This window comes from Cydia pomonella, chromosome 3 (assembly GCF_033807575.1).
Source record: "Cydia pomonella isolate Wapato2018A chromosome 3, ilCydPomo1, whole genome shotgun sequence".
Taxonomy (NCBI): Eukaryota; Metazoa; Arthropoda; class Insecta; order Lepidoptera; family Tortricidae; genus Cydia; species Cydia pomonella.
In genome coordinates this window covers 11,421,425-11,493,513 of record NC_084705.1, presented here as the reverse complement: position 1 = coordinate 11,493,513, position 72,089 = coordinate 11,421,425, and the positions used below count along the sequence as shown (strand labels likewise).

Here is a 72,089-nt window from a genome sequence, read left to right as displayed (position 1 = left end):
AATAACCGCATGAAAAATCTAAACAAAATATATGATAAAAAAACTTCCACCGAAAATTGGTTTGAACGAGGTCTAGTAAGTAGTTTTTTTTTATACGTCATGAAATTCAAAAATTTTTTTTTTTCAACAAACCCATACGTGTGGGGGATCTATGGATAGGTCTTCAAAAATGATATTAAGGTTTCTAATATCATTTTTTTCTAAACTGAATAGTTTGCGCGAGAGAACCTCCCAAAGTGAAAAAAAGTGTGTCCCCCCCCCTGTAACTTCTAAAATAACAGAATGAAAAATCTAAAAAAAATATATGATATACATTGCCATGTAAACTTCCACCGAAAATTGGTTTGAACGAGATCTAGTAAGTAGTTTTTTTTTGATACGTCATGAAATTAAAAAAAATTTTTTTTTTTCAACATACCCATACATGTGGGGTATCTATGGATAGGTCTTCAAAAATGATATTAAGGTTTCTAGTATCATTTTTTTCTAAACTGAATAGTTTGCGCGAGAGAACCTCCCAAAGTGAAAAAAAGTGTGTCCCCCCCCCTGTAACTTCTAAAATAACAGAATGAAAAATCTAAAAAAAATATATGATATACATTGCGATGTAAACTTCTAACGAAAATTGGTTTGAACGAGATCTAGTGAGTAGTTTTTTTTTAATACGTCATAAAATTAAAAAAAATTTTTTTTTCAACAAACCCATACGTGTGGGGTATCTATGGATAGGTCTTCAAAAATGATATTAAGGTTCCTAATATAATTTTTTTCTAAAGTGAATAGTTTGCGCGAGAGAACACTACCAAAGTGGTAAAAATTTTTTTAGGGAAATACCGTGAAATTGTGGATAACACGATGGGAAGCAGAAGGCAATGTCAACCACCATAAAAGTTTAGGTCGTCCCCGTAAAACTACAGCCATTCCAGATCAAAATATTGTTCGCTTATATCCATAAAATCCTATATCTTCAACGCTCGATTTTGCAAATCAATATTTAAACTTTGATTTTAGAAACGTCGCGTTTTTAGATGAAAAAGTGTTTCAGTCAACCATGGATGGTCGAGTGTCATTGTGGAGAGTAAATAATCCCCGATATAACGAATTAAACGTCATGGAAAATAGAAGATCAGGTCGTATTTTATGCGGAGTTTGGGGATGGATGTCGTTTGCAGGGCCGGGAGAACTGTGCCAAGTGACTGGTCGACTAAACAGCAGAGATTTTATTGAAATCTTCAACGATGTGCTATTGCCTTCTTTGTATATTACTTATCCAGACGTCAATCCTGTATACCTACGTAATCCAGGACAACTGTTCTTTTCACAACAGCCGCATTGATCGCCATTGGATTAACGAACAAAAAAAAAATTAGGCTTCCCACCTAATAGTCCAGACCTAAATGTCATTGAAAACTTGTGGGGCATAATGACACAGCACTGGGATTCCACACAAGCTAGAGCGAAGGCAACTTTAACTCAGCACTGTTTTCACATTTTGGAATCCCTGCGGGGTTTGGATCATTGTTACATCATGGTGATGTCCATGCGAGACAGGTTGAATGACATAATTAAGTACGTAGGCCTCGGAGTTTTTATCGCACGGTAAGACTAATAGCGAGCTATGGAGTCGACATTAGCACTAAAATTCAACTCGTATTCATTCATTTATTTAATTAGTGATTTTAATTTTACAAGGACAAGAATGTTTGTAAACGATCTTTTAATTTTGTCTTTCAGGACATAAATATTACATAAAAGAATAATTAGCATTTTTTGTATTGATTAATTTATATTCATATTATTTTTACATATTGTTATTATTTTCTTAAAATAATCAAAACAAAAAATGATATTTATTCTAAATTGTAATATTTATATATTCGAAGACAAAATTAATAATAAGTCGTCAAAGTTCTGGTCCTTGATTATAAAATTAAAATCAGTAATTAAATAAATGTATGAGTATGAGTATGATTTGAATTTTATTGCTAATGTCGACTTCATAGCTCGGTATTAGTCTTACCATGCGATAAAAACTCCGATGCCTAGAAATAAGAAATGCCGAGGGTGGCTATATTCGATATTAGGGTTAATTTCACTTATTTATTTATATAATCGTCTGGCATATTATAATAAACAGAAAACAAACAGTAATAAATACAGGTTGAGTTCAATCAGCCACTTGATGGCCTTGTCGCTAAGGATGATCAGGTCTTCAGGCGGTCCATCGGCATAGCGAGTTATGGGGGCAATCCTCTATAATGTGCTGGATTGTTTGTGTTTCACTAAACTAAAAAAGTGAAAATACAATTATTGAATATCTTCCGTGTTTTATTGAATGCAATTGTGGGGCAGCTGTCCTACTAGAGGCAATAAAGCGATTAAGGAATGTTCATTTTCTCTAGCTCGAAACGTAGAGGTAAAATATTTAAAGTTCACGACCCTTATCAGAGCAACTTTGCTCACATACATAAAGATCGTGTCATTCACAAGGACGCATGCTTTGCTTGTTGTCACGGCATTAAAGGTTAGATTTGACAAATTTGCGCGTCATCGTGAATGACACGATAAACTTTTATTTCAATGCAAATTAAAAATAAATAGTCATTTTATTCCGCCAAATTCATAAAATAAATTGTGAGACAGCCTTTAAGTACCCAGTGTCCAGCCATCCCATTTTAACAGCTGACTATTGGGTTCTGAGTTCCGTGACCTCAGTGTCCAGTGGTCAGCCACAGGTTGACTACTGGGTATTTGATGTATTTCAATCAAATTAAGTCATCATCATGTAAATATTTAAAAGTGCTTGATTTAACTTTGACTTGACTTTGATTTAGCTTTGACTAGCTGACTTCTGGATTTACGACCTTTTAAATATTACTGCCTCAAATCCAGTAGTCGGCCAGGGAAGGCTGATTATTGGATTCTGTACAAAAAAGTAGTTCCCAATAGGCAGGCCCCTGAAAAATGTTACTTTAAGATAGATTTTGTATTAAGTGAAGCAGTGCACATTCTTTTAACAAAATGTCACAATTCGGCTGCTAACATCTGATCAAAACATTATGTGACGCTCCAAAAAAAAATGCCGCAGATCGCATATCCCTTCATGTCAGAAGACATCACTTCTTTGAAGTAGTGTTGTGGTTCATGTTAGACAGTTCTTTAAAAAATTAAGCTATTTTTCAATTCATAGTTTATTAATCTATAATACCACCTACTTTTGGCATGAAAATCTGAAAAACTTTGATAATTACAACCAAAAATAAGCAAGAAAGGCTGACCACTGGTGTATGGCTGAGCACTAGTGCCTTTACCCTAGTTAAACTGTACCTGCAGTATACCTGTGTGTACCTTTAATAAAAATCTGTGTAATTCTCCCTAGACAAACCCAGGCTCAAAATAAGTTTCACCGACCAACCTGACGTCAGGTTGGCGGGTGGCCTTATTCAATTTGGTATTATTTCACGTAAAATGTATGTGGTGGAATTGTACCTTTAATAGAAAACAGTGTACCTTTAATAGAAATCAGTGTACCTCTCCCAAATAATTAATAGATCCACTCGTCAGTTTAGGGTATAGGGATCTAGATTTTGATAAGTCTTTCTTTTTAGCAATTTTTCGAGAGCAAGATAGAATACTTACGGTTTTATACACATTCAATCTGATCCAGTTGTCATATCTTAAGGCATCGTGTTATTTTATTATGGTTGCTTATCTTTCTTCTTAAATTAAGTCTTATTTCTGAAATCAGGATGATGGGATCTTAGAGAAATTGGGGGAACTCTTTAACTAAATCAATAGCACACCCATAATGATTTACGTATATATTATTGTTACTCATGCGTTTAGTGCTGAAAGAGATATTTGGTCATTTGGTGTAGGTAGTGAATCTGCTGAAGACTGTAAAATTATGGCATACATTATTTGTGAAGTCGTTTCTTTTTTGTTAAAAATTATTTATACCTGTAATAATTTCACGTGTCTCCACATTTTTGGTTTTTTAATTAACGATAGGAAATACCTAATTAAACTTTTGTTAGCAATGTTGGCATCGTCGTTTATATTTCAAACCTGTAAATATTTGCGTTTGGAAAAGTTATAGCAGATGGTGTATCTACCTGCAGCAGGCGGCCATCAGATTTTGCTCGATGGACAAGGTAAACTCTCGACTGTTTGCTTTTAATTAACCCATGGTCAACAGCAGGCTTTAGGTACTGCATACACTTTTCATTAAACAATTCTACAGCACTTAATGTAACCGGCTGTTTGTGATGGGTAGAATATATTCATAGTCGTTAATACATCAAGGCCTCACATACAATAAAGGGTTTCAACATATGTAACTTTAAATAGCCCAGCACAGTGAATATATAAGAATAAAATTGTAAGGGGGAAATTCAGGGTATGGTGGGAGCAACGACACCACTTTTCGGCCTGACAATATCAGATTTCTTGAAGCGTGGGAGCCCCACTGCAAGGACAAGAACTCAAACTGCGGTGTAATAGTTATGTACACGATACTGTTCTAGAGACCCTTCACTAAAATTATAATCCTTAAGAATGAATTGGTATAAATGTACAATTGTTATGTCATTCATGAAATTAATCCCTTTAAAGACTCTCATATTCATTATGTTTCGCCCACGAGTTCCAAGAACTCAATGGCAAATATAAGCTCGTCTTACGTTCTTTATTTTTTAATTCTTCAGAATGGGTATATTTTAAAATATAAATATAACGTTATTTGATATACTCGTAAGTTCTGTATAATGCATTTAAATTCTACTAACAGAATTGAAAACGAGTGGTCGGTTAATAGCACTAGATTCCCAATCTCTATTGCTCGTATTTCAAGAATATCAATTCGCCGTTTTTCACAAACTTTCGAGTGATGAAATCGAGCGCACGAACTTCTAAAATCGGCCCCCAGATCGCAATTCTTAACCGATTCGCGTGAAATTTTGTGACCATATTCTATGATTAAATAGATTTTTTTTTGTTGATCCAGTTTTTGGAAATTTTTCAACATGGCGGAGTCATGGTACGTCACGCCTAAACAAATAGCCGTATCGATATCATAAGAGTTTCTTCCTCGTGACGTTTACAGAGTGATTTGCGAAAAATTCAGATATTTTGGGACGCTGGTTTAGGGGTATTTAGATATTTTTATTTTATTCGAGAATAAGTAGCCTAATTTCACGATGTCATATATATCCTTTCGTGGCTCAGTTGGAATACATTCCAACTGAGCCACGAAATGACATGATACTGACTGGCTTAAAATGCTCAGAGTTTTTCCACTTACGTTAGTATGGGCGGTCACCATCCATCAGTCGCATGGGTTAATTAAAGGTAACGGTATCTCTATAGGTTTGGGTAATTTAATCCGCTAAATCACATTTTTCTACATCGAATACCTTTCCTAAAATATCAACAGGAATTTATAATTAATCGCCGGAACACTGTGTTCCTGTAAATTCGTGCCCTGCATTTTTGTCTTTACTGCTTTAAAATACAGTAAGTCTTTTTTTGGATTCCATTTTTTTTAAACTTTTTTACATAATATTAGGTCTACTTACGGTGGCTTACAAGTTAAAATTTTGTTTGATATCTTGTAAACAAAAAAACTATCAAAGTTACAAGAAGTAAAAAATAAGATTACTTGTAAACCGCCCAAGTAGATCTAAAGTCATATATATTTGGTAATAAACTGTTCAATACACTTGCTCAAAACGACGTTTTTATTCCACCGATTTTTGGCTCATAATCCTGCACGCGTGCTTTTTAGTATATTATAACACTCGTGCTTTTTCATTATATTATCCGACTGAGTTAAGAAGGTATGATTGCTAATAATATGCATGGAAATGGAGCCTTCTTAATTTGGTCGAGTAATATATTTTTTTTAATCAACTATTAGGTTTCAAATGTTAGTGCAAAGAGGTTTTATCACACCAAACATAATTTATAGATTAAATTATCTCGTAAATTACAATAATGAATAAACATAACATTTTATCGATTTGATCTCCATCCGTCGAATAGAAATAAAAAAATATTAGCTTAATTGACTGTTTGTCGATTTCGTTCGCGCTTTTTCCTTGCGAGCGCATTGGAATCGTGCTTAAAAAAAATAACGCGCCAGCCGTTTTCCGTATTTGTCATAAAATTAGAATAGTTTTGCATGTTTTTAGTTTATATATTGACGAAAATGTCATTTTCATGCATTGAAAATGAAGAACACATAAAATTGACGATGTCAGTAATACTAATAGAGGCAAGAACCGAGAACGATAGTCTTTTACCATCATAATTGGGTGAAAAATAATTGGCGGCATATGAATCTTTTATTCAATGGAAAATCAGCAAAAACGCTGTCTTTCTTGGAAAACGTGTTGGTAGCTTACCTCAATGAGCTGGCGAATACAGCACGCTTTGGTGCAATTATTCGATGTTAAAACGGTAAGCCACCATTTTGAAAATTGTACTTACTGTTTTGACAAAAAAATCTAATTTATAAGTTTTGTTTTTCCTCGCAAGTGTGTTGAAATCGTCGTATGAAACGCGTGTGCATTACAGCTCGCGCGCACAATATCGCCTCGTGTGTAATGACCAACTTAGCACACTTGTATCATAATGTACTATAAAAAAATCCCGCTAAACCAGTGCTTGTATTCAGTAGAGGAATTTATAACTAGTGCAAATGATTGACATGCCATAGTGACGTTAACATTTTATGTTAATATTAAGTGATTATGTAAATTTGTAGGTTTCATTAGAATTTAAGTAATTATATAAATGTAGTATAATTTGTTTCATATTTAAATCTTAAATTAATATGTTAATTCTTATTTGTGACCTGTTTTTTTTTTAAATTTAAATTGGATATTTCTGAACTTGTCCTAGTCTTTGACATAGATATAGTGTAATAGTTACTCTGTATAAACATTGTCTTATATTGTTATGTGTTCTGTGTTATATAATTCCAAACAATCTTGTATTATTTAATGAAATGAATAAATTAAATATAATATTATGTAGTACGAAAGTACCTACACATACGGATGCATATGTAGAAGTGCACGCATTCATACATAGCTACTTTTGGATACAAATTAGAGATAGCGCTTCGAAATCAGTTTCCTCAAAATGCTTCGAGAGGACTACCAATATCTCCTATATATCTTTGATAATGCATGAAAATCTTTATTACAGTCACATGCTTTTGGTAGCTTATTTTATTATAATAATAGAAGTCACTGAAAAATATCAAACACGTGAGTGCATAGGCAACTAGTGGCTTATAGATATTATACTGCCATACAACATATTATAAAAAAAATATATTTTAAAACTATTATTATTATTCCTTTATTCACTTGTAGTCTTAGATTAGGTCATTTATATTATGAATATAAAAGTAAAATATTAAAATACTTACAAATATATTATAAAAAATCTAACCTATAATCTGTATCTTGGCTCCTTAAGCTCGAGTGTTATAACTACGCGAAAATGTACAAATTGTTTGTTTACTTTTATTTAAATACCTAAAGATACAGAGTATAGTGTGCCGCCAGCATCAGGGCAAGGCCCAAGTGATCAGGGCTGCAGAGAGAGGAACGTCGGACTATCCGCGCTGTGTCCAAGACTACCGCTTTCTGCATCTGACGCTAGATCCAACCACCTTGCTAGAGTCTCTCAAGAGTCAAGGTGTTGGTCGAGACCCTTCGCTATAAGATCACTATCTGAAACGACTATCGGGATAATGATCGTCGAATCAACATCCCACATGGCGGTTATATCGTGAGTCAGGTCATCCCGCCATCTCCGCCTAGGTCGGCCAGCTCTTCGCCCATCTTGCGGCACCTTTTCCGTGGCTATTTTCGCCCACATCTGTGGGTGCATGCGGCAGACATGACCGGCCGTTAAATTTTTTCTTGATATACCGGCCGGTCTCATGTTTCGTTGATAGCTTGATTTTGATAATTAAGAATAAAGTTTGAAATAATATAAATGAAATATTTCATGATGTTATGAAGCTCGTTATGAAAAGTCGGCATTTCAAACTTAACGCCAAGGATGATTATTTCACGTTTTACTAGTTAGATAATAAAACTTAATATAATAGGTTAAAGTTAAGTAAATTAACTACTTGATAGTAGGATCATTTCAGCCTAATCTCAATTAGACGGGCTATTACGAAGCTATACTTATCAAAATAGTTACTTTGTTGTACCTCGAACACCGAAAGATGCTGTACAATACCTTGGCCCGTTCTAGCTAATACTATAAATATATATATATATATATAAACTTAAGGTTTAATATTTGCCGTATTTCTAATTATTGGTATGCCGCCAGCATCCTTGGTACAATGCCTCAAGGGCCTATTTTAGATATAAGCTAGTTATAGTAATCATCTGTATATATCCATTATGTATATTGTTATCTCAATAAATATATTACTGATGAAAAAAACAATATTGGTTATCTGCGTTGTAAGTTACTAAGTAATCGATCTTAGAAAGGATTCCTAAAATGTTTTAGGCCAAAATAAAATAAGACCATTGCTAAGTATATTTTTCTAAGGTAATTTGAACTAGAAAAATATATTGAATGGCGTAAATGTGCTAAAAATATCTGTGATTTCATAATAAATATTCTTTCTATTATTGTATTATAAATTTAGTAGTTAAAACTATCATTCCCGAGGCACAACGGGATATGTCCAAGGTTCACATCATTCATCAAGGTTCATAGGGAACAGTGTCCTTGGACACTTTGGACACTTTTTTTGTCGTCAACCTATCCTATCAAAATAAATAAGCCATTTCTTTAATTTTATATCGTATTTGATAGTTTATTAATGTATCTTATAATATTCGGATAAACAACAATTCTGCAGCCTTTAGTTTTATTTATCAGAAAAGAAAAAAAAATGTCCGAGGTAGAACAGCTTCCCCTAATAAGAAAAAATAAATTTTAGCTGGCTGGCTAGCTGGCTTGGGATATTTATATACATGGTACATTGACTTGAGTCTGGCTGTAGCCACGAATGTTATGTCACATTCAAAACGACAGGCTAAAAAATAAAAGTAAGTGCACACGATTAAATTCCACCCCGTTTCAGTTTTCAGTGTAGGGTCAAATGTGTGAGAAATTAAATTATTTCTTGCAATCCTCTCTCGCGCGCCTGTTTGATCACGGTTAGTCTAACACGCCCCTCCTCACTTCGCTCGTCGTCGCACCTATCCTTTAACTCTGGCAGAATACCGTGAAACCTAGTTTCACCAAGTGAAAATGGGTTTTTCCGGTCAAAACTAGTTTTAACTGAAATCAAGTTGGAATAATTAGTAATTACCTAGTTTTCACAAATGTACTTTGCGTTTCCTAGTTTCGACAAAAAATCCGAGTAACAGCTAGTGAACATGCATTTTAGAAAACTAGTTTTACTTGTGAAAACGGGTTTTGACTGAGGCGTTACATAAAATTAGTTTTAACTATGGAAAACGCGTTTTCACTATAAACGGGTTTTTATGGTAGCATATACATTATTGCCATGAAACTGTGTTATACATATATATTGTATGAAAATTACCATTTGCAATATGAGGTTTCTATCTGTCACGCAACCCTTACCCAGGTTCACTTATCTCAACACTAATTTGACTAATCAGATAACTGAACTGTCAGTCACAGTCAAATTTTGAATTCATCATTTCTATTAAATAAATATTAAATAAATTTATCTAGCTATCTACAATTTAGTAACTCTATGCTCATATTAATGCTAATAACCAATTTACTAAATGACTTAAGCATGTGAAAAATCTCGTTCCAATTTCGAACTTAGTTCTGTTTAAATAAAGTTGTATTTAGAAGTATATGGTAACCATTGTAAACTAGAGACTTACTAAATATTGATCCCTAAAGAACCTAAGATCAGGCTGCAGTCAAAAAACTATTAGAGATAATGCTATCCTGATAATTTTCCTGCGGTCTCTATACTCGTTTTAGTTGGTTGTTGTCTGCTCAGCTTCCTGTTAGCTATAGTTTTTGCGAAAATCGCCAGGACAGAGGAGAATTTTATTGTATGAAAACTTGCAATTTAAAATACATTTTTTATCGAAACTACTGCACGTGAAATGAACTCAAAATTAGTCCTATCGGCTCAATATTTCGCAAGCTTTCGAATGGTACCCCACACAATACTTACAAATCAAAAATAAATTGAGTTTACCCCTCTCAACCCCCCTCAATTTCCCCCTAAAATAAAAAATAAGCGGTTTTGATTTAATTACAAAGTTAGTGGCAGTGATTGCTATAACTGTTCCAAATTTCAGCTGTCTCCGTTAAACGGTCTCTGAGAAAACCGAATTTAACCAACTGGTGAGACCGAAGTGATTCCATAAGTGTTCCGTGAACAAAGTTTTGTACGGAACACTAAAAATGATGTTTATTTATTTCCCTCAATTGAGTAATATCTCTATTAAAATGTTGGCTACCACTATTATCTCTCGTTCAATATGGACAGATGGTAAATCCCCGTGGACACAGAGCATGAAGTGGTCGCGCCGCTCCGCCGCTTATGAAGATTCAAGTTTCTACTGAAAAAGTTAAATGGTCTGGAATAAAACATCGGTAATAGAAAATGGATGACATTCCTCATTTCCTTGCGTTCTCCTGTAGGATTTAAGCCTGAAGAGATAGAAAAAGTAATTTTACTGTATATTTCATCAAGTTCTGATTATGACTTTATGAATATAGGTAGTAATACTAATGGTAAGATGATGTTTGGGAAGTGCTTGTTGCTAGGCCTACTTGAATAAATACCTACAAATACAATAAAAACATTAGAATACATAAAACATTAGGTATTAGTTCAAGTTGAGGTTGGGTTAGGGTTCTAGTGTTTATAGTGTTATAATGGCAAAAATAGAATACTTATAGTTTCGTCATGTCTCTCTGTCTGTCCGTCTTTCCGTCCGTCTGTCTGTCCATATGATATAGCCATTTTACTCGGAAACTATAAGGTATATTTCAATAGGTGCGTAGGTGTGTTTTGGGAGCCGCTAATTTGTTGAGAAATTAAAACTTAAAAAGGAGTTATTTAAAAAAATCTCTGGGGTGAGCACTCCATTTTGCTTGTTTGGTTTTTTAATCGCATGAACGTACGGAACCTCCATTAAGCGCGATCTGACATGCACTTGGCTGTTTTTTTAAAATTTGAATTGTGAAAATCATCAAGGGAAGTCACGTGACAAGTGTAGGTAAAGATTGTGTAATACACAAATGATTTCGCTCTCCCACCACTCGCTCTGAATACCTACGAACTCTCAATTTGTTTCCCGTATGTACCTGTCTATTTTTTTTTATCAATTTCCCTGAAAGAAAATGCTCTTGCTATAAATTAGTAAGTACTGCTGTGAGTACAATCATCGCCTTTAATGTTTCAAGTTAAAAGTTTGTATTTACTGGAAATAAAAACCTGATGTGCCTAGATAAACATATATTTGTACCTGTGTAGTTACAGCGTGACACGACTTCAAGAAACTACATGTGTTCACAGGGCTGTTATTTAAAAAGCTTACCGGGCGTATGGCCTCAGCGTAACCAGTATAAGTGTGAACTACGATTACACATACTTAAATTCTATTTTGAGATCAGATTATAGTAGGAGTTACCTTACTGAAGACAAAAAAATGTTTGTGAATCAGGTATCCAGCAGTACTGGCACATACGAATACGGGTATGGCCGCTAACGCCCTCCGGAAATTAACATTTTCTAAAGCGCTTGCAAATGAAGGTGCATACTCATCCAAATTACTTTTCAAATGCTTTGTGAAATCTGAACTTCGTGGCAACCTATTTAAGAAATATTTACTCGTAGAAACTTAAGTAATTTATATTTTACGTCGCTCTCATGTGTGTCAAAATATCATTTTTTTTATGTTGAAGCTCCATCTATCTACCTTGTAAACGGTACCTGTTTGATAAAAAATAAATAAAAAGAATCAGCCTATATACGGCCAACTGCTGCGCATAGGCCTCGTCTCATGCACGAGGGTGATTAGGCAAGTCCCTACGCTTGCCCAGCTCGGGTTGGAAATAGCAAAAAAAAAAAAAATTTAGCCTATATACGTCCCACTGCTGGGCACAGGCCTCCTCTCATGCGCGAGAGGGAAATAGCAAACCTTTGAATTTCACCGCTAATGTGATATTGGGTGTGCAGGTTTCCTCACGGTATTTCCTTTATTGGCCATTGGTAAAAATACCAAATTATATTTCGTACATAAGTTCCGAGAAACTTATTGGCAGGTACGCGCCAGGGTTCAGCCTGCGACCTCCGTATTATCGCTCCTTGTTTCCTCCTCTTCCTCGGTCCTTGTTAAACTTATTTGATACATACATAAAATTTGAGGCTTATGTTATTATACTGTCTTACTAACAGCAAAACGCTGAATTGACGCTGAACCTGATAGTAGTTTATATAAAAAAGGGGAAATTTGTTTGTAAAAGTGACCAAACTCTTATTGAAACCGTGTTAGCGTATTTTATACTTCTCAATCCGCAACCCGGCTAAAGTTGCGTGATAAAGCCATCACAAAGGGAAGGGCCGCAACATCCTCGGCAAAAAAAAAAGATAATTCATGGTTCGCGTTTTCTGTTTGCTTAACACTCGATCCGGAGCTCAATAAAGCGATCGCGCTGAAATACGGTTATTCGCTGATACCTATTCATAATGCAAAAGAAGCACATTCAGATTTTCATTGAATCGAAGACGGTCCCACGGCGCAGTGGGGGAAATGAATACTTATTGCTAAAATGAAGCGGACGATTAATGAAGGATGCCACCAAGCGATTCAAATGCGAATTAATTCCCTTGGAAAAATATTCAATAAACGCTGCCGAGTTGTTTGAGAATCATAGACAAACGAGAGTCAAAGGAAAACTCGCTGAGCTTGTTCTGCAGAATATGGCACTTGATTTGAAATCATTTTCTGCTGAAAGAGGAAGAATAAATTGCCAGAGAAACTTACGAGTATTTATGATAAGTAAAATATAGGTATGTATCCTGGTTAATCTATTTTTGATGACTTAATAACTTAAATTTTACAAGTTAATTTCTCTTAATAGTTATTTTTCTACAGCTAAGTCAAAATATTTATTTGATTTATTTAAGACAACAATGGGTCCAATCGGTGTTAGTTTTTTTTTAATATTACGTCGGTGGCAAACAAGCATACCGCCCGCCTGATAGTAAGCAGTCTCCGTAGCCTATGTACGCCCGCAACTCCAGAGGAGTTACATGCGCGTTGCCGACCCCCCCCCCCCTCGTTGAGCTCTGGCAACCTTACTCACCGGCAGGAACACAACACTATGAGTAGGGTCTAGTGTTATTTGACTGCGGTTTTCGGTAAGGTTTTCTGTAGTTCATCCTAGTCTACGTGAATACTATTTTTTTTTGTCTTTTGGCTAAATTTCCAAATCAAAGGTTTCAACCAAGCTTATTTGCTATCATATTTAAGATACTGAAATATAAAATGCTTGTGTGAATACCTTATTGGTATAAATATATAACAAAACAAACTAAATTTGATAAATTAACATTTTTAATTTTAACTAATATTGCTGACGAATGGTTTGGGAGTTAATATGATAATGTGAATTAACATAGCCTTTTAACGAAACCTAAGGTGGATGAGCTTTCTGTAAGATGACGAAGCCTGCGCTGTGGATCTGAAGGTATGTTATTTTTATTCAATAAATATACGGTTCATATTTAGTAATTTCATCAAATGTAGCCAGTTGTCTCCAAGTATTTTTAGATTGAACTCCTGGATAATCTGGAAACCCTAAAAACTAGCAGACTTCCTCTTTTAAGAATAATTGTTTTCAACTGATAGGAATAAAGGTACTCATACAAAGCATTTATTAAATTCATGCTTGCGCTCGCTTACACTATGGAGGATTCATCTATTATGTTCCATTGTTGCCAAAGCCTTGCTACCGATAATGCTGTTGAAATTCTTTATGTATATATGTAATAAATGTACCTATCATGCTAGGTTTAACTTTGGTTTTGCCCATGCATTTGATTGCTAAGTGTTCTTTTTTAAGAAATTTGCCGCCACCTCTTTCTGTCTGTCGCCGAATATAGGGCACCGTGGAGCATTAAATCAAGGTTAGTTTTGAGTTTAATAATCATACAATACAATTAGTAAAAATATTATCTTACATTTATTATCATTGGCAGTGGTTCTCAAAGTTCACAGATTAAGTGTGATTGTAAATAATGAATTATTTATTGTTATGTTAATAATGATGAAATTGATAATACAATGCATATATATATATATATATATATATATATATATATATATATATATATATATATATATATATATATATATATATATATATATATATATATATATACATTTACATTTTATTCTAGAAAGTTTCTCGACTACTATTTTTATACAAGTTTGTTTTGACATATCTATAATAAGTCAATGTTTTTTGAGAACAATATTGGGACGTAGTTAAAGGAAAAGGATTCAATCCACAGCGAGATGAGCAAAAGTTATGGAGGTTTAAAGTTAGAAATGGTATTCCTCATTACTGATTCACTTTTCCCATAATACTTATTTGGATGAAACATGAGTTTTGACGTGTTTTAAGATTCTGTACATAAACGATTTAGTTTAATGTCGTATTTCTTGAGATATTTAACTAAATGTGGGGTTGGATCCATTTTGAGAAAATACTTTTTCCATGTAACCTTTTTCATTTTAAATAGGCAATAAGGATCCATCCCAATAAATTGGAAAAAAAACGAGAAAAGATAAAAAACTTTATTAAAAAAACAATGTAATAGCTTATCAAAGTATTGAGTATTAACAAAATTGAGATCACTTCTGCTTAACGATAATAAAAGCCTCTTATAATCACTAATCGTTTTTTTAATTTTTTTTATTAGCCTATTTGTGTGTCCCACTGCTGGGCAAAGGCCTCCCCTCTAGCTTTCCAATCCTCCCTGTGCTGAGCAAGGTCCTACATAAAAAAAAATTTAGGACATAAATCAAAATACCATTTTTGAACAATATTTCCCATGACATACCAAATTCATCACATAATATGTGTAATCTTTTGTAAAACCAATGGAAAATGAATATTTAATAGTTAATACCAAAGTAATTGTAGATTAAAAGAAATATAACTATAACCATACCACTTACTTTTATGCCTATTTTCGTCATTTTTTCATTCTTGTCATAGCATGCCTTCCTTGCAAAAAATTTAGGATCGCTATTCTCAGCTAAATAATAACATACACATATTAGAACAGAACTTTAAAGTAAAACGTAACATTGTGAAAAATATAAGCAGTTCTTAAGATAAAAACTGTAACTTGTCTCGGTTATACACGGTTAAGTGCAGGATTTTAAAGCTCTTTGACCCCGGCTTTTAACCCTTTTTTTTGGGCCCTGAAACTTAATCAAAATCTGAGCGTTACCAATTTGGTAACGCTCAGATTTTGATTAAGTTTCAGGGCCCACTGAATATTTGCTCGCGACCCACCGATGAGTCGCGACCCATAGTTTGGGAAATGCTGATCTATGGTATAAAAAGTGACATTTCTGACAGTGGCATTTCGATCGTCATTCGAATTTCAACTGACCGTCAGAACATTATTTTTTAGCAACTGCGCATAGTGTGTATCAGCTGAAATTAGGGTGAAACGGCGAATCATGATCTTTTCTAGTTTCCAGTGTTGTATGACGTAAATAGGCACTAGGTATTAGCGCAATATAAATACCTGTTATGAATATTCACAAAAAATTATAATTGGTAGGTAGGTTAGTTTCTCTCGACTTTTCTTCAGATTTGCCTAAAGCTTGTTCAAGGGTTGACTTAAAGGTAATAGGAAAAATGTGCTTAATCATTAAAAATTTTGTAAGTAGATTTTCAAAATATTTACTGTTTCTGATTTAGTTATGAATCTTAAATCCGTATGTTTAAATAGAACAACGCGTTATTTCCGATCTAATACTTAAAAGGACTGCATTTCTAAATAGCTCACAGGGGAGCAAAAATGCATAACTTACTCGTATTCTTTTTGTTTAATTCTGCCACTTTGCACGCCGGCCGGGTCCGTGCACAAATAATAAGGAGTTAGCACGTACAACTCTTCTTATCGTGGGTAGGGTTGCCATTATACCAAATCCCTAGCCGGGGTCAAAGAGCTTTAAAATCCTGCACTTAACCGTGTATAACCGAGACAAGTTACAGTTTTTATCTTAAGAACTGCTTATATTTTTCACAATGTTACGTTTTACTTTGGTGGTACCTATTCTATAATAATATACAATACTTACCAATAGGTTTAGGGGTTATGCGAGATGTGTAGGTGCATAAGTACGCCGTAACAGCAAGTTTAAAAAAAAGGGGCAACGCGATAAATATCGAAAACATTTTGAATACCGCAAAAAATTGTTTATGCATAACAACCACATTTTTAAGTTTATTAGAAGTAAAATTCAAAAACAAGTGTCTTTATTGAATCGACTTTTACCTATTTAACATTGTCACCCCTACCGTGCACGATTTCGTTTGATGCCTGCGTTATTGCCGTCCCGAGTGCGCCGCTGCCGGCTGCATCACATCACATCATTGCACTCCACATTCCATTTTAATTGGAAATCTCAAATCAAAAACACACAGATGCCGATAATTTCATTTGAGTGTTCCTCGTCGAATCAGTTGTTGTTATGGTTGATTATAATTTGAGCTCGAATTGAATTGGGTGAGAGAATTTTAGTCACTAACTACGAGTTTTGTGTATCGCACAACAAACGGTAACATTATAAAAACAAGTTCAAACGTATTTATTGCTTAAGATATTGATTGCGCACAAAACACAATTATGTTTTGAAAAAGTCGTCAATGTCACAAATTTATGAAATTAAATTACTTAAACAGATTACCTACCTCAATATCGCGTAAAATTAATTCAAAATACATCTCGACGTTTCGAACACTTTTTGGTTAACGGAAGACGGGCGCAAAGGGTTCGAAATTTAGGGATGTATTTTAAATTCATTATCCCGATTTAATACATTTAAATAGTTTTATTTCATGAGGGAAGTGACTATCGTGGTAACCGGAAATAAAATAATTATTTGTTATGAGTCGGGGGGTTAATGTTTCTCTTAGTTTTAAGTCTTGCGGTTTTACAGTAAAGCAGGGTGAATAAAAATCGCAGAAGTCATAGACACATTTTGGATATATTTTTTCCAAACTGTTCAGTACGTAGATAGTTCATAACCTATTGGTCAAAAGAACAATGCAACCATTGTTTAAACTCTCTCAAAATCTAATATAAACGACAACTCAGTGATTTTAAGATAGTACCAGATTTTTCGCATCGGAGGCGATAACATCCAGTTGCAGTTATAGCTCAATTACCTGTAAATGTGTTATTAAATCACTGCTTATGTGTTTGTTTTCCCTATATACTGCAGAACATTCATTAATTAAATTACTCGGCTACTAGGCCGTAGAATATCTGGACTACTTAGATTACCTATAAAAAAAACAGCATATTTACTAAATCCAAGCACTTAAAAAATATACTAAAATCCTTGCGTGAATGCCTATTGTTATGCTTTGTAACCTTAAAGAATGTGGTGTTTTTAGTTCTAGAGCTGACTAAAACTTCAAAAGTAAAAGTCATGGCGGCTTGACCAGCGGGTGATACGGGACTTGTCTGATCCGAAAACCAATCACGTTCGAGCGTCGCGCAGTTTACCCGAATCCGTCTGATTGAAGACGAAAGAACGTTTGAACCACACACGGTAGCATTTTTCTCTACTCTCGTTTCATTTGTACGCGAATTTAATACTGCAACCCCAAATAAAAAAAGAATAGGTAACAACAGGATGAAAGAAAATAAGCCTTTTCTTCTGTAACATCATGATTCACATTTGGGATTTTTAAACATTTAGCCTTACTCTGTATTTTTCTTCATTTGATCTTCCTGACGTTGTTTTAATTGCGGAAATCCTTTATAAGCGGATCTTTCGAGTTAATATTTCCTTTGTTTTTTTTCCTTGGATGTGGGGTAGGTAGTATAATAATTAAAAATACGGTATATCAACTTTCAGGTGGGCCCGTTACGTTTTTAAGAGTATATCAGTTACCAAAACTTTTTATATTCTCCAATACCCCCTGGTATTTGAAGTACATAGTCAGTGTCGAAGTGTATTCCTTTATGTATAAACAAAAATAAAAAATATTTTTAGTAATTATATTTTATTTCGTCTTTTCATACCTATGGAAGTTCGTCTTAATTAGCTTTTCCTTTCCACATGGCGCATACAAACTTAACACTATATCAGTTGGTAATTACATCGGCTAATAATTTAGACTGTATCCTCATTTTCTTCTTAATGGAATGCTGCACGCGAACCAAATGTGAAAATAAGTTTTAATTACCGGGACAATGGCTCACTATTTCATTGGTACTGGTCTGAATAACGCATCGTATTGTTTTGTATTTATTTGTTTTGCTGAGGCGGTCTGTCTTAAAATTACATACGAATCCGCACGCCGTTCTGGTGTGCGAGTGGGTTACCGTTATATATGCAAAGGGCTCTCTCGCTCACACATCGGAGCGACTTGCGTTTCCCATCTGTGAATGTAGCTGATGACGCCATCCAATAATTAATTCCTAGTTCATATCGCGCCTCCATTACACCGCCACGTCTGCTGAAGTGTTGGAGTATGACTGGACCGGTTTTCTGGTGTAGGTACACCAGAAAACCAGTTATACGCTGAGGTATTCCAGCTTCGTTCGCGAACTACCTCTGCGTGCACTTTGTTATTTGTTTTATTGTTTTAGAAGGGAGACAAGTTGTTTTCAAACTCCTCGTGCTAATATTGATACCCGAGCTAAAGAGAGGTTCGAAAAGTGAGCGATGCGAGGGTTTCAATGCACAAGGGTTAAAAAAAGGTACCGCGTGAAACACAAAACTTTTCACCACACGAACGCGAGAAAAACACTAGGTAACTGTAAAACAATACAAATCAAATCCCAATGAATGCTTTTACATATTTATCATTCAAATTCATCGCGTCGCTTAAAAGTAATTTTTACCAGCCAACATGCGGAAACAACTCAAAATTTGCATCACATTAGTTTCCCGCTCTTGTGGATACAATACAAATTTTTCTTCAGTTTTTGAAGAAAAAAGAAGGCCCTTACGAGCTGGTGTGGTGAAAACTTTGCGCGTACTGTGACCGCTGCAGGGGACCATTGAGTGCACCGACTTCTGACCGAAGGGAATCGTGTCTCGGAGGTTCCTGGGCAAACTGCGGAATCCGATTCAAGAGCAGGCGATTCAACGGAGCCAGGCCGTTTTGTCGCGTAAATAGTCTTTAGTTTTAAGTTAATAATAGTAGGTACATTACGATACAAGTGCGAAAAATGGGTACTGTAAAATGCTGTACGATGCATTTCAGACACGAGAATATTTTTTGCACTTGTATCGTAATGTACAATTTTCTACTCGTCGACTGTAATGGTTGAATTAACATTTCGTATACCAAATATAATTACGCACTTTTTTGTATGGGCTCCCAACTCAACTATAATATTCATTTCGATACGCTGTAGTCAACTGTAAAAGATTACCAATCACGTACTGCCGCGGTCAAGAGGACAAAACAAAACGGTAGCTCAATATTACGTTACACAGAGGCCGGGAAGTGAAGGGGTGCCAGCCGAGTACATAAAGACGGCCGAGAATAATGAGGCCGTATAGTTATGACGCCGCAACCCCTTTTCACGCCGAGGCAGAAGAAGGGAGAGGCCGAGGGAGGAGGAGGAGTGCTTTTCTGAATATGATGATGATGGTTGTTTTATGTGTCACAACGTAATACATAATAAAAATAAAAATCAGCCTATATTCCATCCTCTAGCCTAGTCCCACTGCTTGGCACATGCGCGAGAGGGCCTGGGCTATAGTCCCCACGCTAACCCAATGTGGATTGGGGACTTACATACACCTTTGAGTTTCTTCGCAGATGTATGCACGTTTCCTCACGATAAAAGTGGTGGTGGCAGAGTGGATATGACATCCGACTTTCAATCCGGAGGTCGCGGGTTCAAATCCTCAAATATAATTCTTCAAATATTCAAATATAAAAACAGTTAATAAAATATTATTATACATGAGATTTTTTATTTTATTGTGATATTTATATAGTAAACAAATATTCTTGTGTGGTCCTTGGCATACCTCGGTTCTGCACATGAAATGTGTACCCTAATCTTCTGTTAACTCCTAGCATAAACTTTTTGTAGTTTTACTGTGCTTTGTGACGCTGTTGGGTACGCGTTTACCACATATACGAGTACTTGTATAGCCACATCTAAGATAGGTACTTGATTTAGCTCAATAATTCTAAGTCAATATGCGATTAATTCGACTAATTTTAACTAGTCAGAAAGTTATATTCAACGCTTTATCCAATCCATCAAGTTGTAGTAGATCTATTGTGTGGGTTTAATCAATTAATGTAAACTTTTTAAAGCTTTCAAATACTGCTAACTAAGGCTAACTTATCCATAAATTAAGTTTGCCTTATTTATGGAATACGAAGTGTAGCATTGTCGATTGATTATCTACATCCGAGACGAATGTAATTAAGCCAATTCCTCTTGAGTTGGAGGGCGTTCCAAAAATACTCGTACTTAAACACACATATGTATCAATAAATATTATTATATTATTGAAGACCGATCGGTCCTAGTGGGTAGAGATCCTGCCTATGAAGCCGATGATCCTGGGTTCGAATCCCAGTAAGGGCATTTATTTGTGTGATGAGCTCAGATATTTGTTCCTGAGTCATGGATGTTTTCTATGTATTTAAGTATTTGACCAAAGAGCTTCCTCGCACAACGTATCAGTATTGCGATACAACGAGGAAATGCCGCCAGCAACCTTGGTACAATGCCTCAAGGGCCTGTTTTAGATATAAGCTAGTTATATTAATCATCTCTATATATCCATTATGTATATTGTTACTGTAACTGTATTTTTCTTGGCTTACCGTGGGATTACTTAGTCAATTTGTGTAAGAATGTCCCTATAATATTTATTTATTATAGGAAATAATTACATAACTTGACTAAGTCCTACAGTAAGCACAATACGGCTTGCGTTGTGGGTACTTAGACAACGATATATATATAATATATAAATAGTTAAATACATAGAAAACACCCATGACTCAGGAACAAATATCTATGTTCATCACATAAATAAGTGCCCTTACCAGGACATGAACCCGGGACCATCGGCTTCATTGGCATACACCACTAGGCCAGACAGGTCGTCAAAACATCTATATACTTAAACATAAGTATTAATTAAATATGAAATTGCCTACTTGATCAGTTAGCATCCAGGATTATACCAGAAAAAGAACTGTTGATACTGTGTCTGTTATTAAAACAACAGCCGAAACTAAATTGATATTCAATTTCTGCTTTTGGTTTCAAGCAAGTTGCTGGTTAGCCGGTTTGGCATTCGTGCGTGTCCAATATAATTTCATTAAGTGTTGGGGGGGTTAATGGCGTCGCAAAATTGTAACGATTTAGTCAAATAACCGAGGTTTGTCGTTAATTTCCACACGCCTTGGTGCCACATAAAATTGAAATCGTGATGTTAACGAGTTACAAAATATCATATCGCTTTCTATAATCTTATTAGCGTAGGCAGTTCACGTACAATATAGAATGTAAAAGTGAATTTAATAACAATTGGTTACGTAAATACGACTCACAATAACAGACGTGTAAACATTAAAATATAAGTTCTTAATCTGCACACTATTTTTACCTGTGCATGTAATTCCGGTCATTCACCTCTCTCTGAATATATTGCTAGTAAATTTTATCTATTGAGTTGTCTTTCCAAAGTCCAATTATATTTTTATATTGTATTTCTTTTATTAATAATAAATAGTCATATTGATGCCCCTAGCTTGTTAAAAGACATTAAGAGGTCCGGATAATAAAGAACGTCGATGTTGTCTCAAATACAAACATTTCGATCCCATCTAGTAGAAGTAACTATTCTAAAAAATACGTTTTGTGCCTCTGTATAAAGATATGTTTAACAAAAATTTTAACTTAGGTTTAGATTAGGGGAAAAAACTATAACAATATTTTTTGTATGATCGTTTGTTTCATATTAAAATTTTAAATAAATAATAAATTAACCCTACTTCAAGTAATTAATTATTTTTCCTTCCAATTAAGTGACACTTTATTTACAAATATATGCAAGTCTAAAACGCTTTGAATATACGCCCGGGTAAATTTTCAACGTACTAAGTTTAATAGAGTCTAGTCTAGGCAGATTAGTGACCTAGTAAGTCGTTATTTTGTCCAGAAGTCTTCTAGAAATCGATTATTGCTCATGTCATCTCAGATAGGGGTGAATATGGTATCAGTTGATATCCTGAACACTGTGTCTATTTCGATGTCTAGAAGAGTTTAGTTCAATTAATACTATTTCACGCGATAAACTCACCTTTTCGCCGCCCGTTGGACAACTGCCCGTTCCCTGATTTTTCAGAAAGGGGAAGAATAAGTATTAACTTTCTCAACAAATAACGAAGTTTCACCTCGATCAACAAGCGAGTTGATTTTCATTAAGCTCCCTATTACTTAACTTCTTGAGTTTCTCTAAGTAAACACGACATTGTCTAGTAAGCGTTTCAGATCACGAACGGCCTAATCCCGTGACTGATTCAAAGTGAATGCTCGCGTTTGTGCTCCACTGAATGCATCCGGACCCTCGAATCGTGACGGCCCTTCGTTTCTCTCACCTGTCCTGAAACAAGCTTAATTTTTGTACTTTTTTTCCATCAGTGGTTCATTGTAGGCTTAAACAGTATTTTTGCTGTAGGCATGTATGTAAATACGTGAAGTAAATCGTGAGTAGTAGGTATTATGTTTTGGGTATAATTCTGCACTCAGATATTGATTTTTAATTTTATTACTCATCTGTATTTTATGATAAAATAATTATAACAAGGAATGTACCTTCCACAATCCTAGCTACCCATATGTAACAAAAGAAATAATGTAATTACTGTTTTTGATACTCTGAATAGTCTTATAAAATATATATGTTATTTTAATGGAGTTAATTACTTTCTTGACAATTGATTTGTAATGATATTCTTGGATTGATAATCGGAAAATTTAATTAGTATTATATCAAGAGTGAACATTTTATAGAAATAATATTTAACAGTAATCGCGTTTTGAAGACATGCTACAGCTACACCCCACAAATGTATACACTAGGTACATATGTATATGCCCCGCAAAATTCAATAGGGAAGATGGTTTTGATTTATCGCTGGCTTGGGGACCAGTGTTTCAGAAGTTGAAGCCAAGGGATCTATCTTTAGATCTGAGCGCGGACATTGTACGTGTTGTTTTCGGACGGTTTGACAATAATTAATTTGAAGTGTGGTAAGTAGTTTGAGTAGTTGATGTGATGTCTGGCACTAACATATAATAGATTTTTATCGGGTAGTAAGAGGTACTTGCTGACTGCAAATGCTGGCTTAAACAAGCTACTAAAAATACTAACTTTAGAGCAACTGAATACCTGCATGATTTATAATACCGATAATATTAATTAGTTTTAGAAAATCGACACGCGATAACGACAAATTACTTGTTAAAATCATCTCGGTGCAATAGAAAAGTCGCCTAGGCAATGAATGTAATCGCTGCCAATAGAGATGATAGCGACGGGAAGTCGCAGGTAGTCCATTACATTAATCTCTGCTGGAGTGTTTGCCTCTCATGGAGCAAGTGTTCATTAACGCCCCCGGGGCGGAATGTTACGTGGAGTATCTATTACGGCATTTATGAAATATATATGTGCCTTAACCGATATTACGTAAATAAATGTAGGTGAGCAATTACGGCAGGTATTTATCAATTAAATGAAACGTTATTTCTTATGATATCGAATGTTATTTATTATATTTACTCGCGGACATACGAGATTATATTTACTTTATATAAGTGTATATATCTGAAGCTCACTCTTTGTTTTAAGCTTCATTCAAATAAGGTTTAGGTTACGTTCGCTTATTTCAATGTACGGTCGCGTTTTTTACACCACATCAAACCTTCAAGAACTTTTGTATTTGTTAGTTACATTATAAACCTAGATAACGTAAGTAATATATTCACTCTCACCTCGCTTATTCACGAAACGCTCCAACATTTCTCCAGTCACGCCAGAATGGCTACATAACAACTCTGTAAGTGAGATAACAGTCGTCACGTGACACCGCTGGATGGCATGTGACAAATTTACATTCAAGTCGCGAACGGCAAGCAGTGTAGTCGAGACAGGACGCAGGTGCTAGGTCCCGGCCAACACATGAAATATAGAACCGTCGGAACCTCGGAACTCGCTATGATATATGACAATAGTGACGGCTCCGCGCCGACACAGTTACAGCTGTGTACACGGGAATAGTAAGAAAGAGAGTGGCAAACAGTAGTCGACATTACAACTTCGTCTAGTACAAAAATTGTTTCAAGTTAACATAACCATTTACATTAAAAATACCTTTAATAATTCGTAAAGCTGGCATTTGCAATAGTGCTGAAATATCGGGAACTCATTGAAGGAAGTACCTATACTGCTATGTCACATAGCTTGTGAGCAATATAATAGCAGTCAATGAAAAAAATAATTTAAGGGAAGGGAAACTTAAGGGAGGTTTAATTATGTTACCTACCTATTTAACATTTATTTAATATAAACTGTAAGCTTTACTTAAATACATATAAATATACTCATAAAAATTACGGCATATTTACTTCCTAGCAGAAGTTCTAATGAAACTGGAAAACCGGATGAAAAATATACAATTGTGTATAATTACTCAAAAAAAATCGTCTACGAGTATCATTCGCACTTGTTGATATTTGATCGACTATTTGGTTTGTTTGCTTGCCTGAGGCTCTGGTAATAGTGCTGATGACAAACCTAGACTGTCTATAACCTTTTTTAGAAATTATTTATTAAAGTTACACTAGTACGAGTATACTCGTAAATACACTACTACTTATACATTGTTATACCCCGTTTAGTAGTGTTAGCAGTTATATCTGCTCATATTACGCCATAAGTGACCCGGAACGAGCGGAAGGAGTGACTGATCTCCTTCTCACACTCAAAAAATTGCATGCTTTATTGGCCTTAGAGGGCGTTGGCCAGAAAACGAAAACATTCCATTCAACCGCGCCACACAGAGCACATATTGGACATAAAGGCCATAAAAAATATATTGATATCTAAATTATATCAGTACGTTGTCATTCGCGCATGCATGTATAGGCGCGAGCGAGACGCACAGGAGAATGTTATCAACCAGACATCACTCTGATATCAAAATGTTAGATCGAATTGGCTTCCGACTCTAACGTTTACTATAGTTGAGCACAATACGCGGGTAAGTCTGTATTTAGAAATATGTTTGTGTCACATTATAAGACAAAATCAAATGAAAATGGAAACTTAATTTTAAGGACTGCGGTACACGCGATATTTTTACGCAATATCGATGCTGCCACGATGCCGATGTGGTCTCGTGACTAGAAATATTGCGTGTGTACCGACCCTAAATGTCTTTTATAACTTAGATTAGACTTTAGGACCATTATTCGTTACTTTGAGTTTACTTGAGACATAATTATTGTTGCAGTTTATTTCACTCTTGAATATAAAGTAGTGCTTTTGAATACTATTTTATCTTATTCACTGTGTTGATGGATTGTTTAATCACAGCACTTCTAGCATAGCAAGTTGCGCATGATATATGAAGTCGTGCGAGACGAAGCAAGTTGCGCTAGACATATTTATGTAAGTTATACCAAAAGCTTTCGACACATCTGTTAATGATGTGACATCGTTAAGTAAGCGTTCTTAACGGTGATGATTAAGACGAAAGATGGACTAAGACTTATCTAGACAGGCGGCAGCTTGTGAAGCCAAGTTCAAGGTCAAAGTGCTGTAGGTTCAGGTAGCAGAGTTTTTGAAAAATTGTACTGCTTTTTTGGATCACAATATGGTTCCCAAAAATGTAAATAGCAATCTTGAGGATTTTCTGTAGAGACGTCATCGATTCGTATACTGATTTTTTTTACTTAGGCACGATAACTTCGAAAGTGGGGTAATTTAAAAAAAAGCTGATATATACTTTTCAGAAGCATTTCATACTTCAGAAACACTTACGCTACTGCAACGCCTATCAAGGTATCTTGCTTTTTGTTTTTACAATACTTACCTACAAAGTGCTTCCAGTTTAGTAGACATTAGTTATTTTCAAAATTATCCCAGTTTAGAAGCACAATATACATTACTTTAATTCGGTCTTAGGTATTCCTTCCGCCCTGTGGTATGGGGGCAAAAAGAATATTTTTTCCCTATTACTAAATGGAGGATTACGCTTTTTTGAATGTACACTACCGCTCATAAGTAAATACTTAATGCCTAAATAGGCAGTTATTATTCCTATGGATACGTTAGAAAAACTTATAAATAGGATGCCGAGACTGTGTGCGGCGTGGTTATCAAAAGCAAGGCGGGACACATTGATGAAGCAAAAATTTTGTACCTATTTGTGTCGTTATGTTATAAAAGTTAAACTATTATTTTGTTTGTATGTATTCTACTTTTAAAAATAAAAAAATATATTTCTTGTTGTTATTAAGTAAAACTGTAATTTTTAACGATATTACCTGAATTTGAATAGTGACTAAATACAACATGCCATTCAAACGTAATCTACGGTTTGAATGGCATGTTAATCATCAACATCTTCCTCGCGTTGTCTCGGCATTTTGCTACGGCACATGGGAGCCCTTGGGTCCACTTGGCAAGTAATCACCAGAATTGGCGTAGGCACTAGTTTTTACGAAAATGACTGCCATCTGACCTACCCTTCCAACCCAGAGGGTAAACTAGGCCTTATTGGGATAAGTCCGGTTTCCTCACGATATTTTCCTTCACCGAAAAGCGACTGGTAAATATCAAATGATATTTCGTACATAAGTTCCGAAAAGATCATTGGTACGAGCCGGTGTTTGAACCCGCGACCTTTCAATCCGGGAAAGGCGCGCGCTCTTATGGCTAGGCTACCAGCGCTCATTGATAAAAATATATATTAACATTATATTAGATAAAGTTATTTTTTTTAAGCAACCGTAGGAGGAAAACAACTAATATAGGGCAACACAATATTAATGTTGGAGTTTTAATTAATTATTAAGTTCTTGGCCGCGGTATCTTGTAACTTACGATTTTTTTATTGAGATGTCGATACTTGCGCGTGTAGCAAGATGATGGGTAGCTGGTAGATTTAGGTATCTAAAAGTCCAAAACCTGCTTTTAAATGCTGGACGCGCTTCGGCAAAATTCTCATCTTCCTGCATCTATCTCATTCCACCACATAATAGACATAATAGCTTAAGCGCGGTTTGCCGTTTGCTACCGTAAGTGAATGTACGTTAAGAAAAAAATGAAACGGCTGTGAAAATATTACAGTAACAATATATTTGGTATATATACAAATGAAGTTATAACGCGGGAAGCAGGAGCAGGGCCAGCGCGAGGTGAACTGCGCACGCGCCACTGCGCTTGAGTGCTTCGAGCTCGCTGACGTCCGGCGTTTCATCCTCGCCCACCTCGTTGTACTGCGCCTCCTCGAACTTGCCCGACAGCGCTGTGAACATCAAATATTATAATAGGAAGTTTATCATTCCGGATGTCTAAAACAAGAATCGCGGGTAGGTATACCATATATACCATAAGATAAAATACCATTATTAGGGTTCCAAACCTCAAGAAAAAAAAGGTTATAGGATCACTCGTGTGTCTGTGTGTAACTGTCACAGCCAATTTGCTCCTAAACTCCAGGACCGATTTAAGTGGCCCGAAGACGGACAAGTAACGTAAATAAACGTTTTTTTAACGTTTTCGGATACTTTTGGGTTATATCAAAAAGTCAAATTTTGCAAAACATATCGTATGAAAAATCAAAGATGTTGTTATGAGGATTTTTATAAGATATTAATTCGATCTGATTCATATACTTAATATAATTAAAATTAGAATACCTGTAGGTATTGTATTGGACCTTGAAGACAAACTATTTTTTTTGTGGAGCCATGTAAAATTACATGTAGGAATTTCATTGTCATTAAAACAGGTAAATAAAAATAAATCATTTCTAAACTGCACACTTGTTCAAAAGCACTGACACCCATATCTAAAGTACACACCCACCCAAATCTGATAGGCGGCTACGAGTGCTACAACGTCGAGTCGAGTAATTTAGATGTGAGCGAGCTTGCTTTGTGCTTTTTGTGTTGCTTTGGAATAGGTATATAGTTTTATACAATACACGTTCTGTGTGTGTTTTAGCAAACAAATAATTAGTGCACTGGCGAAAACATTGTCCTTTAATTAAAAAATAAAAATAAAACTTCAAACTTTATAACTATGTAAATAATTTTAGCTTAAGTGCCCGACTTACAAAATATTATTTACCCATTTTAATATATTTAAACTATTAAATATGTATTTGTCTCACGAGTGACTTAAGGAGCCGCAATTGCAAGTCTAAAAAGCCACATGCGGTTAGTGAGAAGCGGTTTGCCAACCCCTGACTAAAGGGGAAGAACAGCTTTGCGATCCTAGCGAAATAACGGTACTTTTTCTATGAAATTCGATTTAGTGAGAACTAAATCTTAACAATTCACTTTTATTATGATGTCGATCGCTTCAGCATAATTCTATGTTTGTAGATTTCGCTTTAAAAAAAATGTTTTGCAAATTTTGAATATAAACTAAAACCTATAAACCTAGTTTTTCATTGTGTCAGTAACATACTAAAAAACATGGAAAATATAAAATATTTAGAAGTGGAAATACGTCTCGGTTTCTAGATGATTACTTCCCTCTGGAATACGCTAGTTACTTATATGATAACGTATAACAACATTGGCCATAGTAATTACATGGGTCCTCATATTACGAGCTCTAATTTTTAACAAGTCGTACGGTCAGCAGCAAATGACACAACGCGCAAAAAATATCTGCCATCCTCTAATACTTTTTAAATAGTGATATATCTCTACAGATCTTGTTTAAAAGTCCAGATACTTTTTTATAGTCTAATTATTCTATATAACACAAATATTATCTTTATTATTATATCGAAAATTTGTAAAATTAGACCATATAAACTGCGAATTGGGGACTTCACACACAAAAATTAATGTATGATATAAATATTGAATTACTTATTTGAAAACACTCAAAAGCCAATGTTATCAACAATAAAACCTACATGGATCGATGTTTTGCCCTCGTTAGGCTCTGTTTGAAAATTAAATCGAAACATTACAATTTATCACCAGGGCTACCGCGAAAACACAAACTAATTATTTTCTAAATGTACTTACCCTGGTTTGATCGAATTGTCATTTTCATACGTCCCTATATATATTGTAAATTTCATCGATATGGCTGAAGCCGTGTTTGATAAAGTACCAGAAAAATATGCAAATGTACCTAAACAATATGATAGATTATTTGCCGTTCCTGAAGATATACTAACATTTGCCCGGGATTTCGTCTGCGATTGGGATGTTGATGATGATGTGGATTGATAAATCAGTTCTGCGGTTTCAGCATGAAGAGATGACGGACAGACAAACAGTTACTTTCGCATTTATAATAAGTACATATTAGTTAGGATCTCTTTTTGTTAATCTATTAAAGAATGAATTCTTTTGATGCTGACTGTATAAGTAATCTAACCAATTATTTGAACCGATATAGTTAAAATTTGGTATAGAGATACAGGCTAATTCAAACGTGCACTGACATCTAATTGATATAAGAAATTGGAATCATATCAGAGGGCCTACCGTGAACACCGAAGGGCGCAAATTGCGGCCTCTTTTTCTTTTACTCCCATTAAGAGCCCGGTAACGATTTTAGGCCAAAAATTTAAAATTGATAGATTTAGTCGTTGAAATTATACACCTTTTGTTACGTAATCTGTAAATAACAAGTATTGGTTTCTATTAGCACATTTTTTCATCTTGCCGTTTAATAATGGGGTCGAGAGCATGCGTCCCCGGTAATAGGTGACGAGAAGGGACAGTTTTTAAAAATTCACCAAAAAATTATGATAGTAAATTATACAAAACGATGTATAAGAACAGTTTCCGCAAATGTTGTAGATTGTTTAAATATCAAAATTACGTTGAAATTAAGTCAATTTTTAGAGAAATTGTCACTTGTTTTAAAGTAATTTCTGAAAAATGATTTCGTTTAACTTTCATTTACACTACTTCAAATTTATAATAACAAAAATGTAGTTTATTAAAGTTGAAATACAGGATATTTGTAATACAAAATTACTATTTTTAGCAGTACAAACTTTACGAAATTTACAAAGAAGATTGACAAAATCACTGCTTTACGCGCGTTTACCTAAACGTCCATCAGAAAAAAAAACATTACTAATTAAGTGAGTCTGTTTTCAAAAAGATAAGATAAGATTTCTTTATTGTCAAAGCTGTGTTTGTACATAGGTCTTATAAACATCACAAATGTCCATTAGCTTGCCCATTTCGGGCGTACAATAATAAACTAATACATGCAAACGTAAAACAATAACAATAACATAACATCAAAACAATTAATTTTCTATGTACATAAAATATTAATTTAAATTATAGAAACTTTTTACTAACAGCCATTTCTTGAGCGTGTTTTTAAATCTGATCCCATTTTGGGCCTTAATATATTCAGGCAAGTGATTAAATATTTTTATTCCTGTGGCATATGTGCTCCTGCTTAGTATAAAACTAGAAGGTCTAACCGTACAAACATCATATTTATATTGCAATCTTATATTATTTTAAAGTCATTTTTCTTAATAAAAATGTCATTTTGTTCCTTAACTAATACACAATTTTCCAAAATATAGATACATGTCAAAGTTGATAATTCATTGTCTTTAAAAATTTCTCTAAGAGATTCCAGATACCTAAGTTTAAATATTCTTCAAAAGAGATGCATGCGTATAATACGCATGCATCTCTTTTGAAGAATAAATGTTGATTCTACGTTTACCGAATTACCCCAAAATATTATGACATATGTCAGGTGGGGATAAACATTTCCATAGAACGCCTTCTTTGCGACATCTGTTGAGGTTATGTTTGTCAATATTGATAACGCATAACATGCGCTGGCTAGTTTTTTATTTATTTTATGTGATGCTTCCAGTTTAGGTTGCCATCTATTGTGACTCCTAAGAAATTTGTACAATTTACTTGTTCAACTTGTTTACTGTTCATAACTACATTAACACTTTTTGGTACCTTTTTATAATTTAGAAATTGTACAATTTTTGTTTTTTCTAGGTTTACACTTAGATTTAAAGTCGACAACTAATCCATTACATGAGTTAAGGTATTATGTAATTCATTGGCTATATCTGACCCATTGTCTTCGGAGATAAAAATAGTGACATCATCGGCAAACAAAACACACAAGTGGTGAGCTATCAAGGGGAACTCATTTACATATACCAAAAACAATAGTGGTCCCAGTACACTGCCTTGTGGTACACCTTTGCTATATATTTCACAATCTGACTGCACTCTTAATACTGTTTTGGTAGTCCTGTCATATGAATCTAATACAGTGACTTGAGTTCTTTTATCAAGATAGGATTCTATTCATTTTAAGGCAACTCCCCTTATCCCGATGTGATCCAACTGTTTCAGTAAAATTTCGTGAGTCACACAGTCGAAAGCCTTCGACAAATCTATAAATAATCCGAAAGATGTTTTTTCTTGTCCATATCTAACCATATTTGATAGAGAATTTTGAATATGGCTAAGGTTGTATTTTTCTCCTTTTGAAACCCAAATTGATTCGCGTTTAATATTTTATATTTGTCAAAGAATGATGTCAAGCGATTCAATATAACTTTTTCGAATATTTTTGAAAAATTTGGCAGCAAAGCAATGGGTCTATAATTGTTTAATTCCCGTTTAGATCCTTTTTTATGCAAAGGTCTTATTAACGCCTTCTTTAGATCGTCAAGAAAGATACCATGTTCTAAAGTTAAATTGATTATATGGTTCAGGGGTTCCACTATGTGTTCAATACTTGATTTTATTATTTTCATAGGTATTTGGTCAGTGCTATTCTTACTTTTTAATTCTTTAACAATTTTCAAGATCTCTTGTTTTGTCGTCGGGCTCATAAAAATGCTACCTAAAGTTGGCTGTGACAGTTTATAAAAAACTTATTTACTGCATTTGCAATGTCAAGAGGATTATCCAGAACCATATCATTGATCTTAATAGACTATCGTATTTTTACTGTGTTTGTTTGTTATGTATTTTGTTTTATTATTTGCCATGTAGCCTTACTTTTGTTCGTACTCTGTCTAATATAGTTTATATTTGTGTTTCGTTTGGACTGCTTCGTTACCATTTTTATGATCCGGCAATATTTTTTGTACTCATTTTTAACTATTTCGTTACCTGATTTTTGAGTTTGTAAGTATAATTGCCGCTTCCGTTTGCTCGCTACAACAATCCCTTTAGTTTTCCAGTTTGGCTTTTTTCGTGAGTAACTCTAATTTTTTCAGTCGGTATGCACAGGTCCAGAATAAGACTGAAGGTATCAATAAATGCTTTATAAGCGTAATTTGGATCTGTTGCGGAGTAGACATCTGAAAAGCTGATTTTTGAAATGTATTTCAGAAAAATTTCTAAATACCTATCTGGATTCCGATTATATATGTACCAATACTGTTCTTTGAATCCCAAGCCAGCTGGAACCGTAATAATCTGACAAGTATGGTCAGACAGTCCGAGGTCCAGCACTTCTACCTGACAGTGTTTTTTATTAGTGAAAATGTTGTCTATGCATGTTTGTAGGAGCGGAAAGTATTTAGGAAAAGTTCAGTTTTATTGTTTTTCTCGAGAATATTAACATTGAAATCCCCCAAGAAAAAAATATTTTTATAGTTGTGTCTTTGCCTTGTCAGCTTATTTAAAATAAATTCTATGTTTACAAGAAAGACATCTAGGTTGCTATTTGGCGTTCTATATACGCATATTATCAGATAGTTGAGATCACATATTGTTGCCCCACAACATTCAAAATGACGTTCTACCGACATCTTAGTTATCCAATCCAGCTCGCAACACTCGATTTCGTGCTTTGCATAGATTGCTACTCCACCCCGTTTTTTCCGCTTGCGTGAGAAATGAGCAACTTTTTTGTAACCATCAATTTGTAAGATTTCAACTTCCTCGTCTTAAAAATGTTTCATAAAAGCAACAAATATCTGTACCTTTCTCTTGCAGCATTAGTTCTAATCTTGTTTTGATTTCATACTCTGTGTATTTAAGTGTAGAATAACGAGGTCGCATTGAGTTTTCTCGCACACAATTCCCTCTTTATGCACGAAAAAAGGCTGACTGGTTTTGTTGCTGCTCATTTGTGTTACACCGGTTTTCTAATTGTGTTACTTTGGCTTGTTTCAATTTAATTTGTTCAAACATGTACGGTATCGCGGTGTTACGGCTAGATAATTTATGGATCGCTTGATAATTGATGGAAGCATATTCTGCCCAATTGAATGATTGCCATTACACTTTATCTAGGCGTTATAGTCGACACCTACCAATAATTAGCACTTCCCAATAGTTGGCACTTAGCAATAGTCGAAGCCTACCAATAGTCGACATTTACCAATAGACGACACCTACCAATAGTCGGCACCTACCAACAGTTGGTACTGACCAATAGTCGACACCTACCAATAGTTGGTACTTACCAGTAGTCGACACATATCAATAGTCGGTACCTCCCAATAGTTGACACCTACCAAGGGTTGCCCCCTACCTTTAAAGACAGCAGTGATTTTTCTCAGAAAACAGTTGAACATGACTGGTACTGTGTTGCAAATTGCTAATTCCATGCAGGCAAAGTCGTGGGCAAAAGCTAGTAGTTATTATAATTATCCTCGCCGAGTTTGAGCTTCGCGAATAAAAAAGATACTGAATTAGCTAACTTAAGATATATATTTATGTATCGTCCAGGGCCTAAATTCTTGCTTCGCTAACTCGATTACATAGGAATACATAGTAAACGTAGCTCTAGTTCCCTCTCACGCCTATATAAGTTATTTTCAGTCTATTTTTGCGGTATGAGAATGTAGCCGCGAGGGTAAAACCATAATTGTAATTGAGCTTCTGACGAGCGAGGGACGTAATATAAAAGATCAACACGCTGGCGTTTACCTAAAGACAATCAGTAAACAATGTTTTATTTTTAATCATCTTATGGATTATCAACATTCACTTCTTTCATTTTTATCCGTATTCATGTTTTTACTGAAGATTGATTTGTTTGTTTTCATTAAGAGTCCCTGGCAAGCTAGGCCGAATTTCACCTTTACAAACAGAGTTTCGTTCTCATAGTTTAAAACTGCGTGTTGGAGCGTAATTAAACTTTGCGCGTATATCTAGTCATGTATATAATTTATATATATTTAGCTCCAGTTTCAACAAAATAGAGCAAAAACTAATTTTGTATAAAAATTCTGAAGCTAAATAAACTAATTGCACTAGCCCTGCATTTAGTTTATTTAGCTTCAGAATATTTCTTATCCTATATATTGTAAGTACAAAGTTTCAGAGCAATCTAGCTAGGTAGTTGTTTTAAAACGGGAGCGTAACTACGTTTGTATGGAGAACCGAGCTTGCTGGGGACCCTATAATAACAGACCTATGTATACTTACAGTACAATTTGATTGTCCCATCGGTGTCGCCCAGCGAGTTCTTTGATATGCAGCTGTAGGTGCCAAACGTGGACCGCACTACTTTCTTGATCTTCAACCGCATGTCCACTTCGTACCCTCTTTCCACTGCGGTGATCTCGAATCTTTTGTCCGCTGTAAACATAGGAATAGATAAATCAAGAATTTATTTACTTTTGAAGGGGAGGGGATATGTTAATACGATCTCAACATGATTTGATATTATTATTCTCCTTTATTTATCATTTTCTTCTCAGGCTAGGCTTCCCTTCATGTGCTCCTTTATGGACCAAAAGCTCCGCCAGGCATTCTCGGTCCGTCTTGCAACTTGTTTATCTTGCCGCGCCTGGAAGGAGACTATTTGGCCCAGGTACGTATATATATACTCATGGACATATTTTATTTCTCCCCCGTCTACTTCTACTCCTATTGGTGCACTATTGTTCATGAGCTTAGACTTTGACATGTTTATTGTTAACCTAACTTCAAGGCTTGCCCTGCTTAGGTCCTGCAGCATGACGCGGAGCTCTGTAGCTGAAGATGAGAACAGGACAATGTCGTCGGCGAAACTTAGATTTGTTAACTGTCTTCCGCCGACGTCAATTCCTTTATGTTCCCATCTTGCCACCAGCTACCTGAACACCTGTTCAAGGGTACTATTGAACAACTTAGGTGACAGGGGATGGCCTTGCTTGATGATGATTTGATATTAATTTGAAATTATTCTCAGTGCATTATTCGATGTGCACTGGAAGTTTAGCGAGTAAATATGACAATAAAATTCTATTTTAGTCCGCCCGGGATTTGTAAAAAATATATTTTCATAGGTAGTTAGCGATTTGTTTACAGTTACGTAAAATATGTCTTTTTCTTTCTTTTTTTTTTAGATGAAAAGGAAAAATAAAGACAATCCTTTAACAATTCCGATATAACAAATCATAGACACACGTGTTTTATGTGATAGCATTTCCTAACAATGGGTTAGTATTGTTATCCTTCTTTTAAAAATGGTTCATTGTGTCTATAACAAAAGTGACATTGTACCTTTTACTTATTATTACGAAATAAAATAAGTAATTTTGTAGTTCATGAACAGATAGGACTTCTCGTACCAACGAACAGAACGGGCAGGCGATGCGAGCCAGCTCGGTGCCTTGTCGCCACGACACGGGAGGAGCCTGAGATTGACGGGGTGCGCTGCACGCGTCAGGGTAGAAACGCTTTCACCAATCGTGCATTCTCACTCTCTTAAGACGCAAGGGGACGACCGCCCCGAAACCGCCTTTCCATACAAACGTAGTCCCCATTTTCCTCTCTGGATATTGTGATTATTAACAATATTTTTATACAATTTGATGTGTTTTAATTGTAGCTATGCTCGACTTGATTTTTTTTTCGATTTTTTCAATGTTATTAACAGTTATGACCTTTTTAATAAAATTTTGTATGAAAGCTGTATTTCGCTCCTAACTTTCAAAATAATCAAATAAACGAAATAAATCAAACGGTCGGGCAAAGCTATGACAAAACATTAAATTCTGTAATAATATTTTCCATAATGTAAATTTGTTTTAATACAACGACGATGGCAAACAAGCATACGGCCCGCCTGATAGTAAGCAGTCACCGTAGCCTATGGACGCCTGCAACACCAGAGGTATTACATGCGCGTTGCCGACCCTTTAAGAACCTGTACACTCTTTTTTTGAAGAACCCCATAAAATCCAGAGAGGAAAGTGAGGACTACGTTTGTATGTAGAATCGATCGTCCTCTTTCCTCTTAACGAATTGGCTGTTGCGCAACCAAAAATGGATGTGTTCCACTACTCAGCAAACATGTTTGGTAAGACCATCTATTTTGTTTTAAATATATGGAATAATTCATCCTTTGTCTTTATCTTTTCATCTTTAGCATTCAAACAGGTAGCTTAAGAAATGCACGCAATAATATGAGTACCTACTTACCCTATCAAATAAGCCTTCAAATGTACCTACCCGTTGTAAGTAGACTACTAATTAATTTTATTGATTAAAGATCAGAAGGTGACATACTTAACCCTTTAACGGGCATATTAAGGGTGTTCGAAATTATGCGAAATTGAACCCTTTCACTTAAAATAAATTTTATAATCATTGTGGGTAATATATTTACTCGGTTGTACCTACAAAGGCTTACAAGATATTTTTTCAATCCTTGGGAAGACTAAAATGCAGGACAATCCCTACACACTCAGTAAATGTTAATGGATCGTTCGCCATTGTATTTAAGGTGCCGTAGGTTCAGCAAGCAGAGTTTTTGATAGATCGTAATGCGTTTTCGATCATAATACGGTTATCAAAAATATGGATAGCAATTTTGAGGCTCTCCGCTAGTAAATTCATTGGTTGAAAACCTGATTCTGAAAACTTTCTCTCGCTAAAAAAACACGAATATAATAGGTCTACAACGCACCATTAGAATTTATAGCAATTTTTGCACAAAAGCTGAAAATATGAAAATTACTTCTAAAAATGCGCAGTTTTAGTTTTTAACAAACTCATTGGTTTCTTTTTTGTTCAAAATTACCAAAAAATAAACAATTTGATAACAATGATACCTATTCGCAATCCCGGGTCCGGGGGCTCTCCGCTCAGTGCTTAGCGAGCTGTGACCTGAACTCACGGAGCCTTATGTGAAACATTCACATCAATTCATGGTCACCCTACAACACCGTATTAATAAGGATAACTTTCATAAACGCTAAGAAAGCAGAGTACTATTTATGAAGAAAATAAATAGTCACACTTAAGTGAAATAAAATTTTTCAAAAGTAACCACAGTCATGACATGTAGTTTGACAGAAAAAGCGAAGAATTTCGGTATCTGAAGTATTCTAATTGTGGGATGTCCATGCATGTCGTGGACAATTTAAGCGATTTAGCTTGTAACACTTAAAAAAATAACTTTAATCTTACTAATGCTATCACGAAACAGTAGATAGTAATAATTTGCTGAATGCGTTTAGCCTACTCACGTCTCCACAATCAACCTGTAGAATTTGTATGTTCCACTCGCTACACTTAGGACTCTCAGGAGTATTTAATTTATGTATTGACCGAATGACTATGTGTTTAATATTACATATTTATTACACGAAAATTTCTCATTATTCCTCATGTATTTGATATTAATTACCCGCATATAGGTATGGAGATAGATATACCTACTTATATTGAATATTTACCTACCAATGGAGGTGAAAAATATTACGTTAGGATCTCTGGCTGGTAACTTAAACCAGGACCCAACCCAAAATTTGCAGCCCAAGTGGAAGAAGCAAAACTCTAACACCTTTTTTACCTTACGCTTTGGACTTAGTTGTCTTCGTCCAAGTACCTAAGAATTCGTATTGCATCTCTATTTAAATGGATATTTTAGCCGAGTGAGCTGACTGTAAATGTACAATCAGCCGCAAAAGTGCATGGCGACTCTATCAATGAATTCATTCATAATTTCTCAATGCAATTTCACAGCTCACTGTACCTATAGCTAATCAATAACAGCAACATATACAAGAATACATATACTACAATAATACACATACTTATTTATGTATCGTTATAAAATAAAATACATCTCCATTTATAGTAAGGTTCTGTATTTATAGCCGCTGTAAAATACATATACACATGCAGGCAGACCAAAGATTTTTTACCGGAATTGAACTACTAGCTCACCAATATATGTATGTACTACTGAAATTACCTAGGAACCAACTACGTAAAATGGAAGGATTAATTACAGGACATAGTGTGTACTAAACAAACACCTACACAATGTGGGTAAAACAGACAGCCCCATGTGCAGAGCGTGCATGGAAGAAGAGACTCCTAGACTGCAAACAGGTAGAAGTATACAGGAGCAAATACCTAGGGACTCCGTGCAAACTAAGAGGCAGTTAGCAACCTGAAAGCATTGCTAGGCTTCGTGGAGGAGCTGGGGTGGTTAGAGATGCGCTACCTCGATTTCACGCAATAGGTACAATGGTTGTCGATTTGCGGAAAATGCCCAGAAGCACTAACTAACTATACATAAACATAAATGAGAAGTACGCGCTAATAATAAAATTTCACTTACACTGTGATATGATTTGGTCATTTATCGTCCAATAATTGATAGATCTGGGAAAAGCTTCCGAGTGGCAGTCAAGATGCACCGTATCGCCCTCTTTTGCTCCCACCAGCTGGTTCTGTATTGTCATAATAGGGGGAACTGTAACAAATGATTAACAATAGTATTTTGGTTACCCAGTATTCTATCTACTGTAGGGTCAGTCATGCCTTCAGGCTAAAGGAAATATATCGTTTGTATGGATGATTTACATTAAATTGCATCGTTGTCACTAAGACGCATAATATATTAGATGGGTCATAATAGTAGTTTTTAATTTATTGAGAATCGACAAAATTGTAGATTTTTATTTACTTTGAATAACAAACTACCGCTGCAATTAACGAATGAAACTATAATGAGTCGTAGTCTGTAGGTATAATTAAATTAGGAACCACGTAACATCATGACAGGGATTTTTTCGTAATAAATACTGTCTTGGGTGGTAAGGTTAATTCATTGATAAAACACATCAACTTATCACCAGCGCAAAAGGCACGGCAGTAAAAGTTGTGTTTTTCGATGTGGTCACGCAACAGCCCGGGAACGGCAACCATCGCGCCAGCTGCTAAAAATAGTGAACATGATATGCCCGCTCCGTGAGCTTTAAGTGTTTTATTCGTATCGAATCCTTTGTAGTTTCGTTGTTAGTTTTGATCAAAAGAAGTTATTCTGGTACATTTTACGAAAATCATTAATGATGAAGTTTTGTGCTGAATTGTATAACAGTAAATAGTAAAATGGATTTGTGAAAGTGCAAAGTATAAGTAGTCTATTAAGGTGAAAATTAAAATACAGTTTTCCCCCTTATTCATAAAACTTATCAAGTTTTAACAAGCCTCTGTTATATTTTGTCTCCTTATAAAAAACGAAATGTCATAATGACGGATAGAAAGAAAAGATTATCAACGGTTTGTTGTATAGATTCGATAAACGTTTATGAGTAACACCATTAATGTTTTATACTTGGTTCTTAACAAACACATGCCTGGCAACGCATACTCGCTCATCTCTGGTCGAAACGCAGTCTAATGCGGGTTAGACACTTTCATTAATGTTGTTCTTATTTTAAGGTTAACATTGTACTGATTTGAATGAAAAGAAGGAATGTCTAAATTATTCGCAAAGTTTTGACTCTCATTCCCCAAATTTAACGAGTGTTAATGTGATTTCATATTATTAATCTGATCCGGGACATAATTATCCTCTTCATTTTGATACTTACTAATAAAATCAGGATAGATTCACATCACGTTAAAACTTTTACCGTGCGTATTTTACAGCAGCGAAGAAGGGTGGAAACAACTTAAATCCGAAGCGCTTAGTAAACAATAATATTTTTTAAAACCCTTAGAGAGTAAATCGTGCTTAAGGCGCTGTCAGTTCCGAATTGGGTAATCTGTCGTCCAGTCGCTGTGGCCGAAGGGGCTGGGAAGCGGTAAATTTATGCGTAAAGCGGAAGATACCGAAAAATATATGCTTGACATATTTAGAGAATGGGAATGGTTACACTTTTTAGGGTTCTGTAGTCAACTAGGTCCCTTATTTTTTCGACATGTCCGTTTGTCCGTACGCGACTTTGCTTCGTAATATAAATCATGCATGGCGACAGAACGGTAAAATAGAAATATTTTTTTAGCTCGTACGTATAGCTGATAAAATAGAAACCGGACAAGTGCGAGTCGGACTCGCACACCGAGGGTTCCGTATTTTTTAGTATTTGTTGTTATAGCGGCAACAGAAATACATCATCTGTGAAATTTTCAACAATCTAGCTATCACGGTTCATGAGATACAGCCTGGTGACCGACGGACGGACGGACAGCGGTACGGAACCCTAAAAATGGTAACTACGGAATTTTACTTTTAATTTTATATTTTTTAAATATTATGGTTTATTTTGTCCTTAATTTCAAACAAACGTACTCCCAAAATGCCTAAATGTATGTCAAATATTTTCCATTTTAAAATGGCCGATTGTCACAATATTTTTATTCATATCATCTAAGATCCAAAATACCCAAATGTTAAAAAGTATGTTTCATCAAATGCCGAAGTTCTGATGGAACTTCCTTTTTAAATATGTATAGGTACTTACTTAATAACTTTAACTACGTCTTATGTACAATTTTATCATTTTTGTTGTATTCTTTTATAACAGTTGCATAATATACATAGTTACCATTCATTAATGTGAGATAGAAATGATGAAATTTAGGTATTATGATTATAACATTATTTTGGGATGAATTATGAGATGAGATGAGAAAAAATATGAGAAAAAAAATCTGGCATTCGGGGATTCAGGTATTTTGACACTATAATTTCTGTTTTCAGATCTAGTCATTTTGGTAAATGCCTTAAACTAAATTAAGGTTCAATGAAACCAAAGCACTAAATCGACTCTAAAAAATTCATCATAATATACTTATGTCGGCGGCCGAGATCAGGTAGATCGTAATTTTCCTGTGTAATGTTTTGACGGTAGTCACATTAAACCAATAGGTATATAGGTTCGTTAGGTTGCTTCAGATGCCCAATGGGCAAACTGTCCAGAAATAGGACCTCCGCGTAGCGGGCCTCCGTCGACTCAGGGAACGACACATATATTTTGACGTTTCACGACATGCGTAGGAATTTCACGATCTGCCTGACCCTACGATAGACTGCTGACATGTATAAAAAAAAATATTAAGTTTAAAACTCGAACAGTAAACAACCTCATGATTCAGTTGATGATTCATCAGTAATTTTTTTCCAATTCTGGATACAAGGGTAAGGATCGAGGGACGTTATTTTGTTAAACATAATTTAAAAAAATGGATGGTTTCAGCAAGTAAACATAATTCAAGATTATATTATTCTAAAAGCATTGCCATAATTGTACGTTAAAACAGAACAGAACTTTTAGGAATGGGTACCAATTTAAACTAATACAAAAAAGTCTGTCTAAATAAAATGAAAACCTAACACACAACACAACATTACCAAACAAAAGACTAAGGAAAAGAGCATCACAGTTGCTTTGAAGCTAAATCAGTATTAAAATTGAATCGCATGAGATCTCTGAAAGTAGCATATTAACTCACAGTGCACCACCAGCATGACGCGCTTGCTGACGGAGGGCGGCACGCCGTTGCTCGCGATGCACAGGTAGGCGCCCATGTGCAGCCGCGACACCTTCACCAGGTGCAGCACCGCGCCGCTCACTGATGAATCTAATCACGAACATTGATATCGTAGTGTTCATAACCTTACATAATTCTTAATCACAGATTAATCTTATTGAATAACAGATAAGCTGCAAAAAAGCAATACCTACTTTATGCTGATTAACGTTTTTGCACCTTATCGAAGAAAACGTTAAGTCGTACACCTACAGTTAGTACATATTAAAGTTATATTCATGAAAGACGTTCGTTGCCACATTACTGCCGATTGAAACTTTGAATTCGTCACTAATTTTATCATGGAAATTGAAAGTGACAGCGCCCGCTTCTTCGCCTCAGCAGTAATACCGTAACAGTAATGCAACTTATACATACAGTTGCCATCTGAATATTACGTTCAATCATTTCTCCGGTTATTTAAATTAAATCTTTATGTATACCTTAATTAAAACATGCTATTTTAAGATTCTTACAGTGTTCTGGAAATGTATTCAGGAATAAAAATATAATACCAATTTAAAAAAAATCTTACATCGAGCTCGTACTTATGCAACCTCATGTGTGCCATGCGCGACGTATTGAAAATATATCAAATTGGTGTATGTAATATTCTGCGTTTCTGAATACGCTACCCGTAATTAAATCTATAACCAAGTTTAACAATGTTCTTGTTGTGGCGCCAAAGATTTAACTTAAATCGAACTTGGTTGGCGAAAACCGCAAAGACTTTGTTCTCCAAAACTGGAATGCTCGGACTTAATTTGCAACGGGAATGTCATCAAACAACAAGTTAATTTGAATCCGCAGACTTCAATAAGAAAGCGGGAGTTGTAGTAGAGTCCTTAAACTATGCAGCGCAGTAAAATGAGACCGAGACCGAGCACAATGTTCACGCGCCGGGGCGTTGCCTAACGAGACAGCTTCGGGGAAAGGATTCTTCCATTTCAAATCTCTTTACACCGAGCCAAATTATTTAATTTAAATTACTAAAATACAAGCTGCGCGAGACTTACATAGGCTAATCCCAGAAGCGCTGTTATTTTTACGCGAATTAAGAGATTGCCGTCTGAACTAGAGATTTATAACTCACAGTTCTTGTATATTTTATTTACTACCTCAAGAGAGTTTTCAATCATGTCAAGTTTCCGTCTTAACACTTTAAGAAATAACTAGTTCAAGAAATGGTTTCTGTCTCAAAGTATGAAGTAAAATGTTTGTTAATGTACCGTAAAAACCTTTAAAGTTAGTAAAAACTTGCCTTAAGAAAATTTATGGATACGTAACATGGATAAAAAAGTATGCTCTAAAATTTGCTCGTGGTATGATTACTATTTATATTTAACTCTTTTCATAGTCCTATTTTACTTGAATGAACCGTACTATAAGCGTAGGTATGTGTACTTGTAAAAAAATATCTCACTTTGAGTGTCGCTAAAGTTGGTAGCGGGTAGAAGGTCACCAGCCTCGCGCCGCCAAACCACGTTCGGCGTGGGCACGCCGTGCGCCGCGCAGCGTAGCGACACATTGGCGCCCTCCCTCGCCACCTGATCGCTGCTCGTCGGATAGTCCAAGATATCCGGTGGCACTATATTTTTAAACACAAGCAGTAAGTTTACAACCGCTATTAATTCGTTCACAAACGATCGACCACTGCAACAAACTTGATCCACTTCGAGCTACGAAGGACCAATCAGTTAATGTTTACAAATTCAATACGGTTAGAGTTAGACCTGCAACGATTTTGATAGGACACGCAGTGCAAGTGTTAAACGTTAGTTAAGTTAAACGGTAAACTTCTATGAAATTATAACGTTTAAATAACACCTGCACTACGGTGCTATAAAGATAGTTGCAGACTTTATATAATTTATTGTACCTATAATAATTATAGCTGTCAAATAACGAACGCAACAAAATAAAGATTATTTGCTACTTTGTTGTTTTATTACAAATTAACGGAAAAAATGTTTATTATATTATGTTTATTTCCAGATAATTCATTTCTGAACATAAACACTGACATCAGTTATCAACACGGGCTTCCAAAATCTACTTCAAGGATATATTATGCCCTTGCCGTAGTAGTTAAACAAAAATACTGTATATAATATTTATCTCGGTGAGAAAACATATGCTGTCGAGTTTTATCAAATTATCACCCGGAAAATATTGTTATAGGATTATTTATGTTTTATTAATTTAAATTTTTAATTTATTAATTTATTGCTAGTCATCATTGTTTACTAACCATTTTTCTACATGTGTAACTACTAACAAAAATATGGATTTGAAAAATTCTGAAATAAAATAAATTCAATGCAATTCAATAATATCAAAATAGTCAGGTCCCCTGCTTTATCGTGGACATCCATTATAAGGTATAATTAAAAGCACATATTCTCTTCCAATATTACTTATTTTCGGTACACTAAATAAAAAATACTACAAAATTAAGACGCATACTTACTTTATTCTTCTTACAGTAGCTATCCATTTTATTATTTGGTCTAATTTCCAACTCGGTGTTAGAATGTTTGTGGTGTGTGAATGTGTGTGAATCGGTGTTTTATACAGTATTAACGCAGTTTGCCATACAACAGCTATCATGGGCCATTTTTATCGTAAATGTTATTTTAAGGCAAAAAGCGTCAACGTATCAATTTTGGCCACATCATGCGCTGCGATCAATTCGTTATTCCTACAATAACTTTGCACCCGTCCCATTAGAGTTGGGAGCAAAAAACAAAATCCATACATTTTTAAAGCTCCTGATTTTTATAATAATTTAAAAAACGGAAAAAATCAAACAGACGGTCAAAGCTACGGTTAATACAGGCAGAATGTAACAACAATGGTGGAGATACTATCTGTAATATAGGTATTGTTACAACCTGTACTCATCAAATTGCGTAAAACTATTTTCTATAATGTTAAAACCAGAGAGAAAATGGGGACGACGTTTATATAGAGAATCGGTCATGTGATCTCGTCCCTTAGGTTGTTATAACTATTACGCACCTACAACGTCTAAGTACGCAGTTTGGCTCTTCATAGGGTCGGTGTTGAGCTGACACATGTACCAGCCGCGATCCGCCTGTCGAACGTCATGGATGTGGAGGAACCATACTCTCCTGTCGCTGTGGTTAACAGCAATCCTATGGTTCTTTGTGATCACGTGGCCCGCAATCGTCAGGATAGTCTGCGTGTCCACGCGTAACCACGCCACCTTGGAAGCAAACCTTGTTAATATGCGACCAATCTAAGCTTTATTGAAACCGAACAAGTGCCCTACTTAGGCGCGTCATTGCCTTATTCACGTCAAGGTTGAGATTGAATTTCAGATAACGGAGTAAACAACGTGGCTACGTAGTTCGGTTACGTAAAATTATTAAATTGAACTTACAGTAGAGTATTTAGGTACTACAATAAAATAAAGACGATAAATATTCAATTAATTTATATAACAAGCAGAAACATCTGCTAACGATGCTACGAGTATTAAGTCTCTGGATCCAGAGGCCGTGAGTTCAATTTTAACCAAACCAAGACAGTAATTTTTCCATTTTAAAATTTATTCTAAGAGATAAATATTCCTCTAGAAGTGATATTCAGTACAGAGCAGCCTGTAAGAGCTTCCCTCTCTGTGGAAAACTTCGGCCAGTGGTCATATATACTCGTCATATATATTGCTTGGACTGAGGTTTATCTGACATCGCTATTTGTACGTTACGTATAAACATACTTTTGACGCGCCCCTTACCAGACTGTTTTGTACAGAAAATTACAGACAAGGCGTCTCCGGTTGGTTAAATGCTCTAAGTTCAGTAGGCATCAAATTGAAATTTACAACTTTGGTTTATTCTTAGTACCTATAATAACGAAATATGTACGTTATTTTATCTCTTAAAACATACTAAATTTATAAAGAAAGTTTATAATCGATCGATCGTTTATCTTATTACGATCAAACACAAAATTAAATATCTCTCCAAAGAAGTACCAACCCTGTAAGATCCAAGGTCATTGACGACACAAGTGAAGACCGCCTCTCTTCCTAATGACACGGTCAAGTTATTCAGGCTATCTTCAAAGCGGGGGACCTCTGTAACAATAACAAAAGATTACTGAGCCTCCTGATAAACATTATGCGACAAATAAGAGACATAGTACATTATATAAATTGAGTAATTTCGCTATTAAACAATTCGTTTCGAATCAGCGGGAGTAAGAGTTTGTCGTCGTCACCGGGGTCATACACGCACAGAAAAACAAATGTTGCCTCTTCTGTTTTCGAAAGTTAGTGATACTGGACATATTGCTGACTAATTGTCTGCTGACTATGCCATTATTGCTGACTATAATATTGGGCCCCAAACGAAGACCGGATGGAAGTTGGACAGTCCTTAAGAACCGTGAGATTGAAGACCTAGTGGCTGAACCTAACATCATGGGAGAAAGTAAAGCCCACAGACTCCGTTGGTTGGGCCACCTTGAGAGAATGGACGAAGATCGGAACGTAAAAAGAGCGTACCTGGGTCGCCTAGCAGGAGGACGTCCTATCGGACGCCCTAGGTATCGCTGGAGCGACATGGTGGAGGCGGATCTGCGCGAGCTTCGAGTCGACAATTGGCGAGAGGTCGCACAGGACCGAGAAAAGTGGCGCTGTCTTGTGTCGGAGGCCAAGTCTCATTTTGGGTCGCTGAGCCAACGGAGTAAGTAAGTAAGTAAGTAAGTAAGTAAGTATGACATTAATTAGCTAAAACTAATCCTACATATTAACTTTTAGAAAAAAAAAAACCATTTTTGTTTTATTATATTCGTCTGTAGTGGTTACATAACTAAACTTAGATACCTAAAAAACGCATCATAAATTGCAAACCATATTGCACATATATTATGACGCCCATGGCAGGTTAAGAGAACATCTTGTGCTTTAATAGCTTTCCGGCTTGATTTTTTTTCTGATTATATGCCAATAGGTACTAAATTTCAGCATGCGCCTCTTCCTATTATTGAATTAAAAAAAAAAGTGTTTTACCTGTGTTTTATATGTGTTACTACCACTTAGTTGAGATCCACAATATGTCATTATAAACAGGTTAACACCCTCTATGTGTCAATACTCTTAAATTTTTTTATTTATTTCTAAAACAGAGTCACACGGACAGACAGACGAATAGCTTTGGTTACGGTAATAAGCTTAAAATACCTGATTTGGATATTTTAAATACGGCTTATTTAGGCGGGCAACAAAATTAGGACAACAAATTGCAAACGGTCCGATCTGTGTTTGCCTGCTAATTACAAACTGAAGAAATATTTACATTCAATTTAACAGTAAAATCACTAACAGGCTGCTGTAACAAAAGCCGATACGATAATAAATAAGTATGCTTTTTAGCGAGAAATATAAATATACACGATTCCGAATAGATCAGGGATTTGTTAAGCTTTATATTTTTTATCAGCTTACATTTATTTTCAATTAAGTCGGCTTTGTATTTACTTTCGCATTATATGAACAGTTTGTTTAGGTGACCGTACCGGTTTAATGAAATACATACAATGTACAATGTTTATGGTCCTCGCGAGTATTCTGTCGACTTGGGCTGAGCAACTTTATGACTCGGCCTTATTTTACTTTAAGCCCATCTTCGGACCTCATCTTAGTACTCTTTTCGTTGCATCCTTAAGGAGCGCGACTTTAGCTTTTGGAAAAAATGGCCCAGCCACAGGCACTAGCCTTTTCAAAAGCGACGGCCATCTGACCTTACAAATTCCAACCGGCTTCTTACTAGGCCATGTTGGGATTATTCCAGTTTCTTCACGATGTTGAAACTTGCTTGTTGGTACGGTGCAGATTTGCATTCGGGTTAGGGTATGTATCTGGGTTCTAACCAATATGAAGGAGGAGCATATCAATTCGGCCATTTTTCGATATGAAAGTATATAGTTCTAAGTTGGTCCCAATTTTGTCGAAATCAAGTTCATAATGATGGATGATGATGAGGATTTGAGGGAACTTCTTAAATTTTATCGGCATACATTTAGCGATTTTTATATTTTCATCAACAAACCAAGCTTTTGCATTTAAAAAAGTTCCATTGATGCAGCGGAACTACCTACTGACGATGACCAGAACGGAACTCTTTAACGACGCGTATTTCATGTTTGGCTATTTGTTTTCTTCGTTAGTTTAGTTTATTTATCTCTCAATACAATAATTTGTTCATAGTTAATTTTAAAGAATACATAAGCAATTATTTTTCGTATCGTGATCGTCGGATATAACCTGATTATATAATAATTACAAATTAATATTATAGTTAAGGGGGTAGTTATACCTATATGATGGTATATAAATCTATCACAAAATAATAGCTACGTCAAAAATAGTGAATAATTATGATATAAATAACCCCACAGGGCAGCTTGTGGCGAGCGGTTGTGGAGTAACGACCCCAAGGACCCGACAGTCAGTCAGGGTCTCCGTCTCCGGCGTGTCTTTGTCTGTCGGAATGGCCCCGTGCGGAACCGCAGGACTCTCAGCTCTGGCTTGCCTTCATTAGCCGTCCAGAAAGGAGTTGTTAGAGCCATATGCTCCAGGGGTCGAAGTGAATAATGCATAAGACGTGAGTTGGCACAGTGGCTGTTAGGAGCGACTGGGTAATAGAAAACGGCGTACACGTCTGGACACCCCTGACCCGCTCACACTGGTGTTGCTCCTGGTCTTCTTCACAACGGCAGTTTCAGGGCAAGTCACCGCCTGCCTCGTTGATGTGTTAGCATTGTTATGGCAGTGTCTGGACCTCTTTACACTAGCCCAATCTTAAGCTTGCTTTTTTCAATTTTGTGCCTGCTGAGAACGGTTTAAGGGTATCTAATGCTGTTCTCGAGAATTACATCAAACTTGTCTTAAAGGGCCTCTGCGATGATGGCTTCGTCTCCGCACATGCCTCCCAAAAGTTCGGGATCCCATGATCCCGAGATATGGAAAGATAAAATAAATAAAAACAATTGTACCATGATAGTACCACCGACTACCTACCTGTCGGTAATGTTAATCGGACAAAAAAAAACAACTATAAAAATGTTAAATAAAAAATAAAATACCAGTTAAAAAAGAACTTAAAAATAAATAACAATTAACATTAGGTACATGTAATAAGTCAATGTTAACTTTGTTAAGCAAGTACGATTTTAAAGAACATTTGTGACAAGGTCAAGTAATTATGGGTTCCATGAGGAATTGAGGAAACTCCTCAAATCTTTATTAAAACGTACCCAAAGCGCAAAACTTTTCAGTCACAATATGTCTGTTTGGGAAGACAGAAACGAGTGTTGCTGAATGCTGCATCACTCGTGATAAAAACTGTAAACTAAATAGAAATTGAAAAATAACTTTTGCATAAAGAAACTGCCTTCAAAAGCCTAAGGTATTACATATAATATATTATCCCCTTTTATAAGTGCTAGCAACAGATATGTTGAAGTATAGATATTATTTTTAGATCTCCGGATACTGACACTGTTAATTTTAGAGGTAGGTAAATTTGTAAGGCTAAATCTAGACCAGTTCCCTAAAAAAATTGACCAGTAAATGCTTTCAGGAACAAAGGGAACACGATCTAGAGATACCTAAACACAGGTTAAAAAAACTGGTCATTATGTGTACACGTGTTGGGTCCGAAAATGTAAAAAAAAATTCCAGCATATATTAAAAAAGCGGCCAAGTGCGAGTCGGACTCGCCCATGAAGGGTTCCGTACCATTTATGACGTATTAAAAAAACTACTTACTAGATCTGGTTCAAACCAATTTTCGTTGGAAGTTTGCATGGTAATGTATATCATATATTTTTTTTAGATTTTTCATTCCGTTATTTTAGAAGTTACAGGGGGGGGGGGGGACACACTTTTTTTCACTTTGGAAGTGTCTCTCGCGCAAACTATTCAGTTTAGAAAAAAATGATATTAGAAACCTAAATATCATTTTTGAAGACCTATCCTTAGATACCCCACACGTATGGGTTTAATGAAAAAAAAAAAAATTTTTTAAAATTTTTATGACGTATTAAAAAAAAAACTACTTACTAGATCTCGTTCAAACCAATTTTCGGTGGAAGTTTGCATGGCAATGTATATCATATATTTTTTTTAGATTTTTCATTCTGTTATTTTAGAAGTTACGGGGGGGGGGGGGGGGACACACTTTTTACCACTTTGGAAATGTCTCTCGCGCAAACTATTCAGTTTAGAAAAAAATGATATTAGAAACCTCAATATCATTTTTAAAGACCTATTCATAGATACCCCACACGTATGGGTTTGATGAAAAAAGATTTTTTGAGTTTCAGTTTTAAGTATGGGGAACCCCCAAAATTTATTATTTTTTTTCTATTTTTGTGTAAACATCATAATGCGGTTCATAGAATACATCTACTTACCAAGTTTGAACAGTATAGCTTTTATAGTTTCGGAAAAAAGTGGCTGTGACAGAATCGGACAGACAGACGGACATGACGAATCTATAAGGGTTCCGTTTTTTGCCATTTGGCTACGGAACCCTAAAAACATCCCTAGCTATCTTGGGTTTGTCTCAAAATTGAAATCTTTCTTAATCTAGAAGGCCTATTATTTCACTTTGAAAAACAATCCAAATGAGTTTTTGATATGAATTGATATTGTTTTTTTTTTTTCTACAGATTTTTATTCTTTACTCGTAATTTAATGTGTCATTATTAAATGACAATTTATTGTTTTATGTTATACTGTAATAGTACATTACGATACAAGTGCGAAAAATAGGAAATTCGAAACGAGTGGCGATAAATTAAAACACGACCGAAGGGAGTGTTTTAAATCGATACGAGTTGCGAATTACCTATTCGCACATGTATCGTACAACGTTTTACAGTACATATGGCCCTTTAAATGTTCGACACAGTAACGTAATATGCTAATTTTCGCACTAGTGCGGTAAAGTAGCACCATATGTACTGTAAATATTTTTTTCTAACATATAATTTAATAATTTTGCCTTAACATCGTAAATTAATATTTTAATTCCCACAAAATACCCCGACACGTGGTAGGTCAAGGCTTAAAATATTCGGATCGTATATTCAGTCTGGTCGGCCAGGAATAATCGAAGTGTTTGCTCCTACGAGGGCACCTAGGCTGTTATTCTTGGTCATAAGCGAACTTTAGTTTCAGGCAAATCGTCTGTTCTCGGAAAACAAGGAAACGAGACATGGTCGATTTATTCCATTGAGTACCTACTAGGCGTAGGTTAATCAAAAGCTCAGATGTAGAGTAATTATGACCTCGAGATACTTTTACACGTTATTAGCCTCAGATTACATGCTCTCTGGCGCACGTCTACTTCGCGTGAGCGTTAGACTCGCCTGTGCTCAGTAAGCGAAGGGGATAAGAGCACAAGAAACCAATTCAAACTTACATTTTGACATCAAAGTGATATTTGAATTATGTCATTTTCTTTCATTCCCCTGATCGTCTCGTTCGCGCCGTTCGAAGTACGTGTATACTGACAAGTGAGAACCAAATGCACGCGCGAGTGATAACTAAATGACATCATTTTGATGTCAAAGCGTACGTTCTAATTGGCGTCCAGGCCAATATACTCGTACTCGGCACCGCACTGCCGGCCAGTCAACGTTATTGCTGACGTGGTATCGCGTTCACGCACGTACAATCCTAAGCATTTATTGTGCCTAAAGCAAATTTGCTTGCGGGTCGCAATATCCAAGTGAACGGACCCAGGGGTGCCGTAATGAACGTTTTTCTCTGTATTCCGAGAAGTCAATTTACTAAAGGTGTAATAAAGGCTAACGGTTTAGTAGCCTCTGCTGCGATGCCTCCTCTTAGCACTAAAATTTTATTGTCGCATAATGTAATCAAATTGTGCATGTGTGAGGGGTGGTTGAGCTGAATAAGTCTTTACGGCATAATCCTAAGGTTTACAGAAAATCGATACCGACGGTAATAATTCTACCCATTAGGCGAAATAAATTGTTTTGATAGTCGTTTGTTTTACGGTCGGAACAATAGTTTTGTTGGATATAAAGTTACCGCGCGCGTATAAAAACGGCATAAGATTGAGATAGCCGGGAAGCTAATAAATTTTGTAACAACTTTTAAACCCACACAAGTGAATGATTTATAATACAGAAGGAAGCTACAAAAGATGATCTTTATCGTTTTATGCCTAAACCTCTTGGGACAATTTATGTCAGAATATTACCTCTCCTTAGCGTCTGTACCACAAAGTTTAAAATGGTTTATGTCGGTGCTTAAACCACGTCCGGTCATCCATGTCATAACACATTTATTACTTAGAAATTATTTGTATAAAGCCCATAGTTATTTCGCAATGATATTTACTTGTATTTTATTATTCATTTTTTTAACACGTAAACAAATATATATGTAAAAGCTGTTTACTTCAGGAAATTTTGTCTAATTCCGATGCTAATGGAAATAGTACAGGCCGCATAAGAACATTAAAAAATTATTCATAACTTTATTTGACGTTGACTTGACATTAGATATCTATATGGTGCATTTCAAGCACATTCGCGCATGTTTATTTAGTTTTGTCGAATTATGTGCTTATATCGAAATAAAATAAAATATTTTTTTTTGCCCAAGCCCGAGTCTTGTATTGCTCGGCATTCCGAGCTCCGTCCGTATGCATCGATATGGTGTGTTTAATGTTATGGTGGTTGTTTGCTTGCAATATTTAAATAAAATAATCACAAACAAATGATTAAAAAATGTTTGGGATTTATGTAAAAAAATATGCCAATTGTATGAAATAATGTCAGTAATTGCCTATATTTATGAACTAGGTAATGTTGTAAAAAGAAAAAAAGTGGTCAAGTGCGAGTCGGACTCCCCCATGAAGGGTTCCGTACCATTTATGACGTATTAAAAAAAACTACTTACTAGATCTCGTTCAAACCAATTTTCGGTGGAAGTTTGCATGGTAATGTATATCATATATATTTTTTAGATTTATCATTCTGTTATTTTAGAAGTTACGGGGGGGGGGGGACACACACATATTACCACTTTGGAAGTGTCTCACGCGCAAACTATTCAGTTTCGAAAAAATGATATTAGAAACCTCAACATCATTTTTGTAGATCTATCCATATACCCCACACGTATGGGTTTGATGGTTTTTTTTTTAATTTTATGACGTATTAAAAAAAAACTACCTACTAGATCTTGTTCAAACCAATTTTCGGTGGAAGTTTGCATGTTAATGTTGGTGAGGGGTAGGTATGAGAGGTATGTGAGGTAAACGGTGGTGGTGAAGGTAGACGGGGGTCTGAGGTTGGGGTTTGAGTGGTTTGGGCTTGACGAGTCAGGCTTTGACAGGTTAAGGGGTCGAGGGTGTGGTGATTTGATGGGTCGGATACTAAGGGGTTGGGAGTTGAGGAATTGGGGGTAGGAGTTGAGTGATCGGGGGTTGGAAGTTGAGGAATTGGGGGTTAGGAATAGGAGTTAAAGGGTCTGGGGTTGAGGGGTCGGGGAATAGCGGTTGAAGGTTTGGTGTTAGTGGTTCAGGGTCAAGGGTTTCACTGATCAGGGGTTGATGTGCTGTGAGGTTGAGTGAGCGGAAGGTTAAGGGATTGGGCCAGTGACGGGGCGTAGGATAGATTTGGAGTAGAGGCAGGAATGATTTCCGAGACGTACTAGAGGAAAATCCTGATTATTTATTAAAGTTAACGAATTTAGTGTTAAACGTGATTATGTTTTTCATTTATGCGTCACGCGTTACTCGTAAGCTCTTAACAATGCCTTATAACTGAAAAAAGAAAAATAAAAACTTTTTACAAAAAAAAGTAAACCGACTTCAAAAAGGAATAAATAAAATATTATCATTTTTTAAGTATATGTGTTACCAACTGATATGTTTGAAGTCGGTGCCAAGCCAAATTGTAACAATATATGTCAAAACTAATCAGCTTTATGTTTATACACATTACAACTATAGTAATAGGTATTATAAACGTGAAATGTATTCTGTCTGTCTCTTTGTTACCTTTTCACGGCTAAATAACTGAATCGATTGAGGTGAAATTTGGCATGAGTCGGTCCTGGAATTGTTCTATATTTTGAAATGAAGTTATCTGGATAAGAGACTGGAAATAACTTAGTCTCAATTCCATACTTGCGTGCTATGGACAGTTTGAAAATTAGTTAATATAGCTTTTTAAAAATTACGGTAACTCCACTTCTTTAAATCAATCCTTATCCTTAGGTTCTAAAGGCCTAACCTGACAGAGGATATCTGTCATTCACGAAACGCCGTATTTCATCGGCTGCAACGACCACTAGATTATTTCTCGACCTAACGACTGCCAAACTGTATATTTTGACATCAACTTAAAATGACATTATTTAAAACGCTATGATTTATGACTTCATACGCCTAATAAAAAACACAAAAACGAGGAAAACGACGAGGAAAAAGTCGCCATTGGCGCTCGCCAGCCGCTGCCACACTTCGCACGCTGTTTGGTCGCAGTTAGCCTAACACTCTTCTCTTCGCTTCGCTCGTCGTTGCATCGATCTTGACACTATAAAGTGACTAGAACTTGTTTAATTCATATCTTATATATTTAGCCAATTAAGTTATCAGATTATTCGAATTAAATGTATGCCAAATGTTATATGTTATACTTATTAATCTACTTAACAGTAATTCTCCCATTTAAAATGCTATTATAATGAATATTCGGTGAGAAATTGGTTACCAAGTGAAATTCGGATAATAAGGTAGGTAGGGGCACCACCTCATAACTCGAGACGTATTGTTGATAAGTACTTAATTTTTTATAAGTACTATATAGTAGTCTAGCTTAGTAACTGCAACCCATGCCGTCGACCGTTTACGTTACGTTGCACGAACAAAAGTAATTTTACAGTACATATGGGGCTACTTTATAGCACTAGTGCGAGAAGTAGCATATTACGTTACTGTGTCGAACATTTAAAGGGCCATATGTACTGTAAAACGTTGTACGATACATGTGCGAATAGGTAATTCGCAACTCGTGTCGATTTAAAACACTCCCTTCGGTCGTGTTTTAATTTATCGCCACTCGTTTCGAATTTCCTATTTTTCGCACTTGTATCGTAATGTACTATTTTGATGTGATTTAAAAGGATATACGTCATCTGCGAAAAAGCGTGAGTTTATTTATATCTAATTATGTGTTTCTGAAAGCTAATAATAACGTATTCATTGAGGTAATATATTAGGTTTTAAAAAGGGTCGGCAACGTACATGATGGCGGTGCATATGCTTGCAGGCATTCATAGGCTACGGTAGCTGCTAACCCCCAGGCGGGCCGCGGGCTGGGCGGGTGCTAGTTTCCCACTGACGTTATATATAAAAAAAGACTTGATATTATTTTAATTAATGAGTCAAGTCAGAGGGTGGAGAACATTGGGCACTCATTTCGAATAAGTAGGTATCCTATAATATTGTATTTAATGTCTACATTTAATTTGTTCCCCAGTATTATGGGAAATCTTAACCAATCAATCAATAACCTAACCAACCGACCATTGGGATGTTTGGGTACTTTTGACAGGCCCTAGGAAATCGCTTGCAATTCTAAGACCTTATTATAATTGTACAAGTGTTCTGGGTTATAACTGTAGCCAAAATATGTGCTACTCATATATGTTGATTTAGTTAATAATTGAAGTTCTATTCCGACTAACGTAGAAAAGTGCCCCAGGCTCCCCTACCTACATGTTTGGCAAAAACCTAGAACACCGAAAAACAAATATAAGTTTAATCTGTTATGTTATTAGATAAATTCGTTAACTCACAATATTCACTCACGGCAAGTTCGACTCTACGTGATGATTTTTTAAAGTTTTTGACCGTTGGAATCCTGCCACTATACAGATAGTGCGTTATTTAAATGCTAGGCGTATGGTGAAACGGTTTTAATATGGGCGCGATCTAGTTGTGTATTCGAAAAGGTTTGCAGTTTGGCGGGATTCAGTTTTCGTAACTTAGGGTATCCAAATATGGGTTTCATATTGGTTACGTGAGCATTATACTACTGAAAGTTGAACCGCCTAACAATTTACTTATTTGTTTACTTTATCAGTAGTTATTCGTGCAACAAAAGGGTATATGTTGTTTTTGGCAGCAAGTGTTAATTTTAAGTGAAATAATCTATAACGTAATAGCCACTCCACACTAGCGTCTTTTGAGCATCAGCGGCTTTAACTTATTTATATTTATAACTATAAACTGGAGACTTACATGATTGATTTATAGTGCCGAGCACATAATACATCTCGATATCGTGATCGTACCGATTCCGTCACGATTAATCTCAATTTATTAGGGCAATACCCTTCATAGGGCGTTGCATCGCAAACAATTTCCGTGACTCCGCGGGGAATTATATGGGAGGGCAATAATTTCTCTTTACAATGACAGTACAACAAGGCAACGCTTTCAGGCAATGACTTGTGCCGGGGGTGAAATAAATATTTGCGTATCGCAGCGCGGCGCCGCCCGCGCTCGCGCCGGCTGCCGCTACGTCTCCAGCAGGGCGTCACGCGATCTCCCAGCTCAATGAAAGAACTTTGTTCTTCCTTAAATTCGCCCTATAGCTACGATCGATGCTTTTTCTGCAAATTACGGACACACACCACGCCCAGATCCAATCCACTCTGTAATTGTAAACCGGCTTCATGTGAAATAGTGATAGAACGAACGAAATTGCCGGGAATTAGTAGCGTTATCAGAATATGGAGAAAAGTAGTAAATGGGAGGCTAGTAACTGCAGGTTTTAATCATTTTACTTAAAAACTTGCAATAACTACTTGAGTAAGTGATTTCCCTCAAGAAAGCTGTTCAGATAAGAAGTGACGTAGACTATTTAAAATATTGAGTAAGTAACAAATTTGCGAGCGATCGGCGTGATTCGCAACTTTTCGCGCAAGTTAGCCGCAACTTGGTGAAACTTTTCAGCCGTGTTTCCGAACCTTATCGCCCGTAGAAGTAACAAGCCGAGATAAATGAAGTTTAGTTGCTCTTAATTTAATGGTTGGCCGGAAGTTTTGGGGACGTGACCGGATGAGAGGGGCCGCTCCTTCCGTACAATTATTATCCAATTATTAATAATATCCAGTCATGTGGGGCACTTGGAAACTTCTTGAGTAAGGTACATGTCTATAATTTTTGTTTTTACCCGACTGCCGAAGGACGTATTTCTTCGAAGTTATGTTTTTTGAATTAAGGCATGTGTCTTTAATAAATTAAACGTAAGGCAAAATCTGTTATAATAAGCCCTACAACCTATACGGGTTAATGGATTATGATAAGTCATTAGATCGTGCAGTTGGAGTGACATATAGAGGCCGATTATAAATTAACTACTTGTTAAGGTTTTGGTCTTGTTTTCATACGACCTTCACAATTACTCACGCTCATTATTGATCACAGCGCGCGGGCGTCGAAGCTATACAGGCTAATTCTAGTTTTAGTTATTAGATCTGTTTCCAATATGATAATAGATGCGATATTGATCCGTCACTGTCATATCGGTATCATATTGGAATCACATCTAAAAACTATTAGAACTAGACTTAGATTTGAAGCAAGAAGATAGTACAAACACAGATTATATAATAGTTTTTACGAACAGATGACTTATCTCTCAAAGAAAATGCAAATACCAAACTTTGCAAATGCAAATGCAAATTTTGACACCTACACCAAAAATACAATAGAGCGACCTTCAGCGCGCTACTCCCCACGCCGCACGCAGTGGCACAATGCTAGGGTTGCCTACGCTTATTTCAAATAGGTAATATAACTATAAACGTGTCGTAAAATTACATGTTTAAATAAATTAAATAGTACTAACGTAGCTTGTAACTACTGTAAAAAATATAGCAGTAGGTGTAAGTACCTATATTGAGAATGTCTACTTACTTTTTGTTATCTGTAGGAGAAGCAAAAAAAAAAAAAAAATTTTTTTAATTAATGTTGTTGTTTCTGCATCCATCCACAATACTATGTCATTTATTCGTAACCTTTGGCATATTAGAGCGCGCGGTGAAGTACGTGCGCGAGCGCGTGTGGCAATGGCAACCAACCGGCTGGCTTTTGCACCGCCCGCGGCACGAGATTCGCGCGGAGAGTTCATAGGCCTGGTGCAAGTAAGTTATTAATTAAGGTCTAGCCAGTATTATATTAAAATTAATGTTAGATTAGTTTACGTTGAAAATAAACATTGTTAAAGTTTACTTATACTGCACACATAATCGTAATTAATTAAATAATAATAGGCGTGATTTCACAGAATTTTCAAAATTACGAAGGTTATGGTTAGCGAAATACCATTACATGATAATTATATTTCTTTTAATTTAAACCAGCCTGATTCGAGCCAGCCAGATTTAGACCAGCTACCTCTGAGGAGATACTACATACGTATAGTTAATATCTACATTAGATTATGCAACCAAATAGCACGTTTTATTCACGTTTAATAAAATGCTGGTAGTGCCTAGGTAAGTAATACAAAGCTACTATGCCTACACCAGCCTACCCTGTTAGCACTGTATATGAAAAAAAGAAATATTTGCCGCGAGATATTGTACTTTGTTTTTTTTTCAAGTACCTACTTAACTATTTTTATTGTAAATATCGTATAGTAAAGATTCATAAATGAACTAATAATTTTTATCAATTTAACTAATGTTTTAAGATGTTTATAAACATCCCTTCAAGAAGCCGTATAACGTTTAAAAGCTCCTTGCCAAATTTATCTTGTCTCATTCGTTTAAATCCGAATATACATTAGAAAAGCGAGACCACAAATAGTCATCAATAATAAAAGAGTAGCTTAGGCGTTCTTTGTTTGAGAATTGAACAGTTGAAGGTATTTTGTTCCCTCGTGTTTCTCTCACAACGTTACGGGCTTCTATATAAATTGTTGTATACTTAAGTAGGAGCCTGTGAGTGAGTGAGACGAGGCGTGTGTGCACTGAAAGCTCCCGCCGCTAAGCCGGTTCAGGTGAACGAAAGGGTTGAAAACAATGACAATTCGCAGATATACTCGTACTTGTCACATTGTCTTACCGTTTTACAACTGGAACTTCCTGTATGACACAGGTGTACGTAACAAGAGAATCCAATAACGAACAGAAAAAAAATCGTACAGCCAAGTGCGTAAAATTTATAAGTATATAAATACTTAAACCTTATACCTCTAGACTTAATAAAAATTAACGCTGTTTCGTTTCAATATAATCAGCGATTTCAAGACTTGAAGTTTTACGAACCGAATATTAATTTAATCAATACTCCTATTTATATAACTTCCTTGTGTAAGGGGTACGTTAATTACAAATGATATAAACTGTTCCGATGAATCCATAGTTAAATCTAAAGTGACAACGTCAAAGTTTTAAATAAATTATTTGAAGCGTTTTGCAGTAGAGTAATTACTGATGCAACGGGTACGCTTTCGCTATTAGACGGTATTTATTGACAGCTCGCATTAACAAACTTCAAGTACTAGTTACGTACCGAGAAACAAGTTAGCTAGTCTCGTTCGGGTTGTTAAAGCGCTCTAGTGGCTTAAGTTAAAGTCAGTAGTTTTAATCGGGGCGCCAGCTGCATAATTTAATTTGATTTAAATTCAATAAAACACAACAAATATTCTGATGTCCATAAAAAAACAGTGAATCGAACCGGACACTAATTAATATAGGTATTAATATTATTGGCGACGGGTTGGTTTTAATTTTAAATAATTATTTATCTACACACATATCATAAACGTTGTGTTTAAAAACCGCAAATTACGACCAGCATAAAATAAACTATTTTGTTACAACAAACTTCTTATGCGTGAAAATGATTTTATTGTTTCATTATTCCAATAAATTGGTTCTAAAATACAACTTAAATCTAAAACGAGCATGAGTAACCCGTCATTTTAATATTATTAAGTCTCAAGGGAGTTATATAGTTAAAAGTACAAAAGAGGTGTATCAGGAAATGGCCAGGAATGTAAATGTAAAGGGATCTTTAATATTTTACAAAACTTACCCAATTTCCTCAATTAAAAGAATTTTACATATAACATAACTCGAAAAATTGCGTTAATATTGTATCAATAAGAGGTGTAAGAGTAAAAGACAGTTAAGTAGTTACTTATACGTTTACGAGGTTTATTTTTAAATCCGTAACTACTAACTGGTAGTTGTAGTCGTAAGTAAAAGGTGCTGAGCCAAACAAACAAGTATTCTTAGTAAGAATAACTTCGGATGAATCTTGGAATAGTAACCATAAGCATAGATTATTGTGTTGGTAAAGTACCACAAGCTGGGCTCAAAAAACAAACATTTCATGCAGAAATTGTAAAGCATCTTCATTAAACCGACGTTGAATAAACGGATAAAAATGGTAAGAAATTTGTTACAATGCCGACTGAGAAGTCAATTTGATTTATTTTGCAAGGTATACGAATTCTTTTTTACTTTTTACCTATAATACATACGATAAAAAAAGTTTCAATATTAACTAAAATGAGTTAAAAAATGTAAAACAGTACGGACCATAATAATTTAAAAGACTCGATTAACAACTTACTCATTAAAATCAAATGGATAATTAGCAATATGCATGTTTTTTTTGGAACAATCGTAATGACCCTGAAGAAGCTCGTGAAATCTTCTTCTTCGTGCTATCCTGGCACTTTTGCTACGGCTCATGGGAGCTGGGGGTCCGCTTCGCAACTAATCCCAAACATTGGCGTAGGCACTAATTTTTACGAAAGCGACTGCCATCTGACCTTTCAATCCAGAGGGTAAACTAGGCCTTATTGGGATAAGTTCGGTTTCCTCACGATGTTTTCCTTCACCGAAAAGCGACGAGGCGAGCGAAGTGGTAAATATCAAATGATATTTTGCACATAAGTTCCGAAAAACTCATTGGTACGAGCCGGGGTTTTAACCCGAGACTTCCGGATTGAAAGTCGCACGCTCTTACCGCTATGCCACCAGCGCTTTTCTTTTAAAGAAGCTCATGCGAATATAAAAAACGGCCCGATACGAAAAATGCTCCTAAGAAGTCACAGCGATACGATACCGATCTGTCAGTGTCAAACGTGACGTTTTTGACACTGACAGATCGGTATCGTATCGTACTTCTTATAACCATTGTTCGAATCAGGCCGTAAGGCAGGCGCATGCAGTGCGACAAAAAACTCATATAAAAAGAGTGTGGCCTATCCTATGACATCACAGGCCGCACGCCTGCGTAAAAATGTATGGGAAAATTCATGAATTTTTGTTTTTTCATGCCGTAAAAAATGCGTTCAATTTATACACACACACATATATACATACATCAGGGCAATAACAAAAATACATATGTAAAAAAAAACTCTTTTTAACTCGATACTTCACAATAATGTTGCAAGATAACGGAGATTTCAGATTTTCGCATTTATTTTGTGAAGGTAATTGAATGTGTTTACTGAGCAAACAATATAAAATATTTTTTTATGCATTTTACTAATTCTGGACAAATGGCGGGGCGTCCTATTTGTAGAAAAATGAGTTTAGTGATAAATAAACCAATACTGATTACTACCTACTTCAGCTTTTTTTAACCGACTTCAATTTCATAGAAGGAGGAAGTTCTGTATTCGGTTGTGGCTATTTGAGGGATTCTTTTTTTGTTTAAAAGGAGTTACCTCCAAGTTGGTCCCATTTTAATTGGGTTCTGATCTGATGATGTCATCTATGAGGAATTGAGGGATCTCCTCATTTATTAAAGGCACGTGTATGGTGATTTGGGTGTTTTCTTAAGCAAACCGAGCATTTTCTCTCAAAAACCATGAAGTGGATCTGATGATGATGATTTTTCGATGATAATAATGATGATTTTTTTAAATGTAATATGTTCACCGATTACTCCGACACCCGAGCTCCGATTTGAGTAATTCTTTTTTTTAAAGGAGTTACATCCAAGGTGGTCCCATAATATTTTTGGTTCAGATCTGATGATGGAATCCACGAGGAATTGAGGGACTCCTCAATTTTTAAAGGCACATGTATAGTGATTTGACTGTATTCTTAAGCAAGCCAAGCATTTCCTCTCGTAAACTACCAATTTGATGCAGTGCAACTGTAACCTTACCACGAGTTTGACTCTACATATTGACTGATGTGTTCATAACTTACTTTCTATACATCTTGCTCGCACTAATAAGATGCCAGTACGAGCGAGATGCATAAAAAATAAGTTACGCTATAGCAAATATGTCAGTGTCAAACTCGTGATAAGTCTATTTACTGATTATGAAGACCACGGGCGATATGTGGAACTTACCTGTCGTAATTGGGTGTATTTTTTGTTGTAATAATAGTGATTTATATAAGTTTTTTTTTTAAATAACTTTTGTTATTATTTAAGTTGTATATGATAACATAAATAAATATAATGGGTGTGTTGGAAATAAGAGGTGAGGAGTAGGTGTGAGAGGTATATGAGGTGGTGGTGAAGGTAGACGGGGGTCTGAGGTTGGGGTTTGAGGGGTTTGGGCTTGACGAGTCAGGCTTTCAGAGGTTAAGGGCTCGAGGGGGTGGTGAATTGATGGGTCGGAGACTAAGGGGTTGTGAGTTGAGGAATCGTGAGGTAGGTGTTGAGTGGTCAGGGGTTGGAAGTTGAGGAATTGGGGGTTAGGATTAGGAGTTAAAGGGCCTGGGATTGAGGAGTCGGGGAATAGCGGTTGAAGGTTTGGTGTTGGTGGTTCCGTGTCAAGGGTTTCAGTGATTAGGGGTTGATGTGCTGTGAAGTTGAGTGATCGGAAGGTTGATGGATTGGGCCAGTAGCGGGGCGGAGGGTAGATTTAGAGTAGTGGCAGGAATGATTTCCCAGACGCACTCAAGGAAAATCCTGGTTACCAACTGATATGTTTGAAGTCGGTGCCAAGCCAAATTGTAACAATACATGTCCAAAATAATCAGCTTTATGTTTACACACATTACAACTGTAGTAATAGGTGAAACTCCGTGAGACCCAGACAATAGACATAGGTATAAAATATTTTAAAATGGGTCACTCACGTATTTTAAGTCGACAACGCTCGACATGTTTCACTCCGTTCCGATGAGTGTCGTCAGAAGCTTACGTTGACGGACCGGCGCAGACTGCGGGCAGCAGCCCTCCGCGCCCGATGACTCGCGTCATCATGTCGTTTTCGACTTAAAATACGTGAATGACCCGTTTTAACATATGTAAAATGTAGTAATAGGTATATTATAAACGTGAACTTAATTCTGTCTGTCTCTATGTTACCTTTTCACAGCTAAATATCTGAATCGATTTAGGTGAAATTCGGTCCTGGAATTGTTTTATATTTTGAAATGAAGTTCTCTGGATAAGTGACTGGAAATAACTCTGTCTCAATTCCACACTTGCGTGCTATGGACAGTTCGAAAATTAGTTAATATAGCTCTTTAAAAATTACGACGGTAAATAAACGCATTGTATTTATACTAATATACTGACAAACATGGTATGGACTGCGCTAAGAAGGTTCGGCCGTGTGTCCTTAGGTACTTACCTACGGAAAGTATGTTCATTGCTATCGTGTAAGGCAATTCGACGTATTGTATTTATATATTTATATAGTCGCATCCTTATCGAATCGCACCAAAATTATGGTATGCTTCAAAGTTTGGCTTGGCGCCGACTTCAAACATAGCCGTTGGTAACACATATAAAAGATTAAAAAAGGATAATATTTTATTTTATCCTTTTGAAATCGATTTACTTTTTTTGTAAAGTTTTTATTTAGAATTACCTTGTTTTTCGCAACTATGCTATCCTTTCATGTACATTTGCTGGCGCTGTTATGTGTCAATAATAAGCTCTAAGATACAACTTACATATTTTAATATATTTTTTAATAAAAATTACACCAGCAATAATTGGCATGAAAAAAAGTGTAGGTAAGTAATGCAGCTAATTCGAATAATTTGGAATCACTTTCAAATGTCGGGTTCGTATCCAAAATCACTAATAATTGCATCACATCCGAGTACATTTTTGTAAAAATACCTGACATTCCGAAGTGGTCCGAAATTATCCAAATACCTCATATAAATAATTGATTTAAAACTTAGTACCTTACTCATTTTATTGTTTAAATATTATGGAAAATATAAAAGAAAGAGCTACCAGCCAACGAGTTAATCTCCGGAGAGATTGTACCCAGGTGTGCTAAGTGACACAGAGTAAAAGTAGTTTCGTAATAAAACGAAGGAATGTTTCCAGTTTTAAAGTATTGGTAGGTAGGCACAGTGAAAATATACGTGTCATTAGGGTTTATTGTGCAAATGACAATATTATTGAAGTTTTTCACCACTTCAACTTGGAGAGGATCTTATTATTCTTTACGGAAGTAGAAATAATTTCTGAAATCTCACAATTAATTTATTATGTTATACCTTTAAATTAAACGAGCAATTATTGTATAGATTATATATTTATATATTTCGGGAATCTCGGAAACGAACGGGAACGATTTAACGATTTCGATTAAATTTCCTATATTTGTTCCAGGGGCGAAAAATCGACCTGACTAGAGTTCTCTCTAGGAAAGCGCGCATTTTTAAGCTCGGTCTTCCAGATATTAACAATTAAAAAGGCATTTCTCCCGCGGAATTATAATACGGCAAGTATCATTCTATACGCTTGGTTGGAAAAAAAGCGGCCAAGTGCGAGTCAGACTCGCGCATGAAGGGTTCAGTACCATTTATGACGTATTAAAAAAAAAACTACTTACTAGATCTTGTTCAACATTTTACCACTTTGGACACACATTTTACCACTTTGGAAGTGTCTCTCGCGCTAACTATTCATTTTAGAAAAAAAATATATTAAAAACCTCAATATCATTTTTGAAGACCTATCCATAAATGCCCCACACGTATGGGTTTGATGAAAAAAGATTTTTTGAGTTTCAGTTCTAAGTATGGAGAACCCCCAAAATTTATTGTTTTTTTTTTTCTATTTTTGTGTGAAGATCTTAATGCGGTTCATAGAATACATCCACTTACCAAGTTTGAACAGTATAGCTCTTATAGTTTCGGAAAAAAGTGGCTGTGACAGAATAGGACAGACAGACGGACATGACGAATCTGTAAGGGTTCCGTTTTTTGCCATTTGGCTACGGAACCCTAAAAACCCTTATCCTTTGTGTGGTGGATATAATGCTTAAAGATAGTATTCGTCTGACATATTCTTGTACTTTATGATGTTTATGTGGATCGCAAGCAAGCTGCGGTTTAAAAATAAATGTCCTCGCTCTCAAAGGACATTACGCCACTGCTAAATAAAATAAAACTAACTGCGAAATCCGATTATTAGCAAATATTTAGACATAAATGTTGTCTCCATACCTTTTTGTTGCTGGTTCTGCATATACATAGTACGGTAAAACTTTGAAGGCTTAAAAGAGTAAAACATGTATAAAGGAAATATACAAAAAAATTACACAGTCAAATACAAGCAAGAGTTAGCGAATTTTCTAATGTAAAATAGCCGTGATTGCAGTATAAAGGTAAGGTATGTATATTATGAATATTGTCTATTAACTTTAGCCAGTTAAAGTAATCCGCATATATTATTCAAAGCAGCAACATCACCGTTAAGAACCATCGCATACTTTGGGATTTGGGATACTCATACATTTTTTACTTGAATTATATGCAATGAATTATTACATTCCAATCTAAACCTTTAGGATATGGTATATGAAAAACAGAAATAATTTGTAATAAAACATCTGTAACATCTTTGATCTTTTGTAAAACTAATGAGTTATTAACTTACTAATAACTCATTACAAGGGAGCAAAGTTGTTGTTTAACTCCTCGTGCTAATATTGATACACGGGTAAGCGAAAGATTCCGAAAATGATTCGGAAACTAGAATCTTGAACGTTGCGAGGGTGTCAAGGCACGAGGGTTAAAACCTTGCTTCCCAGTGAAACACAAACATTTTCACCACATGAACGCGAGGGTAATAAATCGGATCCCTTTGTTTGGCATAATTATTGAAAGTCATAATGTAATGATAGTCATATTATCATTACTCATAACTCTGAAACCGTTAACTTTTCTGGAATTTCCTCAGGTTATCCTATAGATAGGTTATGTTAGGTTAGGTTTGTTTTATGGCAATCCTGAAAAGTTACGCGTTTCTGAGAAAAATCAAATTATGGCAAACGAAAATGCGGGCAAACAATACATTATGACTTAAAACTTTATGGGAAACAATAGACACCCGTAATAAATACTATTTATAAAACATTACAAATTAAACCCAAATGAACGCTATTAAACATTTATCATTGACAATTATTGCTTAATAGTCAATTCCAACGTGTAGATTCAAATCCAACTCAAAATTTGCATCAAATTACTTTGCTACTCTCGTGGAAAAAAATGCAATTTTCTCCATAGTTTTTGAAGAACAAAGAAAGCCTTTACGACCGGGTGTAGGATTGCAGCGTATTGTCTATTTGAAAACACATTTTTATGGCTTTACCTTTATTGTTAACCTATTTTTTTTAATTTAGATTGTATGTTTTCATGCGGGCTTATTGAAAATATGTGACGTGATATGAAAAAGCTTTTTGAAAACATTTTTATGGAATACATATTTTTTTCTGGCACATTCCGCCTCGCGGGTGTTGGATAAAGGGTATGTTTTCTAGTTGGTTTCATTGTCGTAAGTCAAAATCCTAGTGAAACAAGGGAACTCTTCAAATTCAAAAGCACGCATATAGTACGTGAGTCAAAACTCTTTTCGTTCTCTTGTTTTGTGTCCCCAAAAAATGTGACGGAGTGGAGTTTTTTGTATTAGACCAATTTTTTTTAAAATTTTTCTCATTTAAAATATAATCAACAGCTAGAAATACATGCGCTAGCGCTCAACTTTTTTATTAAATAGAAGACGGAAATACTGGCGTTACAGAGTGGTCACAAGACAACGAAAATAATGACCCACGTATGTTCTATAGTGACACGTGCATTATTGCTCTCGAAAAGCATCATTTTGTAAAGTGAAATGCTGTTATGAAGTCGATTCTTTTTGTTAAAGTTATTCGTAAAGGAAAGCCAAGAAGCTAACTCATCTTATAAGTACGTCTCTAGCTTACACACGAAATGTGAATATTTAAGGAGTATCGTCAGCCGGGGTGAATACAGACGGCTGGGGTGAATAAGGACATAACTTATAATGTGATTCAATTGACAATTTCTTAAAAACATACTTATTGGTTTGAATATAATAGTAGGTTTTGTATGATAAAATTTATATGGGTATTTTTTAAAGATTTTTTTTGGTAAATCACATATTCAAATTTGTCCCTATTTATCCCAGCCACTATAGCTATTTAGCTATTCTCTCCGGTTGACGATATCTAATAAAAGAGGTGAAAATTTTTCTTATGCCTACATAAGCTCATTAACTTGACTAAACATAGTATTCTGTAAAATACAATCTTCTGAAATAAACAGGCATTACGGATTGCTGGCGTATGATGGACGCGGTTAACAACGTGACAGATCAACTGTTACTTTTCAACTCACTGGTTTGAATGAGACATCGCGCTATCACGTGGATAAGCCATGCCAATATATTTACAAATGGCAAAATTAATAGTACTTGGTTGATTCTATAATTTATTTTATTCCCTTAGCACGTTTCGAATTTATGATATGTTAATACCTAAAGGTACCTACATAGCATAAAGAACGGGTGATCCATTGTTATTGTTCTGTAAACTCTCTCGTATACTGAATAAAACTTTAATATATTACGAAAATAAGTCTTTCATTTCAAAATTTTCGTTGACTGCGCAAAGCGAGTACCTACATCCGTTCAAATATTAACACATCGTTAACACATTAGATAATTGACTCCATTTAAAATTCTACGTGTTAAAATCTACTATCCTATTATCAGTAACTAGGTCATAACAGCAAGGAAGCGAATACCACTTGTGTAATTGAACAAGTACTAAAATAAATTCAGGTAATGTTAATATTGCAGGTTGAATTGAGAGAAATCATAAGTAAATAAATATTTATTACTTCACTTTAGCATTTCAGAGCTTGTTCCAGAAACAAAAAGAAGCTTCCTGTAGATACCCTTTCATTAAAAACACTTACCAGCGGTATCCTTGTAACAAATCACAACATGGAAGACAAGTCCGAAGTGTATACAGAACAAAAGTTTTCCCAACAACATCATTCAAGTCACATCGCAGCGTAGCGCGGGAAACTTCACTCTAGTGTGACATGTCGTAGCACTCGTAGCGCCTGCGAAGTTCGTAGGGGGTAGGCGTAGCGACGCTACGTGCGGACGGCCGCGGTCCCGAGGAGCGACTGAGGCCGCTGCCTATTTGGCAGAAAGCGGACTTTTGCTTGTTTAGTCGGAATCGTGCACATGCGCTTCAGTAATTGTATCGTCATAATTTTTGGAACTTATTCTTTGTTATAATTTGTGATCATATCAGAGTGCTTTTTATTATTAACCATTAATAAAACTTATACGTGAAAATAGAGACAAAGGTGTAAAAAAAGTTACTAGGTGGTTACACCTGCAGTTGGCAAATGTTGTGAATATATTTCACAGTCGGTCTCTATATATACATAGTTTTGTTGTCTCTATGTATAAAATAAAAAACCGGGCAAGTGCGAGTCCGACTCGCGCACGAAGTGTTCCGTACCATTATTTATAAAAACGTTAAAAAAAATATGTTTGTTGTATGGGAGCCCCCCCTTAAATATTTATTTTATTCTGTTTTTAGTATTTGTTGTTATAGCAGCAACAGAAATACATCATCTGTAAAAATTTCAACTGTCTAGCTATCACTGTTCATGACACCTTGTGACAGACGGACGGACGGATGGACGGACGGACGGACGGACGGACTGCAAAGTCTCAGTAATAGGGTCCCGTTTGATCCTTTGGGTACGGAACCCTAAAAAATAATTTTTGTCTTGGAATGAATACAACAGGCTATGCCCTCTTTATAGTCTATCTATTATAGTATAGGCCAATATTTGCATATTTTTTTAATGGCAACATGTTCGATTATAACTTTAAAAAAAAAACGGGAAAACGCTGGCATCGGCTACGAGCGTAGCGCTACGAAAACGTTGGGAGCGAATGTGAATGAATACCAGTTATATCTAAATCAACTTCGCCAGAAGCACGGCGCGTGGGGCGAGCCGGTGCTTGTCTACAGGATCATAATACCAGTGCTATTATGAATATTCATACAATATAGTACAACTGTTGTATTTTAATGCTAGAGAAAGATCTATAAACCAAATTGACTTACTTTTGTATACGGATTTATTTACTTTAATTTTATTTATTTAGGTGTTTGCTGCTGTATTAGAATTTTTTTTTTAATTTTTGACCTGTTTTTAATTTGGCCCTTGAATTTTAAGAACCCTTATTAGATACCTGTTGCTCAAAATACTATTAGAAACATGAGATTTTTTTAGATATTGCACCTAATCCTATCTACTATTAAACTAATTAACTAAAAAATCAACCAGGTTTCAATGTAAAATAGGACAATAAATAAAGGGTCTAGCCGCAATCCTATAGTAAAACTGCCCCTGGCTGAAATGTATACCTTTCTTAGACGCGTTAATTGGTCTTATTATAAGATATCATTTAACAATATTTCAAGCCTGTGTGTATTTACGTTGTGAACCTTAGTACCCATCGTCTTCGTATACGTTTGACCCTTTATTACCCTTTAAACTCGAGTACCATTCTTGAGTAGTTTCAAAAATCACTTTTTCAGATTAACGACCCATTACGAAACATGATTTAGTTCAAGTTTTTGTTTGTTGTTTAGGATTTCTAGTGGGAACATTATACTTCTATTCCATTAAACTTATGAATTAATTTATTAGATATATACATACTATTTACTAGTATTATGATTAATATTGGAACATAATAATTGAGGTTTTTAGTTTATGAAAATGATATGGACCGATTATTTGTGCCAATTATTTTATATGTTAACTAGATCTGCTAGTGCGTCTAGTTACAATATTCATACGATGACTATGCTGAAGGCGCCTTTGATGTAAGAAGAGATTTTTATTCATAAATTGTGTTATTTTTATATATTGTGTTTAACTTTTCGATCGTATAAAATAAGTTGAGAAGTTAAGTAAAAACCGTATAATTTCTTTATTCTATTCAAAATCAAGTTTGTTAATTTATTAATTACAAATTTATATTATCTTTATATATTAAATTATAGGACATTATTACACATATTGACTAAGTCCCACAGTAAGCTCAATAAGGCTTGTATTGAGGGTACTTAGCCACTCACTTGCTTTTGGTAACTGTAGTTACCAGCTGTCACCCTTATTTTATTATAATAATAGAGGTCACTGAAAAATATGAAGCATGTGAGTGGTTAGACAATGTTATATATTATATATAAATATTTATAAATACATAGAAAACACCCATGACTCAGGAACAAATATCCGTGCTCATCACATGAATAAATGCCCTTACCAGGATTTAAACCCGGAACCATCAGCTTCGTAGGCAGGAAAGGAAATATTAGGTTTTAAACAGCTCGTTCCGTTAACAATTATACTAATACCTACTCTAATTTAATTCGCGAAGCATTTATTTATATCTATCTATAACATATTAATTTTCGTGAAAGTGCCCTAGTAAGAGACGACATGCTTTCATTATAGCAGAAATTAATTATCCATATAAGCTCTTATTCGTGACACTACTTCGACGACAGCTAAATTAAGTTTTATACTGCAAGGCAATTTCTCATTAAGAAGATGAGGTTTACGTAAGACAGGGGAAGACCCAAAACTGTCCGTCCCCCTCCCCCAGGCGTGGGCGTATAACTTGCCTTAATAAATAAAACTAGTTCGATATTGGAGTCGAGAATCACGAGATTTCTTTCTTGTACGTAATCTCCACTTATTTACAGGGGTTGCATTCGAACTTAAAAATTACATTATTAATATGTAACTCTCATCGCATCTCGCTCGCACCAATATATAAGTACGACCGACATGCGCAAATAAATGGTATTAACATGAGATCAAATTGACGTCAAATTTTTAATTTCAATCGGCATCCCGTTCAGCAATAGGATAAGCTCTAGTTATTTGATATTTTCTTACTTCTTTATTTTCATTGTTTTTCAGCAATCAGTGGAGTTACCAAAGAAATGTATCGCGGTTTTTAATGCGGTTATTTCATACTTATCATTTGGTAATTTCCATACAAAATGGCGTGTCTTATTTTAAGCCATTGTGCGCTCTACGCTACATACCGACATAAGAAACTGCAACAGACCTTCTATTAATTTTTTTTCTCACATTTTCCTTCATAAATCTTTTTTTTTCTCTATGTTTTGGAATGTACAATTTGAGCTCTTTCAAATAATACCCAATTTGATCTGGTCACGAGACTTTGAAATTTAGCCCCCTCTTGATATTTAATAAAAAATAAATAATACTTTTATTCTGCGTGGGTTAGCGTTGTTCATAACTATTCCAAATTTCAAATCGATAGCTTAAGTGGTTCTTGAGATATTTAGCGATGTGACAGACAGACAGACGGACGGACGGACAGAATCGCACCATAAGGATTCCTTTTGTACC

The 72,089-nt window shown here is 35.4% G+C and overlaps 1 protein-coding gene across 1 annotated transcript; it reads right to left on the bottom strand.

Moving 5' to 3' along the window:
• Positions 1 to 27,650: 27,650 nt before the first annotated feature.
• On the bottom strand, positions 27,651 to 68,916 carry LOC133516086 (lachesin-like). The gene is made up of 8 exons (XM_061848800.1): positions 68,577 to 68,916; positions 46,309 to 46,406; positions 45,323 to 45,530; positions 43,725 to 43,889; positions 42,224 to 42,352; positions 39,102 to 39,236; positions 34,967 to 35,119; positions 27,651 to 27,840 (listed from the first exon to the last, which is right to left on the bottom strand). Exons 1-8 carry the CDS (start codon positions 68,656 to 68,658, stop codon positions 27,695 to 27,697), a joined length of 1,116 nt encoding a protein of 371 aa, XP_061704784.1. The 5' UTR covers positions 68,659 to 68,916; the 3' UTR covers positions 27,651 to 27,694.
• Between the last annotated feature and the right edge of the window lie 3,173 nt (positions 68,917 to 72,089).

What these genes read in the sequence shown, in the direction of transcription:
- LOC133516086 (XM_061848800.1), bottom strand. Translation starts at nt 68,658, where the DNA reads ATGATGTTGTTGGGAAAACTTTTGTTCTGTATACACTTCGGACTTGTC. An exon ending in ATGACCTTGGATCTTACAGG is followed by an intron (nt 45,531 to 46,308) that starts GTTGGTACTTCT and finishes TTTGCTTCCAAG; the next exon opens with GTGGCGTGGTTACGCGTGGA. An exon ending in CGTCATGCTGGTGGTGCACT is followed by an intron (nt 39,237 to 42,223) that starts GTGAGTTAATAT and finishes CATTTGTTACAG; the next exon opens with TTCCCCCTATTATGACAATA.